Here is a 63,519-nt window from a genome sequence, read left to right as displayed (position 1 = left end):
CTCCGATTTCCCCCTCTTCATTTTTCCCTTCCTACTATCTTCTTCTTCTTCTTCTTCTTCTTCTTCTTCTTCTTCTTCTTCTTCTTCTTCTTAACATATAATGCATTATTTGTTTCAGAGGTACAGATCTGTGATTCAACAGTCTTGCACAATTCACAGCGCTCACCATAGCACATACCTCCCCAATGTCTATCACCCAGCCACCCCATCCCTCCCACCCCCACCACCCCAGCTGCATTTCTATGTTATCATGTCTTTTTATCTTCAAGGAACTTGGGCTGGGTGTGTTTGCCTCCCCTTCCAGATTCCATTCTGGGGGGCCACCCCTAGCCTGGAGCTGGAGGGGATGTAAGGCAAAATTAACAGCTCATGGCACCCTGGTGGGCAAATTTTGACCCGGAGGCCAGCTAATGTCAACTAACCAGGCTCCTGAGGTCATTCATGCAGCACAAGTCTCACAAACAACATTCTTTAATCTGCCTGCATACGTGCAGGTATGGGTGGTCAGTTATGTAGGACAAATCACAGAAACCTCCATCCACACAATACACTGGGGAAGGGGAAAGTCAGGCTCCTTCCCTATCATGGGCAGTGAGAAGGCTGCATTCCAGGAAAGAAGGCAGGTTGGAGAGTAGAGTCTTGCAGGCACACCATGTTTCATGGGAAGAATGTCATGAAGAACTTAAGGTTGTTACCATTTTGGTTTGAGGATGGTGAAATGGTGTTCCAGAGGGTGTAGTTAAGGATGAGAATAAGAGGGTGCCTGGGTGGCTCAGTTGGTTAAGCGACTGCCTTCGGCTCAGGTCATGATCCTGGAGTCCCGGGATTGAGTCCCACATCGGGCTCCCTGCTCAGCGGGGAGTCTGCTTCTCCCTCTGACCCTCTTCCCTCTCATGCTCTCTATCTCTCATTCTCTCTCTCTAATAAATAAATAAAATCTTAAAAAAAAAAAAAAGGATGAGAATAAGAGAAGCAAGTTGGGTAGGGGAAGAAAACAATGTCAATGGGGAGAATGTTTCAGAGAGTCTAGACCCCCGGAGGGACTTCTACCTCAGATGCTAAGGACAGCTAACCAAGATGTGCACTTAGGAGGTATCATCATTCCTACTTTAGTTTTATATTAAATGCATTTATGGGACATTTCTCCATTTCTATCTTTAGGTACAACCTTGATTTTCCTGAATATTTTTCTGTCTTAAGTCAGTTGAAATCCAAAAGACCACTCACCAAATGTAATAAATCCACAAGGGAGATCAAACTTTTACATATTTTTAAAATTTAGTATGTCTACTAAATTATTGATTTATTTCTCCTCAGTAATACACCAGATGACAAATAATAAAATTATTTGTTTCTTTACAACATTCATCATTCAGGAAGAGAATGGCAAAAGCAACATGTTTTTCCCCATATAGTTTGCTCTTTGCTCTGCCACTGGTGCAGACAGTTAATATTCACTACACTAAATGTCAACAGTGTATGGGAAATGGATCGACAACATAACAGGGCAACTCCGGGGCATTGCATTCGGGAATCTTTATATAGGAAGTCCTTAACAGAGCATCCTGAATAAAAAGTGAGCAGTTGGGTTAAGGAAGATGGTGAAATGTGGCTCACGCTCCTATAATGAACTCAGCAATAATAAACAGAAAAGAGCTATAAAGCACTGTGCTTGTCTCCAGTGATAGACTTCTGCCCTTTTTAGGTTTATATAGGTGAGGAAACTCAGTACACCCTTTAAGTTACCATGTCAGGAAGTAAATGACTAAAAGAAAGAATAAATTGTTCCTTCATTAAGTCCTGTGGTAGTTCTGGGAAGGAAGCAGGGCAGCACGATCTGGAAAAACTGTATGAACGTAAGAACACTTTTATCACTTCTTTGGATAAGTGTTGTAGTGAAGCAAACAAGGAGGTTTATAACTTTCAAGGCCAAAAAAAAAAATCAAATGATGTAATGTTTGTGAAAATATAAATCGCACAGCCCCATATAAATGATTAGCATTATTTCCTTCTTATTATTAACAGTGCTCATCATAGTTAAACAAGTGTTTAGAAGCATGGTTTAGAAGCACGGGTCAGAGTCTACAGAGTTAGCATAATTACAGAGGCTAAATGATACAGTGAAACCAATTCAAAAGCTGAAAAGGAATTCTTAGGTGGCCAAAGCCTGTGATCTCAAGGATCCTTTGCTTCAAAGATAAACTCTTTTTTTAATGAAATGAATAATCCATGGCTTCCAAATCATTTTTCCTGGTTGGATTTTATTCCATTTTTACTATGTTTAGTTTGATGGGTTCGGCTTACATTGCCTAATGATGGGCAAACTGTTCAGCTTTCACATGATCACTTCTGTATTCATTACTGAAAACTGGAAAAGATACATTAGATTCCTAGCAGAAATAATAATATGTTGCTCTAGGTTGATATCTGGACAAAGATCATTACAGAAATATGGGTAAAGATATTTGAGCTTTCCTTTGCAGTTATGGTTCTTAAGACATTTGACCAAAATATCATAGGCTGATAATGGGGATGATGAATCTGTGTTTCTAATCATCTCTCAAAAGATACAGCCATGGTTTGAATATTTCTTTATTTTGCATCACAGAGCATGCAAGTACAAGTGTCAGTTGTACCATCTCCTATACTTTACCTTTTTAGGATTTCTACACTGAAAAACTAGAATTGATTTACCAAACAGATGCCATACTATCAAATATGGATAAAATTTTCATATAGCAAATACTATAGGATTTATTGAATTGCTTTATTAAAAAATAATGGAATCTCATTAAACTTCTCCGTTGCTGGAAATTACAGGAATTATTTGTGTGTGATGTTTTGGTTAGGTGGCTTAGAGGACCGAGGTTTGCTGCAATTGCATTCAGCAGAAACAGACAGTGAGTGGGAGTGAGAAGTGAAAAAAATAGGCATCAAAGCCTGAGAAGAGAAGAGAAGGAAAGAATTGGGTAGAGGGTGAAGCTGAACAGTGATGCAGACCTGATAAAATCTTGGCAAGCAGATGGGGGTCTCTGGAGTTAGTACTGACCATCAGAGTGTCCTGCACTGGGTCAGATGTAGGTGGCTCTGGGGAAATATGTCTTTGCACAAAAAACTCTTATGTTGGTGCAGAAGTTCCTGAAAGCAGGAAAGTGCCTGCTGAGTACCCTCCTCACAGCTGCAAGAGGGTCTGAGACTGAGTGACATACCTCCCTGACAACTTCAAGCCTAAGTAGACTAAACAGAAATCGAAGAATATTTGGATTGCCTCCAACTTCCTGTATCTAATGCTGTACTGTGTGTGTGTTATTATTAATTTGTTTCCAGTGGATAGAGATACACTGTTGACAAGTTGACCGATGGTGAGAAATGGATATAATTTTCTATTTCTGAGATTTGGAGAACAATAGCATCAAGAATGAATTAGGAATCTAGGCTAACAGGTGGAGAGATAACTGGAAAAGGGTTCACAAGAAGAGTACCTGAAAATGATAGACATTTTGGAAACTCATCAAAGGGCAAGTCCAGTATGGAACGAGGTGAATTGCAACCTGAAAATATATCCAAAGTGATAATATAAGAATAGCTGTCTAGTATGGGGATCTAGATATAATCTTATGTACTTAACTCTTTTTTAAAAGGTATCTGAATTCATTTTTAACAGCCTTATCGAGGTATAATTGATATACAAAATTGTACACATTTAATGTATACAATTCAATGAGTTTGGACATATGTATACACCCATGAAACTATAACCACAATGAAGGTAATAGACATATCCACACCTATGCTTATTTTCTTGAGTCCCTTTGTTGTTGTTTGTGTGTATATGTTTGTTTGTGTTGGGGGTCAGGGAGCATAAGAACAGTTAACATGAGATCTCCACCATCTTAACAATTTAAGCGCACAATATGGTATTGTTGGCTATAGACCTTATGCACCAGAGCAAACATCTAAACTTATTCATCTTGCATAGCTAAAAGTATATAGCAGTTGAACAATTCTTCTTCATTTCCCCTTCCTCCAGCCTCTGGTAACCACCATCCCATTCTTTGCTTCTGTGAGTTTGTCTATTTTAGGTAACTCATAAGTGAAATCATGCAATATCTGTTCTTCTGTGACTGGCTTACATTTTTTAAAAAGTTTGCAAAACACAATCAAAAGAACAGAAGACTAAAAATGTTAAAATAAAAAATGTATTCTTGCTATAATGACTTATTGGATGAGTGGATGGAGGCAGTGCACCCCCAAAATAAGAATTAGTGGTGAGAACTTTGTTCCCAAGACCATCCCTTCCAGAAAGATACACTTTGCACTCACAGATGGTGATAGCAAAGGCATACTTTATAGCCTGCTCTGGCTATGATGTCATAAAGGCTAACTGCTGGCCAAGAGTAAATTATGATGATTCCATGGCTTTGTAGAAGAAGGAGCTGAAATTTACTGAGCCCTTAACGACATGCCAGATACGAGGCTTGGCATTTTATGTATTATCGTCATCTCAGACTTTCTTAGGCTGCACTTTCTCCTGCTATGGAATATGGCCAAAATGACATCATAGTATGCAGTTCATTATGAGAAGAGCTTGCATCAGAGAAGGCTGTTGTTGAGATCTTGAAATGGCTTGACTGGTTACAATTATTCAGGGCCTGATTCTTCACAGGACATGGTCCTTGCAACCAAGCAGAGATGGGACTTCAGAGGTAAGAGAACTGGCCGTGTTCTTCCTACCCAGTTCACATCATCCTTCTACTAGGGCCTGACTTCACTGAAACTACAGTGTGCTTTTGGGCTCTGGAGACTTCACAGTTAAATAATTTACTCATTCAAATATGTATTGACTATATCACAGGTAAGTTTTTTTAAATCCAAAATATTCAATAGATATTGATTTTCCTTTTCCCTGAAACTAACCCGTATTCTAAAGGATCAGAGATACATAGGGAGACTTGGAAGTGATCATTTGTTGTTTCTATCTGCCCACCATCTCTTTCCCCTTCCTCTAGCAACTGAGTTTCCCTTCCCATTTTTTTTTTCTCTTTGTGGAACCCATTTTATGTGACTTACACAGGGATCAGCATTGCTGATCTTCTTGGTAGAAACAACTCACCATTCATGGGTGATGAGCAAAGGAATGACTATTAACCAGCAACTTCTCCAAGGCTTGGAAATGCAGATGGTGAAGAAATCCTAATTACAATCCTGCCTTTTGTACTAGAACAGTCATAAAAGATTCCTTATGTGGAATGACCGTGTTTGAGAGATGGAGAGCACAGGAGCCATGAATCCCTTGACTGAATTATGCCTGAAGGAAAATATTCTCTTCTGATTTTTCAGCTACATGAATCAATGAAGTTCTATGTTTGACTTAATCTAGGTTGAGCTGTCTTTCTGTTTTTCCATCACTTGTAACCAAATGAACCCTGACTATTGCACAGATTTTCCTTGAAAAAGACATGGGGGAGGGCAGGAGAAAGTAATATTGTTCTAAGTAACTATATGTGCTGGGCATAAAGGTAGACACTATCATTCTATTAATTAATAAATGTTTTTTATTCATCAGGGAAAAGGAGACAAAATTCGGTTATGTGATTTGCCTCATATCTCACTATAAGTTAGAGATTCAAGCCCAAACCCAACTGTGACTCCATATCCAATATACCATGTTGCCATTATATTGTATATTCAAATATAATTATTTATATGCAAATACTATTTGAAGAATTTAAGCAATAGTGAGAGCTGTTGACATAAAAGACAACAAAACAAATTGAATTTGGAGAGAAAGTAGAGTCAGAAGGAAACTTCCAAAGCAGTCCAGAGCTGTCCAGAGTCCTGACCTCAGATATCTTTGACCATCATCCTTAAGCCATTTCCATTTTTCCAATATCATAACCTTGTTCACTCTCACCCATTTAACATTTACTTCTCAGTCTTTCCCAAGAAAAGTTGTGAATTTTGTTAGGCTGACTTATACAAAATGGTTTGGAGTCATCTAGACCTTAGTTCAATTTTTTTGTACTTGGCTAAATGAATCATGTAACTTTGAATAAGTCACATAACTTCAGACTCAATTTGTTTATTAATAATAAAAAGGGGATAAACTAGGAGCTACTGTAACTAGAATATAGCAAGAAACTTCTTCATTTTGAAATAAAACTTGAAAAAATGTTTATTGGCAGAATGACTTTTTGAAATTATATTTGTTGTGACAAAATTTTACCTATTGGTATTTTCAGACATGTATTAAAAGTTTCTAACTTCACATACAAAAACTTTGCCTTCATGGGATAAAGGTTTGGGCAGCCTATATTATGCTCTAGATGCCCACAGATTTATGGAAGGAAATATTCCAGACTTGTGGAATCAACTGATTTTGGATAGCAACTGGCAAATCTCCCTTCCCATCCTGTTTCCTACTTGGTAATTCTTTCATTTAAAGAAAAAAAAATAGGAGCAAAGCAAATTGGATTATTCCTGATAATATATGTATTTTTTTCTTCTGGCAGGGATGGCAGCACATAGCAGCTGGGATAAATGGGCAAAATATTCCTTCTGATTTAAACCACAAATACAGTCATGTAGAAGATGTAGAGATAATTTTAGTTTTCAAAATATATATTCAAGTCAGACGTTAGCTTGACAATGTGATTTGCACTTTTCAAGTTTTACGTAAAGAAGCTAAATGCAAGCCCCAGTTTCTATAAACCCAAGAAAAAAAGCAGATCCTGAAAAGGCACAAAACACATGGAGTAAATATGTACTTGCTCTCCCATGTATGTCTTCTTTTTCTTTTAAATCTCCCAATTTTCATACATGATTATTATTATTGCTATTATTATTTTAGCAATTTATGCTCTTCAAGCAGTTGCTCTTTGGTTCTAAACACAATTGCTATTGTTAAGATATTTTTATTATGCTGGGTTATTAACAATGTGTCCTTTCCCTAAGGCTTTACAATGGAATAAAAATGGTAAAACAGAAGCCATCAAAGTTACCTTGTTAACCTCACTGATAGCTTTTCAGGATCATTACGTATTGTACTTAATGTGTATATGTGTGCACTTAGGCTATGGGGAAAAAAAATCACATACTCTTGTGATTACACCCATTAATGGTCTCCACAAACTATGGTATAAAATAATTTGTTTCTGTTTTATAACTTACTTGATCTAGATTTTTTTTTTTTTAAGAAAAGAGAAATGAAGAGTGATTGGAAGCATCTGGGCCTTGGGGTTGAGGAGTGCTAAGGTTTGAGCCCAGGCTCTCTGACTTATTTTGCGGTTGATTTCAAGCAACTGACTTAAAATCTGTAAGCCTCAGTTTCCAAATATGTACTGGGAAGATACTAAAGGTTAAATTAAGTAGTAAAAGAACTGTGGCAGAAACTACTGGTTGACTAATCCAATGCTATTCCGAATCTTCTCTTCTGACAACCTTTCACCTTCGGACATGGAAATCTCCCAGGAAGGGCTTCCCTTCTCAACTAAAACAACTAAGGTTTTGGTTGTACCTCTTTCTTCCCATTTGGGAAGAAGATATGATGCCTCGAGGTAGAGCAGCCATTTTGGAACTATGAGTATAAAACCCCACAAGGCACAGAAGGAAACTAGAAGGTTCCTGGTTCCTACATGATATTCTTGAGCAGCTGGAGCCAAACTAGAGTCATTTTCTCAGTACTTCTTATTATGTGAAATCAGTCCCTTACCTAAGAAAGCCACTGTTTCTGGAATTTTCTGCTACTCAAAGTTGCAGCATTCCTGCATGAGAGAAGTGCGAACATAGTACCCAAGCATATAAGGAAGTTCAAATAATGTTAATCATCATGTCCCCTCCACTGGTAGCAATGGCCATGTATAATAGATGAAGCATAGTCTCAATGTACACTTTTTAAAAATAAATAATAGGTTAAAAATTTCAAGCATCACTTTTCACTATCTTGTGAGTGGTTTCACCATTCACCTGGTTTACATTTCAGAGTCTTAAAAAAAGTCCTGACTTTCTTTCCCCTATACAATCTTACCCAGTCCAGGTCTCCAAGATTTTACCTCTAAATATCTATCTCATCAGTGACTTCTCTCTATCTCCCTGCCCTCACCTTAGTCCATTATCGTTCATCAGGGCTGTCACATTCTCACATTCTTACGGATGCACTTCTGCACATGCTGTGCCTTCCACCTAGAATGTTCTCTCCTCCAACTCCTTATCTTTTAAATCTTGGCTAAATCAGCACATAATCAGAAGACATTTCCTTAACTTCCTTGAAAATCCTTTCCATTTTTATCTCATTATACCTCTCTTTTTAGCAAATATTAAACATTTTACATTTATATGTGAGCCTTAATGTTTATCTCCCCACCTACCTGTAAGTACCAGGAAAAGATAGCCTGATGTTTTATCTTTCATCATTTTATGCCCAAGTCAAGCCCAGCACTGAGGACATAAGTGCTCAATACTTACTCATAATTTATAACTAATATTTAATGTACATGGACTGTGTATAAAGCAATCCTATTTTACAGATAAAATAATCCCATTTAACAAATAAGCCAAGACACAGAGAAGTTAAGGAATTTGTCTGAGGTCACACAGGTAGTAAACCAGGATTTGAGTCAGGCAGTATGTCTTTGGAACCTGTGCTATTAACCACTACCCACAGCTGAATAAAAGGATGAAGCTTGCCACCAACTGCACAATGATAATCACTTTGGTTCCAAAGCTTCAATGGTCAACGAGAAATAAATAGAAGCTTCTTTGTACAAGCTATTCTACTGGGGTTCAATGGTTAAGATGGAGTCTAAAGGCACCCAATCTATATTTTAAAGGCTCTGTATAGTTAAACACTGATTAGTCTGTGAACATAAAACAAATTTCTCTTACATGTTTTCCTTAAAAGCAAAATACCAATGCATTATATAACTATTGGCTTTCCTCCTCAATTTGCTTGACCCACCTATTACCTCATACAAGAAAGTACTAGATTCCTTCTTTATCGTGCCACACTGTGTAACGCTATATTGTTTTTTTTAATTCCAAAACCAAAATTATTTTGAAAGAGTGAAGAAAACACCATCTGTAACAATTGAAGTCATAATAACATTTTTTTTCTATTCTGAAAGCACATGAATGTTATATAAAGAAGGGGAAAATGATTAGTCCCAGCCTGAGCCTGACTGTGCCAAATAAATATGCTAATTTTGTTGGCTTGGTTAGAAAACCCTGAAATCATAAATTTATGCAGGGATTTGCAAACGACAGAGTATTTATGTACATCCATATCTTTATACTTCAACCACGAGAGCATTTAAAATGGGATTGGATTCTAGGGAGGGGAAAAAAAAACAAGAATGAAGAAAATCAGTAAAATGATGGAGAGAGACTTAGAGGCAAAAATTGGGTCTGTATCTGATTCAAAATTACCTGAATTTTTAGATGAGTCTACGCTGAAAAATAATTAATGTTATAGTAATAACTGAACATGTCCAGCATGTTATGATTTTCAAAGCACTGTCACATTATTAATCTCACATAATTCTTACAACATTCCTGAAAGTTTGATCATATGGCTATTCTCATTTTATAAACTAGAAAGTTGAAGCTCAGAGGTGGTAAGAAAAAGAGGCGGTAGTGGTCTGTAATGAGGACTTTACAGAGAGGGCTTTCAGCATGCAGCACAACCTTGCCCCAGGGGTATGAGGCTATGCATCCTTTTCACCTTAAATTAAGTAAGAGTGAAAGCATCAAGAGCACTGCTCAGAGAGTTTCACACTGAGTTTGGGGGATGCAGGCAGTGGTGTTTCTACTCCAGATGGGAGAAGGCGGGAGGCTGGTTGGTGATGGCTGAACAAAGAGAAGGTTGCATTGGGAATGAAATGAGTTGTACATCTACTGTAAGTGGACTAAATGTGTGATTCCTTGCCACCAGATACGGACCTTTAGAATAGAGCTTGCCTACTGTTATCCTACATTGAAGCTCTACCAAGAAGATGATCTGGAAAAGCGTGACTCCAACAAGAGTGGGTTGCTGGAAGCCCTAGATGATACAGGAGAAGTTGAAAGTAGGCAGCTGGAGGAGGCATTGCCTTCATTAAAGGAACGAATATCAGAAACCAAAGTGTTGCATTGTTAGTGTGGAGAGGGAAGGAGCAGCAAGTAATGAGGATAAGAGCCAACAATGTCTCCCCTACTAAAATCCTTTTTCCACCATCAAACAATTTTTCTTCAGTTTTATCCTTGACCAAAGCAACGTAATCTGTAACTGACTCCTGGTTGATGCCAATAGTCGACTACAGTCACTGTATTGTCCAAACCATCTTGGAACTATCAGTGGAAATATCAGTTTTGCTCACTAGCAATAATGAACATCTTTTAATGAGAAAGACAGGAGAATCTAATGAAAAAGGGTTTCAAATTCTGACCTTTCCATTAATTGTTCATATAACTGAAGGCAATTAACTTTGCTTTATGGATTTAAATTGAGTAAAATATTCTCTAAAATCTCTTCCCACTCTAATTATAGGATTTGGTGAGAAAACCTTAGGAAATCAGACTCTACACTCAAAATTTATGATAATTTCCCCCAACTACTGCCTGATATCCTTGTGCTGCTTTTAGTCTGAAAATTGGGTGGGGGAGGATTTACTAAGTTATCATGTAAACAAGGATTTTTAAAATAATCAACTGAATTAAAATATTTTAGAAATACCAATATAGGTATGAAATTCTTATTTCTATGTCAGTTGAATATGCTATTGGGCAAATCCTAGTAGCAGTGACATATTAAAGAAAAAAGCCAATTTTCTTCCTCTGAGATTCTATAATGTAACCTTTGTATCAATTCTGATTAGTCTCTCTCTTAAAGACCAAGTAGAGTTTCAAGGTCTTTTTTTTTTCCCCAAATTTCTCCTTATAGTATTGTAATATATTTGATTTTCTTAAAATTGAATTGGAAATGATATATCAAGGTAAAGCAATTTTCAAGCCGCTGAAAAGTAAGGAAAGTGTTTCTTCTTACTTGATGGGAAACATCAGGAAGGAGAAAGTCATAGGTACTAAAACAATGTGTTTTGTTGCAAATGGAAACTTGCAACATCCTTGAGGAAAGAAGTACTGACATGTTTCCTTCTCTTTGTGTGAAAACTAATGCACAGCGAGTTTGACTTTCTCAAGATTAAACAATAACTTTAAGTCAAAGCATGGGCTGGATCTCAGATCTTGGTTCCTCCATCATATTTCAGTTTCTTTGCTGTCTGCTCCTTTGATAGATACCAGCACATCTTGTTTTCAGCTAAATTTCTTGCTTCTAGAAAGCACAGCAAGAAGCACTCTGTCAATAGCACCAGGTTTCCTTGAAATCGATTGAGGCTCTGGGCTTCCAGCTAAAACACAGCTCTTGTGTCAAACCACATGAAATAAGCACTTTTCTTGAATAAATGTGAACTCTGCCTTTTGTAGCAGCCAAGGACTATTCAAGATGCCAAATGAAAACAGCAAATTCTCTCGGGAGGGAGAAAGGAAGTTGGCATTGTCTTCAAAAGTAAAATTGGGCTATTTCACTGAACAGAACATCAGACAGAAGAAGCCAATTTGGTCTGCATTAAGCAACATCATTATTTGGGTCACTGTCTTCTAACATTTTTAACTTTTTGAGTTTGAGGTGTATGTCTGCTGTGGGGGTGGAAAGAGGATGGAATAAAGTAAATGACTACTCCCTTTAGCTGGCACCTACCTGACCATGCTCCCGACTGTTTTTCTCCCCTCCTCTTTGCCAATTTGGTGACTTCATTCCTTCCTTCTCTCCTTTCTCCCTCCTTTCCCTCCCTCTCCCTCTCCCTCTCCCTCTCTTCCTCCCTCCCTTCCTTTCTTTCCAAAGGTAATCCTGTTTCCCTGATTAGCGTGGCAAACTTCTTGGGAATGCCCTGATTACTATTTCTCCTTTTCTCCCTCTCTCCTCATTCTCTTCCCCTAATGCCAATTCTCTCCCCTCCCCAAAGACTTGACTGATCTTCTCACTTCTTCCCTGCTACGGGAGCTAGAGTCTTTTAGCCAGCTGGAAATACCGTCAAAGAACAGTGCTGGTGATGCTCTGTTGCCAAGTACTCAGAGTAGAAAATGAGCTGATGTGGACAACAGGTGTAGTTCATTAACAAGAAGCTTTCCTGGCTCCAAAGCCTGGGGCACCCTTCAGGGGGAGGTGATTGTGAAATCTTTAAATCTGAGAACCTTAGAATTGGAGGAATCTTGTAGATCAACTTGTTAAAAACTGTCACGTTTAAGAGATGACAACACCGAGGCCTAAAGAAGTTGAATGCCAGGTGAAGGCAGAGCCATGAATGAACCGAGGTCCCTGACTCCCAGGCCTGTGCTCTTTGCACATCAAACTGCCTTGTTTACTGATACCTTAAAGGTGCGAGAAGGGGAATGAAGCATGGATAGACTATAGGATTTGGTGCATTCGTCTGTGGACCTGTCATTCATTGCAATTTATTGCCAAGAGTAACTTTCAGATACTCTTTTTTACTAAAATACCCCAAGTACAATCCCATTCATAGGGCAATTTCACCTCCAAGAAATATCTTGTGATTTTCATTTTGTTCTGATTTACATCCTTGCCCACCAGAAAACAGCATTTGTTTCATTTTCCTAAGAAACTGTGCCTTATGGCAGCCTCACTGATGATCTCAAGATTCCAACCCATATTACATACCTATTTCTATGGCTCCCATTTTTGCCTCTTAATCTTCTTAGCCAACTGTGTTTTTTAATGATATGAAAAGGTATTTCAACTTATGGCTAAATTTTAACTTTCAAAACTCTGTTTATATTTGATTTGAGGCTTCCCTGCCCCTTTGAGGGACTCCGGGAGGCAGAAATGAATACTCCAAAGAACGTTGCATTGTGCAACTCCACTGTGAGATCTGGCAGTGCATCCCACAGCCTGCCCCCAGAACAACCCCTCAGGAATGTGGATAGGCAGAACCAAGACAGATGGAGCAGATGATGGAATTATTAGTTAAGATTAAAGGCATTTTTGTAGCATAGAAAAATTGGAAAATGTTGAGACACAGAACATATACACAGATCATTTTTTCCAAACACGAGACCAGATCACGTGGTCTGACAACACCCATAGTCTAACAAAAGAAGAAGTATTTGAAATTAGGACATTCCCAGAGAATCTTGTTTGAGAGGCCACTGGACACGTAGAGAAAATGGAAACTAATCTGGCAAGCAGTGAATTGTGTGTGCATTATGTAGTACTGCCCAAAAAGTTAATGTGCACACAAACCACTGGGGGTGGTGTTAAAATGTAGGTTTGGGTTTTGTAGGTCTGGGGTGGTATCTGAGATTGTGCCTATCTAACAAGTCTCTCTGGTGATTGTGCTGGTGCTGGTCTAATGACCATTGGAACCAAGTTCCTAGCGGCCCTGTCTTACTTGGCTTTGTATGCCCAACATCTAGTAGGGTTACAACAAACATAAAAATTTGATAAACTAAGTTCCACACACTTTACATATACACTAAATTATTTAATCTTTTCAATAGTATTATAGCATAGGTGTTGTTATCCTATGTTACCAATGGATAAACATGAGCTCAAACATTTAGTAATCTAGATCTGTATGAGTAGTTTTAAAAATAACTTGGCATTATTGGCATTCGGTATTCAAAATTTGTCAATGCAAGGAGCATCTTTCTTTCCAACCTAATTTCCTAATCTGCCCAGATAACATGGGGAAGTTGTTATACTTAAGAACATGGACTCAAGGGGTGCCTGGGTGGCTCAGTCGGTTAAGTGTCTGCCTTCAGCTCAGGTCATAATCCTGGGGTCCTGGGATGGAGCCCCGCATCGGGCTCCCTGCTCAGTGGGGAGTCTGCCTCTCCCTCTGCCTCCCCCTGCTTGTGCTTATTCTCTCTCTCTCTCTCTCAAATAAATAAATAAAATCTTTAAAAAAAAAAAGAGAACATGGACTCAAGCTGGTCAGGCTAGTCTGGATCCCAATTTCAATCCTTACTAGCTGTGCAGCTTGAGTAAGTTCATTATCCACAAGACTCAGTATAGTCTGTGAAATGGGAATCATAACAGTTCTCATCTCATAGGAGTATTATGAAAATTAAATTACTTACTGTGTAAAGCAGTTAAAACAGTTTCTGCCATACATTATATGACAAAGCATGGATAACATGGTGGACTCCATAAGAAGCCAACAACCTATTGCCTAGAAACTGACATACACAATGTTTTAAAGATACTTCTCAGAGATGTGTCCTGGAAGTTCTTGTGGCTTATACTTAACTGGAGTAATTTGTTTCATAAGAAAATTGCACCCCTCTATCCCAGTACACCAAATCATAATGACTATATCACCATTTGAAAAATAAACTAGCTTTCATCCACTGGGTATTTATAAATGCACTCCGAACACGATTAGAGAGGTATTATCAAAAGTGTGTTTAAAATGCTCGTAGAAATTCTTTTTGAGAACATAGCACATACTTGCTTCAGAATCGAATACTTTTTTTTCACTTTGTTTTTAGAACAAGTGGGACTTACTGAGTTCTCTAAGTCTTTTGTCTCTGGCAAGAGGCACATTGTATATTTCCACCCACTGGCTTTTAATGACACACAGAGAACAATGATTCACCCCAGTCAACATTTTAATATTATTGAAATATCTCCTTTAGTCCCCAGCACAATTTTCAAAACATGTTTGTCGATGAGAACAAAGGGCATCAAACTGTCTTTGCTTAATCATTTTCTGTTTCTCTTCCTCTGCCCAAATTTCCTCTGATCTATAGCTTGCCAGCCAGCAAGAAGACATATGGCATTCCTAGTTAATTAATCAAACTCAATCTATTGTCATTTAGTAATATCCACCACTGGTTAGACTGGCCATATTTGAGCCTAATTAGTTGGTCTTCCCTGGCTTCAATTGTACTTTCGCTATGTGTGAAAGGTGACATTAAATAAATCTCACCCCAAGATTTTCACTTAATCTAATGAATCTTGGTCTCATTTGGAAATAATTCATGTCATTCTCAAGGCACTGTGAGTATATATGATAAGGAGCAGGATGATTCAGAATGGCGCTGACCAGTGGGCCCTGCCTCTTTGATGTCCAGCCTTTGAAACTGGAAGCAAGTCAGAAAGAGGGTTTCAAAAGGAGTACAGCAAACTCAGTTTTCTTAATTTAGCCACTCAGCACCAGAGGAAATAGTCTTTCTGCCTCCTGCCCTGATCAGCTTATGCCCCAGGCTTAAGGGTTTTTAAATATTTTAACACTTCTCTTTTTGTCTTCCAGTCCTGCAGATTGTTAATAGAAGGCTCAAGTTAACAATTAATTAGCACAATCACACAGGATTGAAGGGGATTTGGACTAGTCTGAAAGGAAAGCAGCTGGAAGCAAGAAAAACATGTGAAAACTAGACTGTGGTGTGGCCACTGCATTTCTCTTCCGTGGGCCTTTGATTCTATCTTTGTGACAGAGCCTTGGCAAGCCAAGGAAAGGTTTGCTCGCTTGCTTGCTCTCTTTTTTTTCCTCTCCTTCCTTCTTGGTAAGATAATTTTTTTTTCTTAATTGGTGAGTGTTTTAGGTCAGCAAAAGAACCAAACTAGAAGTTTAACAGAAGTGAATTTTCTATCAATATATTTTGTAATCCCAAGGAAGTCCCTTTTTTTTTTTCTCCAAGCAAGTCCCTTTTTGTGGCCAAGGATTTTAATCTGAAAATGAAGGAGTGGAATTAGTCTTTGAGGTCGGTTCTGAAAGATATTATTCAAAGCAAGTTGAGCACAAGGACAGATGTGATATATTAATACTCTATGGGGGCCATATTAAATAGGCCATGACAATCTACCAAAGGAAAAAGTAGGCTTTGTTGCCCTTCTTATATGTTGCCATAGACAAAAATAGTCAGGAATATAACGAAGTTGATTAAAGTCTTAGACATATGCCCCAACAGGGTTTGGGAATTTGGCCTACGATTAGTATGGCTTTGTTTCACTAGGTCAAGAGTTAATATTGGCTGTATGGACTATCAATCATTCAGGTAGGCATTCATTCACTAAAATTCATCAGCCTTATTATATGCTGGACTCTCTGACCTGTGCCAGGTGAATCAATCATTGTTGCTAATGCATTTGGTAGTATCTCTCAGTGAAATCTGGATTAGGGTTGTGCTGGCAACTTTCCTGACTCCTCTCTTTCTTTGGGTCTGTGTAACTCTCTACATTGTGAGAATAGCACATCCTAGAATGTATGACAACATTTTGTGCCCAAAACTTTTAGAATTGGAGAGACTTAGAACAAAGAAGAGTTGTTTTTCCATCTTCTTATCTCCCAATACTCTAGAAAAGGCCTAAGGTATTCATTAAATTAATAAATATTTATTAATACAATGTGTCAGTTTCTGTATTGTGTATTATTTGATTAATTTTTATTTTTCATTTGTTAAACTACATTGAGGTATAATTTACATATAATAAATTGTACATACTTTAAGTATAAGGTATGATGAGCTCTGAGATACATATACACATATAGCCCCCAACTTGGACAATACCTAGGCCATTTATTCAACCCATAAAGTCCCCTCATGACTCTATAATTAATTACTACATTTTCACCCCCTTCCACTTCTCTTAAACCCACTAATATAATTTCTATCACTATTGATGATTTCCTATCCTAATGATCCATTATAATGAAATTATAAAACTTGTACTATTTGGTTTTGTTTCTTTAGCTCAATATACTGTCTATGAAATCAAGCTGTTTCATATATCAGCAATTTTTTTTTAAAGATTTTTTATTTGTTTATTTGAGAGAGAGAGAATGAGAGAGAGAGAGCACGAGAGGGAAGAGGGTCAGAGGGAGAAGCAGACTCCCTGCTGAGCAGGGAGCCCGATGCGGGACTCGATCCCAGGACTCCAGGATCATGACCTGAGCCGAAGGCAGTTGCTTAACCAACTGAGCCACCCAGGCGCCCCTCAGCAATTTTTTTATTTTTATTGCTAAGAAGTATTCCACTATATGACTATATCACAGTTTGTCTATTCATCTTTCATAGGCATTTGGATTGTTTATAGTTTAGGGTAATAATAAAGTTATAATTAACATGCATGTATAAACCCTTCTGTGGACATGTATTTTTATTTCTCTGGGATAAGTCCCTAAAGATGGAAAAAACTTAACTTTTTAAGAAATAGATTACAGTTCTTCAGCAATAGTTTTCATTTACACCCTTGACAGCAATAAGATTTTCAGATGTTCCACATCTTCACCAACATTTGATATTAATCTTCTAAATTTTGGTCATTCTAATGTGTGTGATGTGATGCTTATGGTTATAACATGCATTTTTCTAATGACTAGTGTTGTTGAATATCTTTTCATGTCCTCAATAACCACTTATATAATTTATTTTGTGAAGAATCTGTTCACAAAACAGACTTTTGAGTTGTAGGAGTTCTTAATGTATTTTGGACACAAGATCTTTGTGAGATTTATGTAATTGCAAATATTTTCTAATTTGTGTCTTACCCTTCTATTTTCCTTTTTAAAATTTATTTATTTATTTTATTTATTTATTTTTTGCCATTCTATATTTTTAATGATCTTTTGATGAGTAGGAGATTTTACTTGTGACAAAGTCCAATTTTTAAGTTTTTCTTTGATGTTTAGTGCATTTATTAGCTATCTATACCTGCCTTTATCAAGATTGCAGACTTTTTTTTTCTTTTAGAATCTTTATACTTGTAGCTTTATCTCCATGTGTATGATTCATCTTGAATTAATTTTCATAGAGGTTAAAGGTCTTGTTTTCCTTGGTAGATATTCAGTTGTTGTATCACCATGTGTTGAAGAGATTTTTTTTTTCTCCACTGAATTGTTTTGACGCTCCTGTCAAAATTAATTCATCATATATATGTGGGTCTCTTACCAGACTCTTAATGTTGTTTCATTGATCAAAATCATTTTGGCTATGCTAGGTCCTTTGAATTTCCATATTTAAACAAAGTCCACTGACATATATTTATTGTATACTCTTTGCTGTGTAAGTAATGCCATGTTTTGCCTCGCTGATATTTGCGCACACACATATATGTATTGTTATAACATGACATAAATACATATAAGCAAAATAATCCTAGAATCAGCCAGAAAAACATGACATCTTACTTACAGAGAAAAGAGTATTTGAATTATAAGACCAACTTTTTATCAGAAATATAAAAGAAGAGAAAATAATAGAATTACAACTTTAAAACACTGAAAGAAAAAAATCAACTCAGAATTCTATAACCAGGAAAAATATCATTCATTTTATGAGTGGAATACTTTAGTTGTCAGATAAACAAAAGCTGAGAGAATTTGTCACCAACACACTCGCACTGCCAGAGATAGTTGAGAACATTCTTCAAACTGTAAGAAGTGATACCACGTGGGAAATCAAATATACAGGAAATAATGAAAAACACAAGAAACAATAAATCAGTGGACTAATATTAAAATCTGGTATTTTATTCTCCTCTTTATTTCCTTAAGAGAGAAATTACGAATTTTTACAGTGCCAAGCTTAACAAAGCCTGTTAGTCCTTTCTTGGGTTAAAGGAAGTACCTCCATTGGACTGTGAGGCAGGCTTAGTATGTGTTCTACTCCCCTGCAGCCCTTTCAATACCAGCCGTGGTTCCAGATACCGGGAAGTTCTGGAACATCTTGAGATCCTATCTATACTGAAAATCCATTTGTATCATGAAGACTTTCCAAATGTGTTGCATTTGGTATGATGGCATTGTAAAAAACAAGAAATCTCTAATAAAATGTTTGCCTCATAAGAGTCAACTTTTCTGCTTACAGAGTTTATATTCGTCATTTCTTCCTTAAGCTATGCCCTTACCAGACACCAGGCACTCCTGTATATCCAATCTGGCCCATGAATCTAGATAAATAGTCATTCAACTTTATCAACTAAGAAGGCAGGTCATTATTTTCAGTGAAGATAACTCAACCAATCTAATGTCTGTAGCACCAACAGCTATTCCAGATTATACACGAAGGCTTAGTTATGAATGGGCACTACAGAGAGGACTCCCCAGTTGCACTGGTGATGATATAACTATGGGTGAATGCTTTTTTGTTTTTCTTCAGGTGAATGCTTTTTTTAAAGGAAGATATCCTAAAATGATAGACACAGATGACAAAAATGTGGATAGAGAGTTAATAGTGGATTATTATGGCTCCTATGTTGACATCAGGGTTTCTTTGGCAATAAAAGAGAGAATGTGTTTACACAGTTGAGGTAGAAAGTGCTTCAGTTTAACTGGTGTTGTGGCTAATATGCTAAGGTGAGGAGGTATTGAGAACCAGAAAGAGTAGCTCATGTCTATCATAGCACAGTGATAAATATTTGGAAGTCAACAACTCCTTTACAGTCTAAGAAAGGAGTCAGTTATTTATATATTGGGAGAAAATATCTCCATGTTGGTGTGTCCAGGGTTATGAAGCACTATTTTCCATCAGATGAGGATGTATTTGAGTAAATACTATTTTGGGGGGAAAAAAACAGAGGATATACTGAGTATTCCTAAAAAGGTCTGATTTTTTTTTGAAGAATTTTGCTCCAGCATCTATGAAAGAGCTGAAAAAGTTGGCACTAGAAGTTTTAACTTCATATTTTTTTTTCTTACATAAAACTGATATTTAAAAATGGTGTGAACTATTTTTGAAGGGCTTTCTCAACTCAGGAAACTGCTACCTCACCTGGTCCCTGAATTCAAGGTCTATGTAACATGCTAGAGATCTGAGAACCAAACATACTTTTCTTTCATTGTTGTCTGATGGTTGGCTTTTGCATGGCTGTGTAGAGCAGGAACCTCAAACCCCAGCTGCTGCCAAGTTTGGGCAGGGTTAAGCTCTTTAAGACCATTTTCCCAGCACAGTATTAACTGTGGACACTTGATATGAGTGTCGATTTTAGTAGTTCCTACAAAGTTTCTCTTTAAAATTAAGCTTCAACACCAGCATGATTTGTATAGCAACTTAGGTCTGTGTAAGAACTCAAGGGCACCTTACATGATAAATGTGCTTAAATTTTTCTTCCATATTTTCTCCTCTAGGCAAAGTTATTGTTCTAGCTTTCAAATAAATTGATTTATTGGTTGGATCCAGGTAGAATTTTACTTCCTTCTCTTAGATCTGAAATGCTTTGACGGGTTCTTTGGGAAACGGATGGGCAATCTCCTATAATGTTGTGAATATATCTTGAGACAGCCAGATTTTTGACAAGAAGCTTTTTTATTACCTCTCACATTAACTGGTGGAAACTTTCTGAAAAGACACCAGGCTGAGTACTCTCACAAAACAGCTTCTCACACCAGTAGCCCCGTGATCAGTGTAATCCAGAAGGATGCATGGAGATCTAAACAACCTTAGCAAAAGTTCCCCTTCGGAAATATTGTAAAAGATATCTTTACTCATTGAAGATATGCCTTCAATCTTGTAACTGTGGCCATTTCTCAGGAGTCATTATAAATCATGAAGAATCCCTGGCTAACTAGGGTATAAAATTGGATTTCACAGCCACATGAATAACCAAGACCTCCTAACACTAGGTTATGTAAATAGTTACACTAATTCTTGGATTTCACTTGAGTGGACTGAAAAGGAATACTGTCTCAAGGCTTACTTGAGTTTTAGAATCCACACACTGCATCACTGAATCTTACTCCATGCAGAGGTTGATAGTCTAAGTCGATCTGCAGATATTCTGGAAAATGCAATCTGACATGAGACACTTGCAATGTTGGCAAGAATTTTATGCTCATGTGCCATGGATGTTGTATTAAAAGACAATCTGTTATTTCCGTGACACATATTCATGTGTAATCTGAGCCTTTTCTTGGAGCAATACAAAAGACAAACATGTTGCTATCAACATTCAAAATTGTAGGAAGAAAATCTTTCATTGAACCATTTTTTAAACTGTTGCTGGAGCTTTATTTTATTTTATTTTTTAGAGTAGTTTTAGGTTCACAGAAAAATTGACCAGAAAGTGGAGGGAGTTCCCTTATGCCCCCTGGTCTTTATGAACTTTTAAAAAGGTAACTTCTATTTTTAAATATTTTAAGATTCACAAAAGTAAAAAGAGTTCCCATGTACCTTTCATCCAGCTTCTCCTAATGATAATATCTTACAGGACCATAACAACAGTACATTATTAAAACCAGGAAATTGGTGTTGGTACAATATTATTAATTCAGGTATAGATCTCAAGCCACTCATTTTTGCATGCACTTTTTTTTAAAATTTTGGTGTATAGTTTCATGAAACTGTATTGTACATAGATTCAAATCACCTTCAACATGGTCAAGATAGAGAGCTATTCCATCACCACACACACACACACACACACACACACACACACACACACACACCTTTATATTAACCCTTAATAGTCACAATGTTTTCTGAAATTTAAAGCTTGGCAACCACTACTCTCTTCTCCCTCACTATAATTTTGTGATTTTGAGAATGCTGTATAAATGGAAACATAAAATAAAAAACCCTTTGAGATGTGCTTTTTGCGCTCAGTATAATATCCTTGAGATCCATCCCAAACTACTGTCTATATCAGTTTTTCCTTTTTATTACTGAGTAGCATTTCATGGCATAGATGTGCCATAATTTGTTCATTTATTCACCCATTAAAGAATATTTGGATAATTTCTAGTTTTGGCAATTACAAACAATGCTACTATAAATATTCATGCACATATTTTTGTGTGTAAATCTAATTTTTATTTCTTTAAAATAAATACCCAGGAATGTGATTCCCAGGGTTAGATGCTAAGTGTATGTTCAGTTTTTTTTAAGAAATTGCCTATTTTCGAGGTTGGCTGTACCAGTTTATACTCCCACCAGTTATATATGAGTGATGCAATTTCTTGCCAGTAGTTGATGCTTTTTTATTTCACTTTTTATTCAAAATTTTATTTTGGCCATTCCATCAAGAGGATATTGGTATCTTATTGGAGTTTCAAACTGCATTTCCCTAATAGCTAATGATGTTGAATACATTTCCATGTACTTATTTTGCCATCTTGCATATCTTCTTTGTGAAGTGTATCTTTTGCCATAATCTAATTGAATTTTTTTCTTGTTTTTGTGTTTAGAAAAGTTTTTAAATATGTTATAAATACAAGTACTTTGTCCCATACATAATCTGTAAATATTTTCTTCTACTCTCTGTGTTGTTGTTTTGACAAAACATCAATAAGCCACCCAAAATTCTGACCCCCAAATTTCTATCTCTAGCTAAGACCTCAATGCCCAATTCTAGATTCACTTTACAATTTCTGGCTTTTATTCCCACTTGTACATCCTGGAGACATGTCAATTCAACATGCTCAAAATGAACTCGCCTTTTCCCACAAACCCATCTAGGTGGAAGGCAATGCTGCCTTTCCAGTTGACTGGCCAAAGTAGTTTTGGCATTCTTAACTCCTTCTATTCCTTCACATCCCATGTACAGTCTGCCAGAAATCCTGTTCAATCCAACTTCAAAACAGAGCCATACACTTTCTCAACGCCTCCATGGCCCCACCACTATCATCTTTCAACTGGATTACTATGACAGCCTCCTAACTAGTCTCCCTGATTTTATCCTTGCTCCCCTACAGTCTGTTCTCAATCAACCGCCTTGAATAATCGAAAATTGTAAATTGAATCATGCCCTTCTTGGCTCCAAACCCTCTAAAGCTGCTGATTTCACTGAGTAAAAGCCAGAGTCCTTACGATGGCTAACAAAGCTTCACCTGACTTGATTCCTGCCATTCCTCCACCTTGCCCACAATCTATGCCAGCCAAGGTGCCCTTGCTTTTCAGAATATTCAAAACACATTCTAGTCTTTTGGCCTTTGCTGGCTCTTCCCTCAGCCTATAACTCTCTTCCTCCATAACTTCATGTGACCAACTTCTTCATGAATTTCAAGTCTACCCAAATGTCATTGTGGCCCACCCTGAATATTCCAATTAAAATCACAACCCGCTTTGACACACAAGACTTCCCCTCCATCTTACTTTACTTTTCCTTTTTCTATATAACTTGCTACTTTCTAACATACCAAATATTTTATTTATTTATTATATTCTTATTTATCTTCTGTTTTCCCTCAGTTGTAAGCTTTATGAAAACAGGGATTTTTGTCTACTTTGATTAAACTCAAGCACTCAGAAAGGTATCTGGCATGGAGTAGATAGATGCTTAATATGTATTTGATTGGATGACCTTGGGCAAATTGACAGCTCTGTAAACTCAGTTTACCAACTTTGAACAGATTAGAAAAGGAAAAGCAACATCACCATCATTATCATCATCAACACCACCACTTTGTTGTTTTTTTATCATATTATATTAATCACCATATATTACATCATTAGTTTTTGATGTAGTGTTCCATGATTCATTGTTTGCATATAACACCCAGTGCTCCATGCAGAATGTGCCCTCCAGGCTAACCCATCCTCCCACCCCCCTCCCCTCTAGAACCCTCAGTTTGTTATTCAGAGTCCATAGTCTCTCATGGTTCATCTCCCCATCCGATTCCCCCCCTTCATTCTTCCAATCCTGCTATCTTCTTCTTCTTTTTTTTTTTTAACATAGAGTGTATTATTTGTTTCAGAAGTACAGATCTGTGATTCAACAGTCTTGCACAATTCACAGCACTCACCATAGCATATACCTTCCCCAATGTCTATCACCCAGCCACCCCATCCCTCCCACCCCCCACCACTCCAGCAACCCTCAGTTTGTTTCCTGAGATTAAGAATTCCTCATATCAATGAGGTCATATGATACATGTCTTTCTCTGATTGACTTATTTCGCTCAGCATAATACCCTCCAGTTCCATCCACGTTGTTGCAAATGACAAGATTTCATTCTTTTTGATGGCTGCATAATATTCCATTGTGTGTGTGTATATATATATATATATATATATATATATATATATATATATACCACATCTTCTTTATCCATTCCTCTGATGATGGACATCTTGGCTCTTTCCACAGTTTTGCTATTGTGGACATTGCTGCTATAAACATTGAGGTGCACATAGCCCTTCAGATCCTTACATTTGTATCTTTGGGTTAAAAACCCAGTAGTGCAATTGCTGGATCATATGGTAGCTCTATTTTCAACTTTTTGAGGAACCTCCATACTGTTTTCCAGAGTGGCTGCACCAGCTTGCTTTCCCACCGACAGTGTAGGAGGGTTCCCCTTTCTCCACATCCCTGCCAACATCTATTGTTTCCTGACTTGTTAACTTTAGCCATTCTGACTGGTGTGAGGTGATATCTCATTGAGATTTTGATTTGGATTTCCCTGAAGCCAAGCAATGTTGAGCACTTTTTCATGTGTCTGTTGCCCATTTGGATATCTTCTTTGGAAAAATGTCTGTTCATATCTTCTACCCATTTCTTAACTGGATCATTTGTTCTTTGGTGTTGAGTTTAAGAAGTTCTTTATAGATTTTGGATACTAGCCACTTATTTGATATGTCATTTGCAAGTATCTTCTCCCATTCTGTCGGTTGTCTTGTTGACTGTTTTGCTGTGCAAAAGCTTTTTATCTTGATGAGGTCCCAATAGTTCGTTTGCCCTTGCTTCCCTTGCCTTTGGTGATATTTCTAGGAAGAGGTTGCTGTGGCTGAGGGTGAAGAGGTTGGTGTCTGTGTTCTCCTTTAGGATTTTGAAGGACTCCTATCTCACATTTAGGTCTTTCAACCATTTGGAGTCTATTTTTGTGTGTGGTGTAAGGAAATGGTCCAGTTTCATTCTTCTGTATGTTGTCTGATTATCCCAACATCATTTTTGAAGAGACTGTCTTTTTTCCGTTGGACATTCTTTCCTGCTTTGTCAAAGATGAGTTGACCATAGAGTTGAGGGTCCATTTCTGGGCTCTCTATTCTGTTCCATTGAGCTATGTGTCTGTTTTTGTGCCAGTACCATATTGTTTGATGATTAAAGCTTTGTAATAGACCTGGAAGTCCGGAATTGTGATGCCGCCAGCTTTGCTTTTCTTTTTCAACATTCCTCTGGCTAATTGAGGTCTTTTCTGGTTCCATACAAATTTTAGGATTATTTGTTCCATTTCTTTGAAAAAAATGGATGGTATTTTGATGGGGATTGCATTGAATGTGTAGACTGCTCTAGGTAGCTTTGACATCTTCACAATATTTGTTCTTCCAATCCATGAGCAAGGAACGTTTTTCCATTTCTTTGTATCTTCCTCAATTTCTTTCATGGGTATTTTATAGTTTTCTGAGTACAGATTCTTTGCCTCTTTGGTTAGACTTATTCCTAGATATCTGATGGTTTTGGGTGCAATTGTAAATGGGATCAACTCCTTAATTTCTCTTTCTTCTGTCTTGTTGTTGGTGTATAGGAATGCCACTGATTTCTGTGCATTTTTATATCCTGCCACTTTACTGAATTCCTGTATGAGTTCTAGCAGTTTTGAGGTGGAGTCTTTTGGGTTTTCCACATAAAGTATCATATCATCTGTGAAGAGTGAGAGTTTGACTTCTTCTTTGCCCGTTTGGATGCCTTTGATTTCTTTTTGTTGTCAGATTGCTGTGGCTAGGACTTCTAATACTATGTTGAATAGCAGTGGTGATAGTGGACATCTCTGCCGCGTTCCTGACCTTAGTGGGAAAGCTCTCAGTTTTTCCCCATTGAGAATGATATTCGCTGTGGGTTTTCCATAGATGGCTTTTATGATATTGAGGTATGTACCCTCTATCCCTACACTCTGAAGAGTTTTGATCAAGAAAGGATGCTGTACTTTGTCAAATGCTTTTTCTGCATCTATTGAGAGGATCATATGATTCTTGTTCTTTCTTTTATTAATGTATTGTATCACATTGATTGATTTGTGGATGTTGAACCAAACTTGCAGCCCAGGGATAAATCCCACTTGGTCATGGTGAAAAGTCCTTTTAATGTACTGTTAGATCCTATTGGCTAGTATTTTGGTGAGAATTTTTGTATCCATGTTTATCAAGGATCTTGGTCTGTAATTCTCCTTTTTGATGGGGTCTTTGTCTGGTTTGGGGATCAAGGTACTGGTGGCCTCATAAAACGAGTTTGGAAGTTTTCCTTCCATTTCTATTTTTTTGGAACAGTTTCAGAAGAATAGGTATTAATTCTTCTTTAAATGTCTGATAGAATTCCCCTGGGAAGCCATCTGGTCCTAGGCTTTTGTTTGTTAGGAGATTTTTGATGACTGCTTCAATTTCCTTAGTGGTTATAGGTCTGTTCAGGTTTTCTCTTTCTTCCTGGTTCAGTTTTGGTAGTTGATACATCTCTAGGAATGCATCCATTTCTTCCAGATTACCTAATTTGTTGGCATAGAGTTGCTCATATTATGTTCTTATAATTGTTTGTATTTCTTTAGTGTTGGTTGTGATCTCTCCTCTTTCATTCATGATTGTTGATTTGGGTCATTTCTCTTTTCTTTTTGATAAGTCTGGCCAGGGTTTTATCAATCTTGTTAATTCTTTCAAAGAACCAGCTCCTGTTTCGTTGATCTCTTCTACTGTTCTTTTGGTTTCTACTTCATTGATTTCTGCTCTGATCTTTATTATTTCTCTTCTCCTGCTGGGTTTAGGCTTTATTTGCTCTTCTCTCTCCTGCTCCTTTAAGTGTAGGGTTAGGTTGTGTATTTGAAATCTTTTGTTTCTTGAGAGAGTCTTGTATTGCTGTATACATTCCTCTTAGGACTGCCTTTGCTGTATCCCAAAGATCTGGAACAGTTGTGTTTTCATTTTCATTTGTTTCCATGAATTTTTTAAATTTTTCTTTAATTTCCTGGTTGACCCATTCATTCTTTAGTAGGATGCTCTTTAGCTTCCATGTATTTGAGTTCTTTCCAACTTTCCTCTTGTGATTGAGTTCTAGTTTCAAAGCACTGTGGGCTGAAAATATGCAGGGAATGATCCTAGTCTTTTGGTACTGTTGAGACCTGATTTGTGACTTAGGATGTGATCTATTCTGGAGAATGTTCCATGGGCACTAGAGAAGAATGTGTATTCTGTTGCTTTGGGGTGGAATGTTCTGAATATATCTGTGAAGTCCATTTGGTCCAGTGTGTCATTTAAAGTTTATTTCCTTGTTGCTCTTTTGCTTAGATGATCTGTCCATTTCAGTGAGGGGGGTGTTAAAGTCCCCACTATTATTATATTGTTGTCAATGTGTTTCTTTGCTTTTGTTATTAATTGTCTTATATAATTGGCTGCTCCCACGTTAGGGGCATAGATATTTACAATTGTTAGATCTTCTTGTTGGATAGCCCCTTTAAGTAGGATATAGTGTCCTTCCTCATCTCTTATTACAGTCTTTGTTTTAAAATCTAATTTGTCTGATATATGGATTTTCACCCTAGCTTTCTTTTGGTGTCCATTAGCATGGTAAATGGTTTTCCACCCCCTCACTTTCAATCTGGGGGGGTCTTTGGGTCTAAAAGGAGTCTCTTGCAGACAGCATTTATCAATGAGTCTTGTTTTTTCATCCAACATGATAGCCTGTGTCTTTTGATTGAGCCACTTAGCCCATTTACATTCAGGGTAACTATTGAAAGATATGAATTTAGTGCCATTGTATTGCCTGTGAGGTTAGTATTACTGTATATTGTCTCTGTTCCTTTCCGATCTATGATGCTTTTAGGCTCTCTCTTTGCTTAGAGGACCCTTTTCAATATTTCTTGGAGGGCTGGTTTTATGTTTGCAAATTCCTTTAGTTTTTGTTTGTCCTGGAAGTTTTTATCTCTCCTTCTATTTTCAATGACTGCCGAGCTGGATATAGTATTCTTGGCTGCATATTTTTCTCATTTAGTGCTCTGAAGATATCATGCCAGTCCTTCCTGGCCTGCCAGGTCTTTGTGGATAGGTCTGTTGCCAATCTAATGTTTCTACCATTGTGGGTTACAGGTCTCTTCTCCTGAATTGCTTTCAGGAATTTCTCTTTGTCTCTGACACTCGTAAGTTTCACTATTAGATGTTGGGGTGTTGACCTATTTTTATTGATTTTGAGAGGGGTTCTCTGTGCCTCCTGGATTTTGATGCCTGTTTCCTTCCTCACATTAGGGAAGTTCTCTGCTATTATTTGCTCCAATATACCTTCTGCCCCTCTCTCTTTCTTCTTCTTCTGGGATCCCAGTTATTCTAATGTTGTTTCGTCTTATTGTATCGCTTATCTCTCAAATTCTGCCCTCGTGATCCTGTAGTTGTTTATCTCTCTTCTTCTCAGCTTCTTTATTTTCCATCACTTGGTCTTCTATATCGCTAATTCTCTCTTCTGCCTCATTTATCCTAGCAGTTAGAGCCCCTATTTTTGATTGCACCTCATTAATAGCCTTTTTGATTTTGACTTGGTTAGATTTTAGTTCTTTTATTTTTCCAGAAAGGGTTTCTCTAATAACTTCCATGCTTTTTTCAAGCCAACTAGTATCTTTAAAATCATCATTCTGAATTCTAGTTCTGACATTGTAGTAGTGTCTGTATTGAGTTGGTCCCTGGTAGTCGGTACTGCCTCTTTTTCTTTTTGTTGAGGTGATTTTTTCCATCTTGTCATTTTGTCCAGAGGAGAATAGATGAATGAGAGAACAAAATGCTAACAGAATACCAACGTTCCCAGAAAATATACTCTAAATAAAGCAGAAAAGACCAGAAACCGGGGGAAAAGAAAGAGAAAGAAAGAAAAAAGAAAAAGAAAAAAAGGAAAAAGAAAAAGATAAAAACAAACAAAAACAGAACAAAACAAAAAAAACAGAATATGATCAAATATGATCAGGCTGGTGCGTAGATCAGTTCCACACACTAGATTTTGGGTGTATTTTGGTCTGTTAGAAGAAAGTGCCTCCCAAAAGTTTAAAGAAAGAAAAACTTATATGTGTACAAAAATAAGGGTTAAGATGATGAAAGGATGGAATATGACTGTAAAGATGAAAATTATAAAAGATTTTATAAAAGGAATTGATAAGAAGTTGTTTGAAAAAATAAAGAAGAGGACTTAAAAAAAAAAGAAAAGAAAAAAAAAGGGAGAGAATGTGATCAGGCAGGAGACTAGAACAAATCCATACACTAGAGATTTAGGGTATATTTTGATCTGTTAGAAGAAAGTGTATCTCAAAATTTTAAAGAGAGAACAACTTATATATATATGCCAAAAATAAGGGTAACTACTATGGACGGATAGACTTGACTCTAAAAATGAAAAATAAAAATGTTTTTTTATAAAAGGGATTGATAAGATATTGGTTGAAAAAGGGAAAAAGAAAAATTCAAAAAAGAAGTTAAAAAAATTAACTTCAGAAGACTAAAGAATCATGGTAAAAAAGCCATGAATTCTATGTGCAGTATTCCCCTAGCGCTGGAGTTCTCCCATTCTCCTTGATCGGTAAACTTGGTCTTGGCTGGCTGTTCTTGCTGATCTGGGGGAGGGGCTTGTTGCCGTGGTTCCAAATGTCTTTGCCGCAGGTGGAATTGCCCCACCCTTGCAGGTCCGGGCTAAGTAATCTGCTCGGGTTTGCTCTCGGCAGCTTTTGTTCCCTGCAAGCTTTCTGTTTGGCTTTGGAGGACAAGACTGAAAATGGCGGCCTCCCAATCTCCGCCCCAGAGAAGCCGAGAACTTAGGGCCCTGCTTCTCAGTGCGCCCCCAGAGAAAAGCAGTCAATCACTCCCGTCTCCCCAGTCTCCGGTCGCCCTCTGTGCTCACCCGGCCTGTGACCGAGCATTTCTATCTCTGGCACCGACCCCGTGTGGATTCTCCAAACCCAGCGGCTTCCTTCCAGAATGTGGTCACTTTTCTGTTCAGAGAGTTGTTGCTACTCTCTTCTTCGATCTCCTGTTGAGTTCGTAGGTGTTCAGAATGGTTTAATCCCTATCCAGCTGAATTCCTGGGACCAGACGAAATCCAGGTCTCCTACTCCCTGTTGGTTTTGTTTTTTTTTTTTACTCCACTCTAAATTAAGTAATTACATTTAACCACTGAAATTCCTATGGTGTATAATTTGAAGACTCTTAGAATTTCATTCAAATTGAAAATAAATAAATAGAATCTGAGGGCCTTTCCTTATAACAAAATGAGGGAATTTTATTGAGAGGATTTTGTGATTTATTTTTATTTCTTATCCTCAGGATCTTCAAGATGCATTTTCTAGTTCATATGTATGTTTAGGTAATTGACATTATTAAAGAAGTGACATATGGTGAGATGCTGCTGTATCCACTTTTAGATCCACCCCAACCATAGCTGAATCTGGTAGATTAAACAGACCTTGATTGATGAAGCCCTCTCTGCCTCCTCTAACTAGGGATAGAAAATGGTTTTAATAAGATACTCCTAATTCTAATAAAACTTCCATTTACATTTTGTAAGTGTATCTTTTCCTCAATATCTTACATGAAAAGCTTAAAACCTTGTTAACTCTAACACACTATGGTGTTTCTGTATTCTTTAACAACATGTTCATTTATTCATAGAGAAATATGTTTCCAGTTCACACAAAGCCTTCTGACAGAAAAAAAGCAAATGTTTCTAATCTTTTTTTAAAAAAAGTGATTCTCTTTAAAAACTTAATTGAACCACCCATACTTTAGCTCCTTGAGTGTGTGTGTTTGAATTAGAGAGCTATATTGCCGTTGACTTCAAGTCTTAAGAGATATTTATAAATATTATTCCGTCTATTTGGTCAGTCCTTGTTTTCATTTTCTATTTACTTGTAAGTTTTACCATAGTAAGAAAAAGTCACTAACATAATACATGAACTGAATACACACTATTCTTTTGATACCAGAGTTGGTTTCTTTTCCAGAAACCACAGTCAATACTTAATAAGTATTTCTGATGACTGAAAACCAAATTAATTTAATTAGCATTCTCTACTCTTGTTGCCATGCCTACCAATGAAACAGAAATTTTCCCATTAAGATACAGTAAAACATCAATTAACTAAACGTAATTAATCAGAGCATTCAATTTATAAAATTTATTTTTAATTCATCATAAATTTCATAACAATGAAGAAAACCACATGATATTGATTATTTTTTAAAATCCTATCACTTTTAGGTTATTTTCTGACATTAGTGCATATTTATCCTTATCTCTCATATTTCTTCCTTAATAGGTACTGTTGTAAGGATTGGAGTGATGGCCTGTGCCCTGGGAAATACTCAGTTATCAAAATTCAATTCTGTTTTAAAACTCAAATTCACACTACTGTTTTACTAAGCTGTTAACATAAGTCTTTTAGAAAGATCTTCATGGACAAATGTTAATGAGTAGGCAACCAACTAAATATACATTCAGAACATTGAGTTCCTTAACTTTCTTTTCTATTGGAATTCAAGAATTTTATTCTGAAAAAATGTAAAGTATAAAGAAGAAGGAAAAATGGTCTATGTAAAGGGAATCCTATTTTGCTAAATACCTAAGAAGTGATGGTCATTGTCCTAGGTACATTAAATAGGCCTAGAACCTCAAGTTCCTCTCAATATATATGTAAGCTTTCTGAAGGAAAGAATGTATATCTGGCAAAAGAAACGTTTCAGAGGAAACTAATTATGATGAAAGGTGATTTCCCTAAAGCCTTATTTCAAACTTTATAATTTCACTCTTTTGGTTCCTCCCTTCCCTTTTTTTATTCTTCTAGGCAAAGGTAAAAAGAGGTATACAATCTATTTTATCTTTTCCACATGTGATGAAGATTTGATATTTTGAATCATTTCCCATCTTTTTTGGGGGAGATTGTGCTCTTCTAATAAAAATGAAACTTTTTTTAGTGCTTTCACTCAAAGGACCTTCAGACGTCAACTTGATGTATTCGTATAAAGTGTAACCATGTTGAAGTGTTTTCCTAACATAATTGTGTTTGCAGGCCTTGGTACAGAAGTGCCCTTGGTATTACTATAGCAACATGAAGGTTTATGCTCTTAACTGTATACGTATGTGATTGTGTTTCTATATTTTCATGGCTAACCGGAATGAACATGCATAACTATCTACAAAGTTCAGCTTTGCAGGGTATGTAAGTTTGAAGATAGGGATTTATATAGTGTTAAATACCTCACCTTAAAGATGAAGAAATGGGGTGCCTGGGTGGCTCAGTTGTTAAGCATCTGCCTTCGGCTCAGGTTATGATCCCAGGGTCCTGGGATCAAGCCCTGCATTGGGCTCCCTGCTCTATGGGAAGCCTGCTTCTCCCTCTCCCACTCCCCCTGCTTGTGTTCCAGCTCTCACTGTGTCTCTCTCTATCAAATAACTAAATAAAATCTTAAAAAAAAAAAGATGAAGAAATGGACAACCATAGAAGAAAAGCAATCTCACTAAAGTTATTTCTCAAGCCCAGGATGTGGCAAGAATCCTGAATCACAAGGAAAAAGTGTGCATTGTAAAATAATTATGAATATAGAGTGCTACATTTCTAAAACATGTATTTCATGGACAGGATTATTATGTAAATCTATATTATGTGTATATTGGTATGTTCTGTAAATATGCATTTGTTTTCAAGCAATGTCAGGATATGTGATGATCTGGATATTCACAGGGAAGGTAAAATGTGGCTTCCAGGTTGCTAGTGCCCTCTGTTCAGTGCTTTCAGAGTGGTAGTTTATCTGAAATGAAGTGAATACTTATCTCCTGAATGCATCCTATTGATTCACAAGCTGGTTCATATGAGCTGGTTCTATTTTTGATAGGTTTCCCTATATATCCTAACTGTTCTCCCGTGTGGAACTTGGAAGAGAGAGAGAGAGAGAGATCTGGAAGTGCCAGGTTTTCTAGATCAGGGTTGCCAAAACCTTAAGGTGGAACGTACAGTCAAGAGCTTGTCCCATGCAGAGTCACCCAAACCTAATCCACTGGGTTCTGTGTTGCCCACAGTAAAAGTCCTGAATCCTCATAACTTGTCCTGTTTTTTTTTTCCCTCTGCCTTATATCCTTCCCTTTAGACTTAGAGTGTTTTGATTCACATACATTCCCCCAAAGCATTCTGATTCATTCCTGGATCAATGCTTAGTACTCTGTTGCTTTCCCTTTTGCCCTGAGTGTCAAGGCTTCTAACAACCCTGGGTCTAAATGGACAATCAGAAATTCCTATAGTTGAAAGTGTCCCATACTAGTTTTTTCCTCTTCCTTCTTCAAAACTTATGTTTTATCCCAGCTTCTCAGACACTGTTCTCCAAAGAGCTGGTAAACTAGGATGGTAACATTTTTTTGTACAGCTTAATGATGCTGTCCCAGATTCTTTGAGTTCTAAAGCTGCCATTTTGGGGGCACCTGCATTTTCCTAGATGCTTTCATTATGTCATTTTACTTATTCCTCTTGACAACCCTACAAGTTAGCTGTTATTATTGCCATCGTTTTCACCCATTATTGCAAAGGGAAAAATTGAAGGTCAAAGAGGTTAAGTATCTTGCTATAGACTATACAATTAATAAGCATAGAGTCAGGATTTGAACTCAGAGCTGTCTGACTCCAGGCACCATGTTTTCCTCTTTTTTACCATGTATTCTGCCTTTATTCAACTAAAAAACTCTTTAGATGCCTGTAATTTAAGGAATGACCAACATTGGGATCCTAGGTGAAGGAGGAAATCCAGTAAGGGAGATATTTTGATTCTGGGGCACTCTGTGCAAATCCAACAGGAGTTTGGACAACTTTATATGTGTAAACATTTTGGCACCTGCCTTGAGATTATGAGCCTATTTCTTTGGCATCAAACGCTCATGCCCACTAAAGAGTAAAGTTCATTCCTTCCATGGTATCTGCTCGGTGTTTTATCAGCAGGCACAGGACATTTTGACGCTTCCATGTTTTGATGTGATTGCTTTAATGTCAAGGACATTGTGATGAGGCTGTTTGACCCAGCTATGAGAACATTTTGATCCAGCTTCAAGATCACCTTTTAAAAATATTGGTAGTAAAAAAAAAATGGTAGTAATGTACACTCAGGACTAATTCATATTCTATTCTACTTATTTCTTAAATTAGTTTTTTAAATTAGACAAAAAGCGAAGTTTCTGTCACCAGTTCCCTAGGACATATTACTTGGCTGTGGCTCTGTGGGCTAGAAAATCTGTATGCTTTCCAGTCCCAGGTTACTAAAGAAATGATGTGGTCTCCCAGTTTTAGATGGCAGTAGAAAGATGTTTTCTTGCCTCTCCTTGCTGAAGCCAACTAAAAGCAACCAGAAGAACAGAAGACAAAGAAAGAAATCTCTTCTTTATTAAAAATATGAAGCACCCCTAACCGCACACAGACAAATGAAGCTGAACAGCTATGTGATTCAGAGTGAGAAGACACACCACCTGCCACTACAGATTTGGGCCTGAAGCTCTGACCTCATCGGGGGCAACAGGGAGGCTGTGAGAATATCCCTGAACTCTGCTTGACAACTCAGAGGGTAGGAGAGATGAAGATATGGCATCGTTGCAAGAGGAAGGCTGACAGTGTGGCAAGAGAGTGGAGAAATGGAAGGTGCCATGCCTCTGGTCAAGGCTGGTCACACGTGTGACTTGAATCTAAGCTGGGAAGACTACCTGCCCTGAGCAGAATCAAACTTCCTGGTGGAGAATGTTCATGAGAAAGTGTCTGGGAAAAAAGACCAATGGACCAGAGTCCAAGCTGCTGGTACCCTCTGGTTGCTTTCAAATCTACTTTCCTGGAAATAGCTATTCCAGGAAGAACACCTCATTCAAACGTGAGAAGCAACAATGTAGAACAAAACAAAATGAAACAAAAGAAGTGTAGGACTTAAGGAAAAATATTTCAAGAAAAAAACGAGAAAAATAATACGCAGAGATAAACCATGAGAGACTTTTAAGCCTAGGAAACAAACTGAGGGTTGCTGGAGGGGAAGTGGGTGGGCGGATGGGGTAACTGGGTGATGGGCATTAAGGAGGGCACTTGATGTGAGGAGCACTGGGTGTTATATACAAGTGGTGAATAACTGAACATCTGATGAATAACTACATCTGAAACTAATGATGTACTATATGTTGGCTAATTGAATTTAAATAAAAAAAGACAAAGATGCACATTGGCATTATTGAAATGATTAAAATTTTTCAATAAGTAGTTCTCCATGAAATGAGATAAATTAATTACATCTTCTCTAAAACGAGAGTTCATTGAAAGGCTCAAAGAAGTAATAATAACAGAAGAAGATTAAGTATGACCTTTGCAGATCTCAGAAGCTATTTGTATAAAATAGGAATTATTAGTTCCAGAAGATTTGTTAAAACTTATCCATAAAACTTCTTAACAACATGGCGCCTTTCTGTCATGTGGCAGAAGCTTTGTTTTTGTTTGCCACCTGATCCATTCTGATTGTCCAGGATTTCTTGCACTAATTATAAGAACTACTTTGGCTGCCTCTCCTATCTTTTGATATATACTGATTCTGGTGTTACTCACTTAGTGCTATATATTTCATAATTTTCATAGTCATTTCTTATTTAACTCATGGATTATTTAGCAGGTGAGGATTTTTAAAAAGACAGATGCATTGAGAATTTTTTCAATTTCTTTTTATTTCTGATTTCTAAATGTATTTTATCATGCTTAGATAATGGGGCCCATGTCATACTGGATTCTTTGCTGTTAAGGATATTTTTATGGCCTATATGGATATTCTTTCTCATGCTCTTTGTGTGCTTCGGTGGTGGGGGGATATGGAGATTGGTGGCATGCATCTCTCTCTCTCTCTCTCTCTCTCTCTCTGTCTGTCCCTTTCTTTCTCTCTTTCTTTCTCTCTCCACCTTCCCCTCTCCCTTTCTTTCCCAGCCTTCAGGAAGTCTAGTTAGAAGTTACACCTGGCTTTAGCTGTGATATAAAGAAGGAGAAGGGCCAGCCCTGTGATTTGGAAGCAGCAGGAGAGCAATCTGAGGGTACAGTTACCCTCAGAGGTGATGGTCCCCACCAGGCAAGGCTTGCACCAACGTCATATGGCACAGGGGTGGCTGTGGAGTGGGTGGCAGGACAGCAGGTAGGAGCAGAGAAAGATGAGTCAATGGTCCCTGGGTCCTGGGGCAGACCTTTGGCCAACTTCCAGAAGAAGTGGGGCCACACATTTGAGAGGGACAGATTTCTGTCCAGTTAGGTTAGGAAGGGCCTAGGGTACACTAGTTTAAGAATCAAACAAGAATGTGACCTGATTTTGTAGTTACAGGATGAAGCTCTCTTTCTGTAAGCAAGAGACAAGCCCTCTGTAGCTGTGCCGATTGTGAACTGCTTGACTTGCTTGTCCCCTCTGTGGGTCTTGAGCAAGCCTGCCCCATTTCAGCACAAGGGGACAACTTATTCTGTGTTGGGTTTTTTTTTTTTTCTTGCTTTGCTCCCCTTGCCCTTTTTGGGGGGTAGGAGGAGATTTTGTTTTTCTTTTTTTGCTCCCTGGAAGCAGAAGCAAATGTCCTGAGGTATGTTTTATTTTTTAAAAACATTAGGGCCGAACTTTGCCATAAAATTGGCCCTGGAATCAACAGATTTTTAAAAAAATAAGTTGACATTGACCTAACATCCTTTTCTTAATTAAAAAAAAAAAAATTCCCATGTAGCTGCGCCTGGGTGGCTCAGTCAGTTAAGCATCTGCTTTTAGCTCGGGTCATGATCCCAGGGTCCTGGGATGGAGCCCCACTTCGGGCTCCCTGCTCCGCAAGGAGCCTGCTTCTCCCTCTCCCTCTGCCTGCTGATCCCCCTGCTTGTGCTCTCTGTCTGTCAAATAAATAAAATCTTCTTTAAAAATTCCCATTTAGTTGAGTATATAAAAGAAAAATCTTAGCACAAGTGTTACCAGCACCTTAAACTAGAGACTTGCAGCTTTCCTATTTAGACTGCTGCTCAGCTTTGTCCATCTCAAAACCACTACTGAGAGTGCGAGGACGTGGAGCGAGGGAGGAGAGGGTCTGCAGACACACCCAGGTATCTAGTGTTGAAGATGTTGTGCAGAAATTTTGCACTAGGACCACCTCAAAAATGCCATCCTGTGAGTATACTATTCACATGGTAGTCTATATCGTTTTCTGTAAAAATTCACAGGAATGATATGACAGCCTTCCCACAGATCGATCATTAAATCAATTCTGCCCAATCTTTTGTCTAATTTCTAATGAGTACCATTTTCTGAAGTTGTATCTTACTATATTTTCTTTGAAGATAGAATGCTGATTGATTTTGCTTGTACCAAACTGTAATTGACAATTTGCTGTAAAAGTTATCATGGTTGTCTTTGGTTTTGATTTATGGCTAGATCCAGAATTAATCTTTAGTTCAGAGCTTTACTGCATTTGAACTGAGCTACAGCCCACACCACTGCAGTTTCCTTGGGATGCCTTATTTTAAAGTAAGGTAATCAGGAGCAACCACGTATACATCTAAGTAATGCTGCCACTCTAAAGTATAGTGTGAGAAGACCTTGTGAAAAGCCTGCGAAGAATCTTGAACATGTCTTTCTATTTTCATTGCGATGGCAAAAGTACTTATTATCAGTAAGATTAGGAAGAATAAGGATACCCACAACACTGAAATGCACATCTTGGGAAGGAAGGGGAGCTGCTCAGAGGTAGGGAGGATTCAGGGATGTCTGGTCTGCACACTTTATTTGGTAATATCACAGAGCTTTTACATTTTGAAGCAGCTGCTTTATGTAATTAAGATCAAATGATCACATCAAAATGTCATTGTTGTCAAAATGCCGTGTCAAAATGACCTAGTCAAAATGTCCTCCTGCATGTCAGACTGCTCTGGTTTGGAGACTTCACTATTTTAACCTCGAAATATCACCATATACCTGACAAAGAAAACACTGCCTTAAGTATACCACTTGCTCTTTAGCTTCCCTTCTCATCATTTGCCACTTAATTCACTCCTTGATCCCTAGAAATTTTCCAAGTATCCAGTATAGGTTAACTAATTCTTGACAACAACAACAACGATGATAAAATTAGCAGACCTGAAGCCTGTACCAAATACCAGACACTGTTTTAAGCACTGTACATGCATGAACTCATTTAATCCTGCACAATCCTCATAAGGATTGTCCTAATAAAACCCTGTAGGCTGGGTGGCTTAAACAACAGATATTTTCTCACAGCTCTGGAGGCTGGAAGCCCAAGGTCAAGGTGTCCTCAAGTTTGGTTCCTCTTGCGGCGTCTCTCCTTGGCTCATAGATGGCTGACTCTTGCTGTGTCCCCAAATGACATGTGTCCTCTGTGTGAGCACATCCTTGGTGTCTCTCTCTGTATGTCCTGATCTCCTCTTCTTATATGAATGCCAGTCAAATTGCATTAGGACCCACCCATCTGACCTCATTTAACCTTAATTTCTCTTAATAAAAATAGGAAGCCCTATTCTTATTTTATTTTAAAGGTAAGGAAACTGAGGCAGAAAGAGTTTTGCTTGGTATTTTGCCTAAGATCACAGTTAATAAATAGTGAAACTGAGACTCACACTCTTAAACTCTGACTCCAGAGCCTGGGCTTTCTGCCGCTTTTGAAAGTGTAGTCTACTGTATACTATATTATAATACACACACTCTAAAAAGCAAGTATGGATGATTCCTAGCCTATCTTACCCTGTCGTGTCCCATCTTATGTACACACTAGCTCATTCTTGGTCATTGACAATAGCTAAGCCTAATAAGTGTAGGCAAATTCCATTCTTCAGATTATTGGTAACACTATGGGTTATTTTGAGAGATTGGTATTATGGACTAAACTGTGTCCCCTCTCCTCTCTGAATTATCATGTCAAAGCCTTGACCTGTAGTCCCTTAGAATGTGACCATATTTGGAGATAGGGACTTTAAAGGAGAAATTAAGGTTAAATGAGGTCAGATGGGTGGGTCCTAATGCAATCTGACTGGCATTCATATAAGAAGAGGAGATCAGGACATACAGAGAGAGACACCAAGGATGTGCTCACACAGAGGACACATGTCATTTGGGGACACAGCAAGAGTCAGCCATCTATGAGCCAAGGAGAGACGCCGCAAGAGGAACCAAACTTGAGGACACCTTGACCTTGGGCTTCCAGCCTCCAGAGCTGTGAGAAAGTATCTGTTGTTTAAGCCACCCAGCCTACAGGGTTTTGTTAGGACAGCCTGAGCAGACAAATATGATTGGAAAACCCTTTTGGGTGTATACAGATCCATATATGAATATCTTATAAAACACATTTTCTAATATTTCAGTTTCAGAGATGCAGCCCATAAAAGTGAGTTTTTCAGGCAACTGGTAAATAAGATTAGTGCTTACTGCCTGATGATTTCGATTGACTGGTATGTGTGAGCATTACCATGTGTGTATTGTCTGTAAAAAATTCTAACAATAACTAGTGTTCTGCTTTCAGGGACCGACTTCCAATATGGGTAGTGGATAATTACATCAGGTGGGTAATATTGATATTTCTGAACAAAAATTATATATAGCTGTTTGAAATAAACCTTGGCCTCATTTTACTTGTGAATCTTGATAGTTGATTTAGTTAATGTTAATATAGTGATTACATAGTTCATGTCAGTTTACATCATCATTCTATTCTAACAAAAATAAAATAAATACAACACTAATCATGTTTTATTTTTTCCAGGGAAGCATCAAATGTAATTGGACCTAGATTGGTATGCCCTATAAAATTTCATTTGGTGACAGCTAAGTATATTAGGTTTTTCTACTAAAACAAGATTTTCTGAGGTACATATGACATCATGTGGCTAAAAATTCCCAGTGAACAAAACATTTTTAGTATGAATAGAATATGTTGATATCTAAGGCAAAATGCAAATGAGAAACACATCATATTTGGAAATAGTGCTTCTTATTAGTACTTAAATATATCTTCAATTAAATTAATATCAAATGTTTTTACTTGCTAAAAAGTTAAAAAATCTTCTTTTCATATCAAAAATGTCTGTATCTTTAAGTAATAAAGACAATCATCTACCTTATCACACCAAGAGACCACTTAGTATTACATAGGCTAACGTATTTAAATTCTAAATAAGTGATCTAAGTGAGACTTCTCTTATTAAAACTTCAGGTGAAATCTGTTATAAACAAAAAATCTTTATTTTTGGTTCCAAATTAGGTATTTCTTTATTTCTCCATTACCATTAGTTTCATTTTTAACATACCAAAGTTGGTAATAAAAAGCTAATACCAGGACACCTGGGTGGCTCAGATGGTTAAATGTCCGCCTTCGGCTCAGGTCATGATCCCAGGGTCCTGGAATCAAGTCCCACGTTGGGCTCCCTGCTCAGTGGGAAGTCTGCTTCTTCCTCTGCCTCTGCCTCTCTCTCTCTTTCTCTGTCTCTCATGAATAAATAAAATCTTAAAAAAAAAAACTAATACCTAGAAGAATGAATTAGTTGAGCTACTTTGAAGGGGAATTTGGTAATATTTTAATAACTATAAATTCTTATACTCTTTGACCCAGAAAGTTCTACTCATCCTTGCATATACCCCAACATGTTTTCAAAAAATACATGCACAACAACGTCCAATGCAATATTATTTCTAGTAGTAAAAAGGCCATCAATATGGACTATGAAAACAGAATATAACTTCCAGAGAAGACATATATAGATGGCCAACAGACACATGGAAAGATGTTCAGCATCACTCATCATCAGGGAAATGCAAATCACAACCACAATGAGATAGCACCTCACCCCTATCAGAATGGCTAAAATCAAAAACACAAGAAACAACAAGTTTTGGTGAGGACTGTTAGTGGGAATGCAAACTGGTGCAACCACTGTGGAAGACAGTATGAAAGTTCCTCGAAAAGTTAAAAATAAAACAGCCCTGTGATCCAGTAATCACACTACTGGATATTTACCCAAAGGATACAAAACACTGATTCAAAGGGAAACATGCATCCCTAGGTTTATAACAGCATTATTTACAATAGCCAAATTATGGAAACAGCCCAAGTTTCCATCGATAGATGAATAGATAAAGAAGATGTGGGATATATATACAATGGAATATTACTCAGCCATAAAAAAAGAACAAAATCTTGCCGTTTGCAACAACATGGATGGATCTAGAGGGTGTAATATTGAGTGAAATAAGCCAGTCAGAGAAAGACAAATACCATATTATTTCACTCATATGTGGAATTTAAGAAACAAAACAAATGAACAAAAAAGAGAAACCAAAAACTAGACTCTTAGCTGTAGAGAACAAACAGATGGGTACCAGAGGGGAGGTGGGTGGGGGAATGGGTGAAATAGGTGATGGGGAGTAAGAGTATACTTGATGAGCACAGAGTAATATATGGAAGTGTTGAATCACTATATTGTATATTTGAAATGAACATAACACTGTATGTTAACTACACTGGAATTAAAATTTTTTTAAAAATTAAAAAAATAAATTAGAGTCTAACTAAATGGAGGAATACTATGTAATTACCAAAAATTAGAATAAAGAATTAAGAATATTGTTGGGGTTAATGTAGAGCATGAAATCAGCCATAATACCTGGCTTGCTAAAATGTTACACAGAGGCCCCTGGGGGCAGTGGAGGGTTTCGGAGAAGACCGTAGACCTTTGGAATGCCGGGGTCCGTCTGACCACTCCTGCCGTAGGAATGCCGCCACAGGGAGTTGTCTTCCCGAAGCTTTCTTGGCCGGAACAGCTGCCCTGTGATCTAAGAGACGTATGCATTGTCCCTTAGGCTATGTTTAGCAGAACTCGAAGAACACGCAGATTAGCATATTGTATCTTTCCTATAAAAAGATCCTCCTAGTTTCAGTAAGACCCCTTGTCACATATCACGTGCTTGAGAAACAGTGATAAGGATTTGTGATTATCCTGAAGGACTAAAAAAGTGGGAGCAAAGAAGAGCAAAAGGTCTTCGTCTCTGAGCGTTGACCCCCTTGCCTTCTCCTCTCTTTCATGGCAAAGTTTGGAGTCATCTTTCATCCCTCAGAACAGGGATTGCTGGCCATTCCTGGCAAGGGATATTATGTAACTGTCAAAAAATTAGGTGGGATTTTGGAAATATTCCAAAGAGCAAGGGGAAAGAACATAATGCAAAACACTTTGTATACATTGATTCTTTTTATATAAATTCTTAAAATCAACATTCCATGTAAATATACACAATGCTAGAAAATGCAAAAGATTTTGTTTGTCTGCTTTTTCTGAAACTGACCGGGAGACTTTAATAGGAAATCCTTTAGAAGAGCAGGACTAAAGGCAAATAGGAAGGAGGCTTTCTGTCTTTACACTGTGCCTTCCTGTTGTCTATGAATTTCTCACAATGTTCATAAGTTGTATACAATTAGTGAGCTAGTGGGCCATTGTATATATTTTCTTTTAGACACATTTTTATGTTGGAAAAAAAACATACAGTAGAACTTAAATGTTCTTAATTTTTTTTAAAAAAAGGTAATATGTGAAGTGATGAATGTGTTAACTTGTTGGGGGAAATGCTTTCACCATGTACACAAATATCAATCCTCATGTTGTATACTTCAAATACCTTATAATTTTATTTGTCAAATTATACCTCAGTAAAGCTGAAAAAAGAAAAAAAAACACTTAATATTTTAACGTATAGTTTACAATGAAAAGATTCCTCCTGTCCTTTTCAAAATCATATTCAAAATGTTCCGTTTGCTACTTTCAAATTGACAGTTGTAGCATTCCCTACCAATGTCAATGGACTTTACTCTTTCTGGACACTAGAGGGAGTTTGGAAATGAGATGAAATACATCAAAAACCAAAATGGCTCATAAAATTCTATGGCTGGGTTTCCTTACTCCCGTTCAGAACCTCTATAGAACTAAGGCATTTCAACAACAATGGTTGACTCTACAGATATATTCCTAAGAGCTTGTGTGTAAACTGAATAATACTTTAAGTTCTCCTGGAGAGATTGCAATTGAGAAGAGTCCTACTGTGAATAGTCTTGTAAAAAAAAAAAAAAAGAAAAACAAGCTTTTCAAAAACAGATTATCACTGCCAGTTTATCATTAGATGCCAAGAGTCTTGTATTTTATTATCTTCTTTACCAGCAGATATTGTAAACCTGAGGTGTGATTATATTGGTACAACCAGTTTTGCAAGCCTTAGAAGGTACAGGTACTCAGTAAATATTTAATCATCTAATTCTCCCAGGATAATAGAATAAGTAGCTGCTATTGTCTGGGTTTTTTCCCTACTAGCCTAATTTAAATGACCCGCGCGTCTGAGTCCTTCTAGACAACTCTCTGTCTTCATTTGTTCACACAGTTTGAGTGTTTACTACATTCCAGACAGAGTAACATTGCCAGTGGTAAAGAATATAAAGATTCTGACCTCAAAATTTTTTCAATCTAATGGGAACAGACCAGAACCAAATAAGCAAATAGATAAGAGATATAGGATATCGTTAGAACATGTGATCATGATAGGCAAAAATTCAGTATCCTATGGTGAACATTACTAATGCGTACCTGGTTCTCCTGTACTTCTGGGTATATGTAGGTTGTACTTCTCTATGGCCCCGGAGTCATGCATGGCCATCTGATGAATTCTGGCTAGTAAGATGTGGGTAGAAGGGTTATGTGACTACCTGGCTGCAGTTTTGGATTGCTAGCCTGTGACTCTCCAGTTCTTTCTTCTTCTGCTGTGGCAAATCAGGAAAGCACATCAAGAGCTGTATCATGAGACATATAGAAGGAGGCTGGGATGCTGAGCCACTACCTAGAATGTGGTTTCACTGAAAAATTGCCAGGATCTTATCTGGAAAGTTTTTGTGAGTAAAAAAATAAATAAAATAAAATAAATAAATAACGTTGGCTTAAAGCCAATATAGATTTGGAGTTGTTTGTTACCATAGCAGAGCCAAACTTGTCCTGACTGAAGAGAGGGGCGAGGGAGTGTCCCTCGGTCAGGATGGTCAAGGAAGGGCTCTCTGACAGAGTGGCAATAACAATACAGTTACTGTTTTTTTTGAGGTGAAGTTGTCAAGGACAGGTAGCCATGGAGAGGAATGGTTTTTGAATATTGCCCAGTGAACCCACTGCTTCAGAATCATTAGAGGGCACTTGTCAAATGCATAGATACCTTGACCTTGCCCCAACTTGTTGAATTAGAACCTCTGGCGGGGCAGGGGGAAGGTGGTGTTGGGATTCTCTAATTTTAATGAGCTCCCCAGGTTATTTTGATACACAGCCAGCTCTTGGGACCATTGATTTCAGCTTCAAGCCCTGACTGTTCACCTTTCTGACATGTATGTTGTGGTATCTAAAATTTTAAGTTGTATACCTCTCAATCTTTTCCTTACTCTGACAAGGGGGAAAATAAAGGGAAGACCACATTTTGATTCTCATCAAAATAACTTTAGGGGCGCCTGGATGGCTCAGTCGGTTAAGCATCTGCTTTCAGCTCAGGTCGTGATTCCAGGGTCCTGGGACGGAGCCCCACGTCGGGCTCCCTGCTCAGTGGGGAGTCTGCTTCTCCTTCTGCCCCTGCCCCAGCTCATGCTTTCTCACTCGCTCACACTTTTTCTCTCTCAAAAAAATAAATAAAACCTTAAAAAATAACTTTCTTTTCTTTCTATAGTTCTGACAAAATAAGATCCCATATGCATCTGTCTCAGTTTTATAGCATCTTCCTGAAGTCTTCACATCATAACAATATCAGAGACAGATATTCTTTTGTTTGACTTATACAGACAGAATCAAATTGTAACTTAAAGAATGTTATTTTGAGAAAGAGAAACATCAAGGTAGTCCAGAATGGTTTTGCTGTTTGAATTTTAAAACAATTGAGACCATTTTTGAGTGCTTATTATGTACATACAATCACACTGTGAGGTAATATGTTCTTAATGACATTTTGTTTTCAGAAAAATGTTGGTACTTTAAATTTTTGTTTTTTTCCTTTTGATGATATCTTTTAAAAAATTTATAATTTTAATAACTACATCTTTGGGGTAAATTAAATAAATTAACTGAGGAGCTTGGCTATAAAATGACTGATTCTTAGGTAATTATGAATTTAGAGCCTTCATTCTAGTTTTTTGTTTATGTATATAGAAACTTAATGATTGAATATGCATTCAAGTCTCTAAATTTGGGACTAAAAAGGGAAAGAAAGCTGGTACGGGGGTTGGGGAGGAGCACTTATCATAGACAATTACTTTGTAAGACTGCCTGTATTTGATGTTTTGATCTATGCTTTTCAAAGCCAAACATAAGGTGCATATCAAACCTAACCTCTTTGTAATACTGTATAAAGATAGATTTTCAATTAAAGTGGGGAGAGAAGATACACAAGGCAGACTGATCACCTATGTTTATCTTTGCTCTATCACAGAACCCACTTCAATAACAGTAAAGGATATAAGGCATACAATTTTGTGCCTTTATATGAAGGCAAGAGGACTAGATTGGCACAAATAATAGAAGAGAAGCTGACGGCAGTAAATCCCGTCTCTAAACACCACAAGGATACTATGTATGCGTACGTGTGCCAATGAGCTATGGTGATAGTGGAAAAAAGACCAGTTCCTCAGCACCACAGCCCTACCACCCACTAACCCCAACATTTTTCCATACGAAACACAGAGTGAGTGAATAAGTGAATACTTCTACAAAATTTCAGAGGGGCTCTAGATGACAAAACAGTGTCACTAGATTTCTAAGTCTGCTGTTTATTTCAAGTGCCAGATAACTGAAGTAAAATAAGTGGATAAATATTCTATGTTGGTGTATTTCCCTGGTCGAGAGCCTGGGGGAAGAATCTAAATGGTAATTTGGAGCAGACCTCTTGCTGACAATTAAATTCCATCTGGTCTTTGGGTTAAACAACATTTATTCAATTATTATTATTGTCACATTTACCACCAGAGGGAGCCCATATATCCCCTTCAACTAGAGACCAACAGGCTCCAAAGTAACAATGCTTTTTCTTCTGATTTTGGTATTAAAATATATTATGTAATTTTGCCTGGAATAAATGTTGGAATGTTTATTTAGATTTATGCTATTGTAGTTGTCTCTGAAAGCAGCACAGAAACTTTAATCAAAAACACATTCATTCTCCAATTTGTTACTTCCTCAAAACCTCTCCCAAATTGGAAATAAGCAAAAACTCATGGGAGAATTACATTTTCCACATGTACCTTCTAGAACCCTAAAATTAACCCTAAAATTAATTATCTTTGTACATGCTCTGATTTAAATTTTATTATATTTTCCTAATGAATCATCACATCAGAATTTTTTTAAGCTCTGTGAGTCAAAGTATAGAGGAAGGATCTTTGAAGAAAAATGATTGGCTGGTTGGTGACTGGTAAGTCATTCAAAGGAAACAGGCATTAGCTAATCAATAGGTATAAGGTTTCAGTAATACAAAATGAATAAGTTCTAGAGATCTGCCATTAAACATTGTTCCCACAATTAAGAACATACATTATATACTTAAAAATCTATTAACAGGGCAGGGTTGACTGGCTGGCTCAGTTGAGCATCTCGCTTTTGATCTCTGGGTTGTCACTTTGAGCCCCATGTTAGGTGTAGAGATTACTTTAAAAAAAAAGAAAGAAAGAAAGAAAGAAAAAGTAAAAGTCTGTTGAAAGGGTAGATCTCAGATAAGTGTTTTTATCACGATAAAAATTAAAAATAAATTTTAAGTCTTACATATCCCAAACTGAAGTCACTATCTGTCCTGACATCAATAAATCTGCCTTTGATGCTCATAATCATTAATATGAAGTATAAACAAGCAGAGAAAATGTCTTAGGACTTTATTCACCAAATGATTTAATCCATAACTAATAAAACAATGTCCATCTTTTTTGTGGGAAAGTAAATGATCTCTGAAAGTAAACTAAAGTTAAGTCCTGGAAGATTATATATTAGTTTTCTTTTAGTATCTGCTTCTCAAATGCAAGAATTTCATTTATTTATGTCTTTAACTGCCAGTAGCAAAGATTTGCCCTTTAGGAAACAGACCCATTTTGATATTTTTGAAAACTCAGTAAGTCTATTGTATCTGTAAATATTTGAATACTACAAATGTCTGGTGCTGAGGAGAAGGATACACTATTTCATTATTTACTCCATTTTATAGAACTGTGACCATGGCAACCAGGTGCTATAAACTGACGCCAATGGAGGCCACACTTACCACTTTTATCTAAATTGCTACTGGAAGCACACAAGCTTTACAGATCTATTGAATTGCATTAGATTATGGGCATTTTGGGAGGAGTTCAAATGGGAGAAATGCTTTGTTTTTATCCAAGGAAGTAGAATTGTTATTTTGTACTGTTTCCTGGAGGTAATATTCATATACAACTTAAGGATTTAAGGAAACAAAGGAAGGAAACTGACAGATGCATAAAATAGACAGATCCCATATGCTTATCTCTGCTCCACCCCAGAACCCTTTTCAATAACAATAAAGGAATATAAGATAGACAATCTTGAGCCTTTTATACAAGACAAGAGAGCAGAAGGATGACAGCAGGGCAGATTGTCAACAGAATTTTGAAGGTTGGAAAATAGATAGATGAGTCACAACTGATTTAGCAGAGCAGAAATGCTAAAATCTAACCGTCTATTGTGGCGAGGAGGGAATGACAACAATAGGCAGGCTGATTCATGCTAGAATCCTCAAAGGCACAGTGACTGAAGGGACTAAAATCTTCCAAATGAAGTCTGGGATATGAGTGGAGCCGAAAACAGTGTGGTGGCGGATTGAGCATTCGCATCCCCCAATTTACAACCCAGACACTGAGTTAGGTACCTCACCTGGAAGAACAAGCTGAGGGAGTAATGGGTCACTAGGCTGAAAACAGGGTAATGAATAAAAATCTGAATTCCTAAAAGCCAGACACCCAGCCCCCTGCCCTGCCCAGCTATCAGGTACATACCAACCAGGCTGGATACTGAATGAGTCTTTTTAGGAAATAGGCAAGGTATGCTTATTTCAAATGATCAGCCTCATAATAGTATTAGAGTTTTTAAACTATGTACACATATCACTAGAATATAAAAATAAATTATTAACGTCAGGGAAGAGCTGCTTTGAATCTGTGCCTCTGCAGTGTAGATTATGTATGTGGCATATAGTCAGAAATTGTAATGTGCAACCCACCACTCAGGGATGCAAATCTGACAGCGTGTTGTAGACGTACCCTGTTGCCTCAGAATTAGAAGTAGAGGGACAAAGTGAGGCTCGAAAGGCTAGAAGTAAGGCATCCTAAAAAGACCTGTAAATAAGGAGCACCAGACATTCTCCCCTTCACCAAAATGTAGCCAAAGAGACTCTGCTGCCCCCAACCACGGTCTGATACTTTCTTTCTCTCTATTCCCTTCAGGAGATAAAAGGAGAGGAAATTTGGGGGTGGGATCGCGGAAGAGAAAAGCATGTTTGGAATGCTAAGCCTTGACCCTGCTTAGGGAGAAGTCCACAGCTTTGTGGAGGGGATGATCTCTGCCCTCCCTCCAAGCTAAAAGAGGTTGTACATTAGTTTCCTTCACTGCTGTAACAACCAACCACAAACCTAGTGGTTTAAAACAACACAAATTTATTATCTTACAGTTCTGGAAGTCAGAAGTCTACAGTGCATTTCACGGGGCTGAGATCAGGTCGTTGGCAGGCCTGCATTCCTTTCTGGAGGCTAGAGGGAAAATCTGCTTCCTTGCCTTTTCTAACTTGTAGAGGCTGCCTGCATTCTTTGGTTTGTGGGCCCTTCTAGCTTCAAAGCCAGCAATGGCCAATCAAGTTTTTCTAGCATGACATCACTCTAACAGTGATTGCCTACCTCTCTCTTCCCCATTTAAGGACCCTTGTGATTACATTGGACCCACCTAGATAATCTAGAACAATCTCCTTACCTTAAAGATCAGCTAGTTAACAACCATAAATCCATCCACAATTTTAATCTGCTTGCCTTATAATGTAATGTAATATTCACAGGTGCTATGAATTAGAACACAGATGAATTTGGGCGTTGGGAGGTTGGGAGGTGTTATTCTGTTTACCCCAGAAGGGTTCAAGAAAACCATTCATCAAAATCTGGAGTGCCTATGAGACAGGGTGGCATCATTTCCAAATTGGACATAAGCTTAGACAACTCTGATCTAATCTAAGCTACCAGGGGAGGAGATTCACTGGAGATGAATAGTAAGCTAGAGAAAGGGAACAGCCTGCACTCTATGATTTGGAATGGATAGGATTCTTACTTTCTGTGGGTTAAGCAGAGCTGCAAAGTTTGGGAAAAATCTGTCTGCAAGTCAAGAACCCTCTAGGAAGAGAAAAGAGGCTCACCACAGCTAGATCTCCTGTGCCAGGGAATTTGAGCATTGGGAAACCCCACAGGCTCAGCACCTCCAAACTGATACACACATGTGTCCATTAGAGCCAGTATTTTGCCTATTGCACCAAGGATATCAGGGAAGACACATTGGCCAGAAAGCAATGGCTCTCAACAATAGTGCAGTCACATGGTCAGTTAAGGGGGGAAAGTGTCTGTTTCTCTTCCATCTCATCTTCCCTCACCCCAATTCCAGGAGAGTTAGAACTGGAAAGGGAGGCACAGGTACCTTGAGAAAGTGGACCACATCTCCATTTCTACTCAGGATCTTCTAAGCTCAGGTTAATAGAAGCTGGGATGGAGAAAGGATGAGGAAGTATGAGATGGCAGTTTTCAATTGGTCTAGACCAGACTTTTAAAAAGCTTTTGCTAAAATATAATAAAGCTACTAAAAAGTTCATTTATGTGTATAGATTGCTGAATTTTCACAAACTGAACACAGTGGTGTTACCAACTTCCAGGTCAGAAACAGAGTATTCTCAGCTCCAAGATACCCCCTTCCTCCCTACTAGTCTCTTAGTTTGCTCTCCAAAAAGTAACCAATATTGTGACATCAAACAACATAGATTAGTTTTACTATTTTTGTACTTTATACAAATGGAATCATACAGTTTATTTAGGGTCTGGCTTTTTCCACTCAGTATTATGTGTGTGAGAATCATTCATATTTTTTACAAATATTGTTAGGTCATTAACTGTCATTACTATGAAGTATTCTGTTGTGTGAATATGCCACAGTTTATCAGTTTCATTGTTTATGGGCACATGAATAACTTCCAGTTTGGAGATATCTAAAAGAGTGCTTCAATATATATTTTAGTATATATATTTGGGTGAAAACATGTTTACTTTTGCGGTGGATCTGTACGCTGGACTAGGATGTTTGGGTCATATCTTTGGCTTGGGGATAAGTCATCTGAGTTTTCTAAAGAGCAGTATGTTATCATTCTTGTTCCTCCACATCTTCATTTTACACTTGGTAGTCTCTATTTTATTTATATTCTACTGGGTTAGTAAAAATATTTCAGGGTAGTTTTAATTTGCATTTTCCTGATAAATAAGGAAGTTAAGCAGCTTTGCATATGTTTATTGGCCAATTACATATCCTCTTTTGTGAAGGGTCTGTTTAATCTTTTGTGCATTTTAATTGAGTTTTCTTGCCCTTATCTATTTAGATGAGTTCTTTATATATTCAGCTATGAATCCATATCAATCCCACTGCATATAGTAAATATCTTCTCCCCCCCGTCCATTACTTTTTCACTTTTTTAAATAATATCTTTTAACAAACTTGATCAAGTTCTTAATTTTAAAAGTCCAATTTATTAATATTTTTATGGTTGATATGTTTTATGTCCCATTTAAAAAATCTTTACCACCTCCAGATCCTGAAGTTATTTTAATTAGACTTGTTATTAATTGCAAGCAACAAAAAATCTGTAAGTTCTACCTGAAAGGTTGATTCACCCAAATGTGGTTGAAGTTAGTGAGTGGAGACAAATCAAAACTTGTCACAATTGTACCTCACCCAGTTAGGTTGTTAGATAAAGTAGTTACACAAAGAAAACATAATTAAAATTTTTTTTTTAATTTAGTCTTCCTCTGTAGCTTCCTCTGAATGGGGCAAGAAAGAAATTTAAACGGAACAAAATCTGAGTCTCTTCTGGTTTAAACAGCCACTTTTAGGTAAATGATAGATCTTCCTTCCCACTCCCCTGAAGATGTATGAATAGGGAGTCTGCCGTGTCCTTCTCTGACACAGCCCTCTATAATCTCACATCACAGAAGGGGCAAGGGAACTTTCTTAAGGCTTCTTTTATAAAGGTACTAATCTCATTCATGAGGGCTCCACCCTCATGACCTAATCACTTCCCAAAGGCCCCACCTTCTAATACCATCACCTGGGGGGGAGGTTAGGATGTCAACATATGAATTTTGAGGGGACACGGTCAAACCACAGCCCCTCAGTAGCAAAGGAGTCTTCCTAAGTCTACTGGTCACAGCTCATCCTTCTGGAATTGGCTGCTAAATTCTGCAGCCTAAGGGCTTGTGGTCAGTTACTCTGGTCTCTCTGGTGAGGTCTGGTTGTGATCCTCACTTGATTCCTGGCTTTGTTGATCATTCTGCAGTCTTTGGCACAGACTCACCTTGATGCCAGCACAATGAACTGTCTAGCACCATCAGCTGTCTTTCTGCATCCTTCCGAAGGGCAACCTACACTCTTGGATACCTTCCGCTATTGTCACCAAGGAATCAAGAGAGAATTCAGGGGGTTAGACCCAGAACCTCCCTCTGACTCAGCAGCTCATGCTGCTAATCTCATTGTCCCATACTCTCCCTAAGTCAGCACTGAGGTCTCCTCTTAGAGATGCAAACATGAGTCAGGACTAGGTTCTATGATTTTTATTTTCCTTTTCATCATATTCAAGCACATCCTTCAACAGCAGGAGGAAGAGGCACAGGGTGGTACAGGGGAACATGAACCTTGTGGGAAATTACTTATAAAAATGGGCACTATTATTCCCCTTCATGCTCCCTTGTAATATGACTTTGAAGTCTTTCCCATGAAGAGGTGGGTCTCTTTCTCTACTCTATGAACCTGGGCTGGCCTTGTGATTTGCTTTGATCAATGAAATGCAGCAGAAGTGAGGCCATGTCATTTCTGACTGTAGGCTGCAAAGGATCTAACGTGCCTCCATCCTTATTCTTGGTACACTGTCACCACCATTATGAACAAGCCCAGGTTGGCTGGCTGGAGGAGGGGAGACATTGGAAAAGAAAGACAAGCTGGCCCATCTCAGACCATCTTAGACCAGCCAGTCAACCTACTATCCAGTCACAGACTTAAGAGTGAGCCCAGCCAGGACCAGAATGACCTAGTTGGGCTCAATCAAATTTGATGACCTGCAGAATCATGAACTAAATAAATTATTGTCGTGTTAAGACAGTAAATTTTAGGTGGCTTGTTATGTAGCAAAAGCAAATTCATCTCTCACTGTCTCTTTCTCCTTCCCATACTTCACCAACACATAAAGGCAGGTTTTCATCTCATCTCCCCTTCTGTCATGGACAATACTTAAGTATATCACCAATCACCATTCATCTTCCTGGGACATCAGGTCTCACAGTGCAGTCTTAATAGCAGAATCAATCTTTTCTCTACACTATGGAAGAAATTCTGTGATCTACTCTGTCAAGCCTAGCTCCTAATATGTTAATGATATCCAAAGGAATTTAAAAATACTTTCTGTGAAGCCTGGGTTCTAAGACAATTTGATTGTTGCAGACTTAAAAATTCTACTTTGTATGCAAGAGCTGAATGCTTCCTCTTTATATCTTTGCTTTAATGATCCTAATCCTCCCAGGACAAATGGATGCCTCTGAAAGAATGGTGATGGAGCAGGAGAAGGTCACACTGACACTAATACAAGAAGAAAAGAACATTGAAATATGGTTTAAAACATTATCTTCCTAACATGTCTGATGTATGTTTCCTTGGGGCTGTAAGGCACATTCTAGATCCCTCATCTAACGGAGAGGATTGGAATTCACAATCTTCTGTGTCTAGATGGAACATTCTATTACTTTTTGGTATTTACTATGAACTAGTTGGAGCTGCAGTGCAAGAGTAAGTCACAGATTTATTTATTTCATATGCTATGTTGTCCAATGTAATGTTGAATAAAAGTGGGGACAATCAACATCCTTGCCCTGTTTCAGTCTTAATGGGGAAAGTATTTGGTCCCTCGCCATTAAGTCTGATGTTAGCTATAAGCTTTTCATAGATTGAGGAAGATACCTTTTATTGCTAATTTGCTGAGAAATGTTATCAGGAATGTTGAGTTTAGTCAAAGCTTTTAATATTGTGAATTTTATATTTCAGATAATGTACTTTTCATCTTTAGAATTTCTATATACTTTTTTCACCCTCCATTTCTTTTCTCATTATCATCAGGTTTTTCTGTGACTCTGAACATATTTAAACAGGCATTTAAAAATCTTTGTCTTATAATTCTACTAACTACCTTATTTCTAGGTTTGTAGCTATTGGCTAATTTTTCTCCTGGTAATAGGTCATAATGACCTGATTTTTGGGATTTCTAGATTTTTTTTTTTTTACAGGATCCTAAACATTGTGATTTTACATTGTTGAGTGTCTGGATTATGGTTGCATTTTTAAGAGTATTGAACTTTGTACTTGCCAGCAATTATGTTTTTTGCTTATTAGCTTGATTGTTTCAAGCCTTGATTTTATAAGGTGGGTTCTAGATAAGCCTTTATTTGGGGACGAGTATGGTTCTGGTACTGAGGCATGATGCTCTGGTGGTGTCTCCACTGAGTGCTCCAAGTGATCAGGGGGACGCCTCGCTCTTGCTAAGTCACAACTCAATGCCTCCTAGGTGAGAGAGAGCTTTGGAAATTGTTTAGCTTAGAGCTCCCCACTTGTTCTTTGCTTGTCTTCAGATATTTCATCCTTTGCCCAACTGGGTTAGTATTTAGCAGCAGATTTGAGGAAAACCCTATGCAGATTTCTAGAGCTGTCTCTGTGGCTTTCTTCCTTTTGGGACTCTGTCCCACACGTTCCTACCCCTCTGCTTGTTTCTTCTGTGAGACCATTGTAATGTTCCAGTTAACCCACCTCACAGGCTGATTCAGAAAGCCTCTCCAGGCACAAAGCCACATGATTCTAAGTCTCATCACACTGACTGTCCTTCTCTCAGTGACCCCAGGCCTGTGCTACCTATTGTTCAAGTTCAAAATTTGTTTGATATTTTGTGTACAGTTTTCTAGTTGTTAAGGTGGATACCAGTTCTATTCCAGTTACTCCATTAAAGTCAAAAACCAAAGTTCTTTCTATATTCTTGCTATTTTTTCCTACTTTGTCATTTACAAGAAAGAGGAATATTGAAAATCTCCAGCAATCATGGATTTATTTCTCTCCCTAGTTTTGTCATTTTCTCTTTTTCTCTTTGCAACTCTGTAGTAGAACACACGCATTTAGGATTGTTGTGTTGTGTGTTCTTGGTAAATGAACCATTTATCATTGAAATGTCTCTATTTCTGACAAAATTCCTTGATTTACAGTCTACTTTGTTTGATAACCATTCCAACTTTTCTATGACTATTCTTTACAGGAAATATTAATTTTTATCTGTTTAGTTTTAACCTGTGTCCTTACGTTTAAAGTGCATTTTTTGGAGATAGTATATATTGGATCTTGCTTTTTTATTTAGTCTGCCACTCTGCATTTTAAGTGGAATGATTAGAATACATCAATTTAATGAGAGTATTGACTATGCTGGATCAAAATCTAACATGACACTTTTTGTTTTATATTGGTCCAACCTGATTTTTATTTATTTATTTTTATTGTTATGTTAATCACCATACATTACATCATTAGTTCTTGATATAGTGTTCCATGATTCATTGTTTGTGCATAACACCCAGTGATCCATGCAGAACGTGCCCTCCTTAATACCCATCACCAGGCTAACCCATCCCCCCACCCCCCCCAGAACCCTCAGTTTGTTTTTCAGAGTCCATCATCTCTCATGGTTCGTCTCCCCCTCCGACTTACTCCCCTTCATTCTTCCCCTCCTGCTATCTTCTTCTTTTACTTTTTTCTTAACATATCTTGCATTATTTGTTTCAGAAGTACAGATCTGTGATTCAACAGTCTTGCACAATTCACAGCGCTCACCATAGCACATACCCTCCCCACTGTCTATCACCCAGCCACCCCATCCCTCCCACCACCCACCTGTCCAGCAACCCTCAGTTTGTTTCCTGAGATTAAGAATTCCTCATATCAGTGAGGTCATATGATACATGTCTTTCTCTGATTGACTTATTTCACTCAGCATAACACCCTCCAGTTCCATCCACGTTGTTGCAAATGGCAAGATCTCATTCCTTTTGATGGCTGCATAATATTCCATTGTGTATATATACCACATCTTCTTTATCCATTCATCTGTCGATGGGCATCTTGGCTCTTTCCACAGTTTGGCTATTGTGGACATTGCTGCTATAAACATTGGGGTGCACATACCCCTTCGGGTCCCTACATTTGTATCTTTGTGGTAAATACCCAGTAGTGCAATTGCTGGATCGTATGGTAGCTCTATTTTCAACTGTTTGAGGAGCCTCCATACTGTTTTCCAGAGTGGCTGCGCCAGCTTGCATTCCCACCAACAGTGTAGGAGGGTTCCCCTTTTTCCACATCCCCGCCAACATCTGTCGCTTCCTGACTTGTTAATTTTAGCCATTCTGACTGGTGTGAGGTGGTATCTCATTGAGGCTTTGATTTGGATTTCCCTGATGCCGAGTGATGTGGAGCACTTTTTCATGTGTCTGTTGGCCATTTGGATGTCTTCTTGGGAAAAATGTCTGTTCATGTCTTCTGCCCATTTCTTGATTGGATCATTTGTTCTTTGGGTGTTGAGTTTGATAAGTTCTTTATAGATTTTGGATACTAGCCCTTTATCTGATATGTCATTTGCAAATATCTTCTCCCATTCTGTCAGTTGTCTTTTGGTTTTGTGGACTCTTTCTTTTGCTGTGCAAAAGCTTTTTATCTTGATGAAATCCCGATAGTTCATTTTAACCTTGCTTCCCTTGCCTTTGGCGATGTTTCTCAGAAGAAGTTGCTGCGGCTGAGGTCGAAGAGGTTGCTACCTGTGTTCTCCTTTAGGATTTTGATGGACTCCTGTCTCACGTTTAGGTCTTTCAACCATTTGGAGTCTATTTTTGTGTGTGGTGTAAGGAAATGGTCCAGTTTCATTCTTCTGCATGTGGCTGTCCAATTGTCCCAACACCATTTGTTGAAGAGACTGTCTTTTTGCCATTGGACATTCTTTCCTGCTTTGTCGAAGATGAGTTGACCATAGAGTTGAGGGTCCATTTCTGGGCTCTCTATTCTGTTCCATTGATCTATGTGTCTGTTTTTGTGCCAGTACCATACTGTCTTGATGATGACAGCTTTGTAATAGATCTGGAAGTCCGGAATTGTGATGCCGCCAGTGTTGCTTTTCTTTTTCAATATTCCTCTGGCTATTCGGGGTCTCTTCTGGTTCCATACAAATTTTAGGATTATTTGTTCCATTTCTTTGAAAAAAGTGGATGGTATTTTGATGAGGATTGCATTGAATGTGTAGATTGCTCTGGGTAGCATTGACATCTTCACAATGTTGGTTCTTCCAATCCATGAGCATGGAACGTTTTTCCATTTCTTTGTGTCTTCTTCAATTACTTTCATGAGTATTTTATAGTTTTCCGAGTACAGATCCTTTGCTTCTTTGGTTAAATTTATTCCTAGGTATCTTATGGTTTTGGGTGCAATTGTAAATGGGATCGACTCCTTGATTTGTCTCTCTTCTGTCTTGTTGTTGGTGTATAGGAATGCCACTGATTTCTGTGCATTGATTTTATATCCTGCCACTTTACTGAATTCCTGTATGAGTTCTAGCAGTTTTGGGGTGGAGTCTTTTGGGTTTTCCACATACAGTATCATATCATCTGCAAAGAGTGAGAGTTTGACTTCCTCTTTGCTGATTTGGATGCCTTTGATTTCTTTTTGTTGTCTGATTGCTGTGGCTAGGACTTCTAATACTATGTTGAATAGCAGTGATGATAGTGGACATCCCTGCCGTGTTCCTGACCTTAGGGGCAAAGCTCTCAGCTTTTCCCCATTGAGAATGATATTGGCTGTAGGTTTTTCATAGATGGCTTTTATAATATTGAGATATGTACCTTCTATGCCTATACTCTGAAGAGTTTTGATCAAGAAAGAGTGCTGTACTTTGTCAAATGCTTTTTCTGCATCTATTGAGAGGATCATATGATTCTTGTTCTTTCTTCTGTTAATGTATTGTATCACATTGATTGATTTGCGGATGTTGAACCAGCCTTGCAGCCCAGGGATAAATCCCACTTGGTCATGGTGAATAATCCTTTTAATGTACTGTTGGGCCCTATTGGCTAGTATTTTGGTGAGAATTTTTGCATCCGTGTTCATCAAGGATATTGGTCTGTAGTTCTCCTTTTTGATGGGGTCTTTCTCTGGTTTGGGGATCAAGGTATTGGTGACCTCATAAAATGAGTTTGGAAGTTTTCCTTCCATTTCTATTTTTTGGAACAGTTTCAGGAGAATAGGTATTAATTCTTCTTTAAATGTCTAATAGAATTCCCCTGGGAAGCCATCTGGCCCTGGGCTTTTGTTTGTTGGGAAGTTTTGATGACTGCTTCAATTTCCTTAGTGGTTATAGGTCTGTTCAGGTTTTCTATTTCTTCCTGCTTTAATTTTGGTAGTTGATACATCTCTAGGAATGCACCCATTTCTTCCAGGTTATCTAATTTGCTGGCATAGAGTTGCTCATAATATGTTTTTATAATTGTTTGTATTTCTTTGGTGTTGGTTGTGATTTCTCCTCTTTCATTCATGATTTTGTTTGATTTGGGTCATTTCTCTTTTCTTTTTGATCAGTCTGGCCAGGGGTTTAGCAATCTTGTTAATTCTTTCAAAGAATCAGCTCCTAGTTTCGTTGATCTGTTCTACTGTTCTTTTGGTTTCTAGTTCATTGATTTCTGCTCTGATCTTTATTATTTCTTTTCTCCTGCCGGGGTTAGGCTTTATTTGCTGTTCTTTCTCCAGCTCCTTTAGGTGTAGGGTTACGTTGTGTATTTGAGACCTTTCTTGTTTCTTGAAAAAGGTTTGTATTGCTATATACTTTCCTCTCAGGACTGCCTTTGCTGTATCCCAAAGATTTTGAACAGTTGTGGTTTCATTTTCATTGGTTTCCATGAATTTTTTAAATTCTTCTTTAGTTTCCTGGTTGACCCATTCATTCCTTAGTAGGATGCTCTTTAGCCTCCATGTATTTAAGTTCTTTCCAACTTTCCTCTTGTGATTGAGTTCTAGTTTCAAAGCATTGTGGTCTGAAAATATGCAGGGAATAATCCCAATCTTTTGGTAATGGTTGAGACCTGATTTGTGATCTAGGATGTGATCAATTCTGGAGAATGTTCCATGGGCACTAGAGAAGAATGTGTATTCCTTTGCTTTGGGATGGAATGTTCTGAATATGTCTGTGAAGTCCATTTGGTCCCGTGTGTCATTTAAAGTCTTTATTTCCTTGTTGATCTTTTGCTTAGATGATCTGTCCATTTCAATCAGGGGGGTATTAAAGTCCCCCACTATTATTGTATTGCTGTCAATGTGTTTCTTCGCTTTTGTTATTAATTGCCTTATATAATTGGCTGCTCCCATGTTTGGGGCATAGATATTTACAATTGTTAGATCTTCTTGTTGGATAGACCCTTTAAGTAGGATATAGTGTCCTTCTTCATCTCTTATTACAGTCTTTGGTTTAAAATCTAATGTGTCCGATATAAGGATTGCCACCCCAGCTTTCTTTTGGTGTCCATTAGCATGGTAAATGGTTTCCACCCCCTCACTTTCAATCTGGGGGTGTCTTTGGGTCTAAAAGAAGTCTCTTGCAGACAGCATATTGATGGGTCTTGTTTTTTAATCCAATCTGATAGCCTATGTCTTTTGATTGGGGCATTTAGCCCATTTACATTCAGGGTAACTATTGAAAGGTATGAATTTAGTGCCATTGTATTGCCTGTAAGGTGACTGTTACTGTACATTGTCTCTGTTCCTTTCTGATCTGTGCTGCTTTTAGTCTCTCTCTTTGCTTAGAGGACCTCTTTCAATATTTCCTGGAGGGCTGGTTTCGTGTTTGCAAATTCCTTTAGTTTTTGTTTGTCCTGGAAGCTTTTTATCTCTCCTTCAATTTTCAATGAGAGCCTAGCTGGTTATAGTATTCTTGGCTGCATATTTTTCTCGTTTAGTGCTCTGAAGATATCTTGCCAGTCCTTTCTGGCCTGCCAGGTCTCTGTGGATAGGTTTGTTGCCAATCTAATATTTCTACCATTGTAGGTTACATATGTCTTCTCCCGAGCTGCTTGCAGGATTTTCTCTTTGTCTCTGAGACTCGTAAGTTTTACTATGAGATGTCGGGGTGTTGACCTATTTTTATTGATTTTGAGAGGGGTTCTCTGTGCCTCCTGGATTTTGATGCCTGTTTCCTTCCTCACATTAGGGAAGTTCTCTGCTATTATTTGCTCCAATATACCTTCTGCCCCTCTCTCTCTTTCTTCTTCTTCTGGGATCCCAGTTATTCTAATGTTGTTTCATCTTATCGTATCGCTTATCTCTCGAATTCTGCCCTCTTGATCCTGTAGTTGTTTAACTCTCTTCTTCTCACCTTCTTTATTTTCCATCACTTGGTCTTCTATATCGCTGATTCTCTCTTCTGCCTCATTTATTCTAGCAGTTAGTGCCCCCATTTTTGATTGCACCTCATTAATAGCCTTTTTGATTTCGACTTGGTTAGATTTTAGTTCTTTTATTTCTCCAGAAAGGTTTCTCTAATAACTTCCACGCTTTTTTCAAGCCCAGCTAGTATCTTTAAAGTCATGATTCTGAATTCTAGGTCCGACATTGTACTAATGTCCGTATTGAGTAGGTCCCTGAATGACGGTACTATCTCTTGTTCTCTTTGCTGAGGTGATTTTTTTCATCTTGTCATTTTGTCCAGAGGAGAATAGATGAATGAGAGAACAAAATGCTAACAGGTTAAGAACGTCCCCAGCAAATATACTCTATAGAAATCAGAAAAGACCTGAAACCAGGGGAAAAGAAAGGGAAAGAAAGAAAAAAGAAAGAGAAAAGAAAGAAAGAAAGAAAAAAATCAAAAAGAAAAAGATTAAAAACAAAAACAGAACAATACAAAAAAACCCGAATATGATCAGATATGATCAGGCTAGTGCATAGATCAGTGCCACACACTAGATTTGGGGCACATTTTGGTCTGTTAGAAAAAAGTGCCTCCTAAAATTTTAAAGGAAGAAAGACTTATATATGTACAAAATAAGGGTTGATAGAAAGAAGGGATGGAAGATGACTGTAAAGATGAAAATTATAAAAGATTTTATAAAAGGAATTGATACGATAAGAAGTTGTTTGAAAAAAGAAAGAAGAAGATTTAAAAAAAAAAAAGGGAGAGAATGTGATCAGGCAGGAGACTAGAACAAAGCCATACACTAGTGATTAAGGTATATTTTGATCTGTTAGAAGAAACTGTATCTCAAAATTTTAAAGAGAGAACAACTTATATATATATGCCAAAAATAAGAGTAACTACTATGAAGGGATAAAATATGACTCTAAAAATGAAAAATAAAAAATGTTTTTTTAAAAAAAAGGGATTGATAAGATGTTGGTTGAAAAAGGGAAAAAGAGAAATTAAAAAAACAGTTAAAAAAATTAACTTTGAAAAACTAATGAATCATGGTAAAAAAAAAAGCCATGAATTCTATGTGTAGTATTCCCCAGCGCTGGAGTTCTCCCGTTCTCCTTGATCGGTAAACTTGGTCTTGGCCTGCTGGCTGTTCGTGCTGATCTTCTGGGGGAGGGGCCTGTTGCTGTGGTTCCCAAATGTCTTTGCCGGAGGCGGAATTGCCCCGCCCTTGTCGGTCCGGGCTAAGCAAGCTGCTCGGGTTTGCTCTCAGGAGCTTTTGTTCCCTCCAAGCTTTGGGTACAGCTTTGGGGGACAAGAGTGAAAATGGCGGCTTCCCAATCTCTGCCCCAGAGGAGGCAAGAACTCAGGGCTCCGCTCCTCAGTGCACCCCCAGAGAAAAGCAGTCAATCACTCCCGTCTCCCCGGTCTCCGGCCGCACTCCGTGCTCACCCGGCCTGTGACCGAGCATTTCTATCTCTGGCACCCGACCCTGTGTGGAGTCTCCAAACCCAGCAGATCCCTGCAGTGCGCTCCCCCGCCGCTCCTCCCGGGGGAGGAAGGGGAGTGTCCCCGGATCTGCCACTTGTTGGCTCCCTGCTGGAGGAACAGTGGCCCTACTGTGTTGCCGATCACAGTTTATGGCCACCCCAAGCTGAGAGCCCACGCCTCGGCTCCATCTCTGCAGCCGGCTTCCCTGCTCCGATACCTGGGAGCTCTGCCGCACTCAGGCACCCCCAGTCTTTCTGTGACCCCGAGGGTCCTGAGTCCACACTGTCCCGCGAGGGTTCCACCCCCCGCTTAGCCACTGGAGCGACGTCCCTCCACGGAGCCGACTTCTAAAAGTTCCGATTTTGTGCTCTGCGGCTCTATCACTTGCCAGAAGTGGCCGACGGAGGCCCCCTCCCCTGCCGTCTATCCTCCCGAATATCGCCTCAGATTCACTTCTCCGCACGTCTTACCTTCCAGAAAGTGGTCGCTTCTCTGTTCAGAGAGTTGTTGCTACTCTCCTCTTCAATCTCCTGTTGAGTTCGTAGGTGTTCAGAATGGTTTGATCCCTAGTCAGCTGAATTCCTGAGACCAGACGAAATCCAGGTCTCCTACTTCTCCACCATCTTGCTCCGGTCCAACCTGATTTTTTACTTTTGTTACTCTTTTACTACCTCCTTCTTAATTAATTGTATATTTTTTAGTATTTCATTTAAAATACTCTGTTGGGGCTTTAACAATAACTTTGTTTATTCAACACTTGCTCCACGGATTAAAATATGTGTCCACAATTTATCATACTCTACTTAGAATTAATATTGTGGCACCTCACATAAAATACAAAAAAACCATGCAGCAGTACAATTAATTCCACTTACTCTCCCACAATTTAAGTTGTAATTGTCATATATTTTATATCAACCTTTGTTAAAAACCTCAAACATGATGTTATAATTCTTGCAATAAATACATAGTTTCTTCTTGAAAATTTTAAAAAGAAAAATATTCTTTGGGCACATGGGTGGCTCAGTCAGTTAAGCATCTGCCTTCAGCTCAGGTCATGATCCCAGGGTCCTGGGATAGAGGCCCGCATTGGGATCCCAGTCCAGTGGGGAGTCTTCTTCTCCCTCTCCGTCTGCCCCACCCCCACCACTCATGCTTTCTCTCTCAAATAAATAAATAAAATCTTTTAAAAAAAGAAAAGAAACATATTATTTGATTTTTCCACATACAAATGATTTATTGTGCTCTTCATTTCTTTCTGCACATCTGAGGTTCCATTGTGTGTTACATTCAGCCTAAAGAATTTTTTTTAAATCATTTCTTGTGGTATATATCTGTGTGTTGATAGTTAATTCTTTCAGCTTCAGTATATCCAAAAATGTCTTTATTGACATTCATTTCTGAAGGATATCTTTGCTGGATATTAAACTCTGGGTTGATACCATTTTCTTGTTATTGAACACCTGTTGCTCAATTATCTTCTGGCTATTACTGTTTATGATAAGATATTAGCCATATTCTTATCATTGTTCTCCAGTTTGTGATGTGCTTTTCATTCTATAAATATTTTCAAGATTTTTCTTTAATCTCTTGTTTTCAGCTACTTGCTTTTGATCTGCCTAAGAATAGTTTTGATTATATTTAGCCTGACTACCTTGGACTTGCGGAAGCTTGATTTTACACTTTGCTAATGCAGGTCTGTTTTAATCTTCCCCTTAAATTCAGATCTGGGAACTAATATTTACTCCTAAGACCCTCTCTTTGTGAGCATTCAGCCTATAATCTAGATAACCCAAGTAGTGGACAACAGCTGAAATTTCTACTTAGCTTTTTAAGCCATCTAATTTTTGCTTTTTGCTGTGCTCCTTGAATTCTCCTCTGGACATTAATAGTTATTGGAGCAGACAAATATTTGAGAAAAGTTTATATGCATATCTGTGGATTCACCAATTTCTAGTCTTTTAACAGCTTAAAGTTTGTTCCCTGATACCTAAGTCAAAAAGATTATACTTTTTTCATGAATTCTAGCTACCCCACATTATGTATACCAAACAGAGCTTTCATAGGAAAGTGTTACAAATATAAAACTTACCTCATGCATTTCCCTTCTTTTAATGCTTATATTCCCTTCAATTTTGCCTACATTGATTACTTTCCAGTACCTTTATAGAAATATTCTTTTATATTTTTTGCTGATAATTTTTATCCATGTGACATTTAGTTTGATACAAGCTTTCTGCCATTATTGGAACTGTGACTCCTCCTCCAGTAGCTCTTCTAAGTATAAAAATGAGGCATCTAATGTTAAGAGAAATCTGTTGCTGCTACTCT

The 63,519-nt window shown here is 37.9% G+C and overlaps 1 long non-coding RNA gene across 1 annotated transcript; it reads left to right on the top strand.

Annotated features, from left to right (window-relative positions):
* Positions 1-4,431: 4,431 nt before the first annotated feature.
* On the top strand, positions 4,432-46,020 carry LOC112835340 (uncharacterized). The gene is made up of 4 exons (XR_003211183.2): positions 4,432-4,706; positions 39,416-39,454; positions 39,656-39,686; positions 45,382-46,020. It is a non-coding gene; the product is annotated as an uncharacterized lncRNA (long non-coding RNA).
* The last annotated feature ends 17,499 nt before the right edge of the window (positions 46,021-63,519 follow it).

This window comes from Callorhinus ursinus, unplaced genomic scaffold (genome assembly GCF_003265705.2).
Source record: "Callorhinus ursinus isolate GAN/ISIS: 27379988/994484 unplaced genomic scaffold, GSC_fseal_2.0 scaffold2, whole genome shotgun sequence".
Taxonomy (NCBI): Eukaryota; Metazoa; Chordata; class Mammalia; order Carnivora; family Otariidae; genus Callorhinus; species Callorhinus ursinus.
This window is presented reverse-complemented; position numbering and strand designations above follow the sequence as displayed.